Below are 72,089 nucleotides of genomic sequence, written 5' to 3'. Positions count from 1 at the left end.
GAATGAAATGGGGATTTTATTGACGGTCGAATGTGTAATTCCCAGTGGCCGGCAGTGGCCAGATTGGCTTGAGGGCTGGAGGGATAGAGTGAAGGAGGGATGGATGGAGGAAGGTAGGGAGAGGATGGGAACACCAGCAGCAGCTGAGTCCATGTTTGCATCCCAAATGGCACCCTTTTCCCTATGTAGTGCACTACTTTTGACTAGAGCCCTAAGGGCCCTGGCCAAAAGTAATGCACTATATAAGAAATAGGGTGCCATTTGGGACATAACCATATTAAACCTGCCAGTCGGAACAGGCTCACTCTCTGGGGTCCGGCTATACGGAGAGGGGCAGATGGATCTGGCGGTCCATCAATATGGATTACTTTTTTGTTGCCGGAGGTTAGTGTGCAGTGTGTGTGTGGGTCAGTGGGCCAGTTTGTGTGCGTGTGTGTGTGTGTTTGTGTGAGAGAAGAAAGAGCTTGATGGCAGGTTGAGTAGGTCCTCTTTCTTCACCCTTGCACTGATGCCTTGTTTGAAAGCCCCTCTTACCACAGCCAGCTGTGCATAATCTAGTCACCTGGTCCTCCAGAATCCCAGAATTCCAAGGGTCACAGAGCGGTATCAGCGGGCCAGGACACGCTTCCATTATATATTGGGGACGACACTAGTGTCCCCTGATGGGTGGTGACATTTCCCAAGAAGACTCATCACACAGGAATGCAGAATGCTTCCTCCATTCCACCCCCACCCATCCTTGCCCTTTAAAAATAATGGGTAATACTTTACAATAAGGTACCCTTCATAAAGGGTACCTTGATGTTAAGTATGACCAAATAAGGTCATGCACACAAGGTATTGTAACACTGCTGCTAAGAGAGTTTCCTTTAGACCACGGGTATTCAACTCTTACCCTAAGAGGCCCGGAGCCTGCTGGTTCTACCTGATAATTAATTGCACACACCTGGTGTCACTGGTCTAAATCAGTCCCTGATTACAGAGGAACAAGGAAAAAATGCAGTGGAACTGGCTTCGAGGTCCAGAGTTGAGTTTGACGGCTTTAGACTATAATAATTAGACATTATGGATGTTATTAGCAGTTATAACTGGTCACACCTTAGAAAATAATGATCAAAGACTTACCAAGTCTATCATCACCCTATAGTGCATTACTCAAGTTGTGATAAGCATTCATAACAGCTCACAGATCAGGTCTGTGTGTGTGTGTGCATGTGTGTCTGTGTAATCGCACATCCATCCTTATGGATCATTGATAGTCGGTCAGGATCCGAACAGACAATGCCTTTATTCTCCCCTCTGGGGGAATCGCGTTCCAACATTATGATCCCGTTCCAACATTATGATCCCGTTCCAACATCATGATCCTGGGCTCAGTCCCAACACGCTGTCACCGCGGTTTGTTATTGTCCCTCTTAAGGGACTATATAAATTCAGAGCGCAAGAAAGAGGGGGGGGGGTTATTTTCGGTGCTGTCTGAGGGAGTCTTAGGGAGTCTGTGGGGGTTGAAGAATGGGAGAAAGACTGTTTGGTTTTATCGGGCATCCCGCCAGATCCCCTTCTCCCTCCTGGCTACTCTCCCAGCCTCATCTTTAGCTTGTAATACGTTTTTTTTTTTTTATGAGGGAGGAATGCTTGGTACAAAGCATCGAGCAATCTCCTTCGATTACCATTTGAAATAGGCTGGAAAATAGGATGTCAGAGGATGTCCGCCCAATATCCCCTCTTGTCTTCTCTGCGGTGCCGCAAACAGCAAATGTAATCAAGATGTGGAGTTGTAAAATCACCTATTAGCGAACGAATCAGTAAGCGGGCTAAAAATAAACTGTGTCATGGATGGTTGGATGAAGTAGAACTAGGTGAAAACTTTAATCTATAGACTAAACAGTCTATAGACAGTATGTAAAGACTTCATATCCATGACATAATGCATAGATCATTCCGTTGTATCCCATGTAGAATACTGTGCTGTGAATCATGTTTTAGGAGTTGTAATATAGCCATGCTTTTTTTGTTGGGGGGTTTTCAGGGATGTGGAACTCCCTTCAAAATGGACTAGCTTTCCAAGACCATATTTATTGGGGGGTTTTTGGTTGAAGTTTAAGACAGGATGGTACGGTATGTCATTGAGCGACCACTCAGTTTTCAAGCTCTGTCATTGTGTGACATTTTGTCATATGATGTAACAACATTTTCCTACACAGCATAAATGCATGAAGACTATCATCACTGTGATATACAGGTAACTGCCAAAATAAAGGAAACACTTCAGTAAATGAGGGATACAAAGTATATTGAAAGCAGGTGCTTCCATACAGGTGTAGTCCTCGAGTTAATAAAGCAATTAACATGTGAAAAATGCCCAGTTACCCATTATTTTGGCTACCATGGCTAGAAGAAGAGATCTCAGTGACTTTGAAAGAGGGGTCTCAAATGAACATAGGGTGTTTAAAGGGTGGGTGTATGTGTGTGTGTGTGTGTGTGTGTGTGTGTGTGTGTGTGTGTGTGTGTGTGTGTGTGTGTGTGTGTGTTTATGTTAAACTATCCTTGTGTGTACCAGAAGTCCTCACAAGGATAGTGGGGACATTTTTACAATTAGGGTTAGAATTAGGGGTTAGGGTTAGGGCTTAAGTTTAGGTTTAGGGTTATGGTTAGAGTTAGGGGTTTGGGGTTAAGGTTAGGGTTAAGTTTAGGTTAAGGGTTAGATTTAGGGTTAGGGGTTAGGGAAAATAGGATGTTGGGTGGGAATCAATTATTTGGTCCCAACAAGGATAGCAATACAACACTTTGTGTGTGTGTGCGCGTGCGTGTGTGTTTTCTGGCGGCTCGAGGTGGCCCAACGCACTACTAAGACACTTTATGTTGGTGTTTCCTTTATTTTGGCATTTAACTGTAGATACCAATATAAAATGTGTATTATAGAATATCACAATTAGCCAAAACATAATGAAACTCCATCATAAGCTTACGCGCCTAATTCCTTCATTTCTGTGTTAAAACAAAACAGGAAATAAGACACCCACTAAAACTGTGTCTTTGAAATGTTTGGATGGCTTCAGCCTTGAAAACAGACAACGACGGAAAGGAAAAACAGAGTTCTTATTAATCCCTGTTCTATCCCAGCCTATGACATCAGTACTTAGACACACACACAGCTTCGATGGAGAGCCACATACACACACTGCCACACACACTGCCACACACACACTGCCACACACTCTACCACACACATACTGCCATGCATGCAAACACACACACATACATAAACACAGACACATGGCTTCGATGGGGAGCCACATACACACACTGCCACACACACACACACACACACACAGGGCTTGGATGTTGGACAGGGAGCCATGTTGCATACCGTTGAGATAGAAGGGCTCAGAGCGTCCTCCAAGAAAAAGAGAAAAGGCGTGGATTCCCACTGCAGCCGCGGAGGGCCCTTTGATAGCTAATGAAAGCAAATGCGCCGTACTGGCCTGTTTAAAAAACAATGGAAATGTCTCTGCCTCGGGTCCCTGCCAGCGTATACAGAACACACACACATACCGTACATGCACAAAAGCACCGACACACGCACACAGACATGCATGTGCACACAGAAACAAACACACACACAAACATAAAGAACACACACACTTCCTGGGTGGATTACTAAAGATGGGAGTTTTAGTACAGGGCGACGAGAATTGATGATGTCAATGAAAAGTAGTTATGACTGCTGCTGTCTCAAAAGGGGGAAAGAGAGAAACAAAGAGAGGAAGAGCATACAGGAGCCAAGAAAAAGTTATGTCCATGTTTTTCAACTTTTTCCTTTTAGTAGCCTACACAGAATATTGCTGCACTTTTAGAAAAGGGAGATTAGGCATGACACAAACCCCACAGTGTGTGTGTGTGTGTGTGTGTGTGTGTGTGTGTGTGTGTGTGTGTGTGTGTGTGTGGTGGCGGCGGCTGCTAACCTTCCTGATAGCTATTCTAGCAAAGGTGAGATTGCAAGTGTTCATAAATGTGTGCACAACAAACCGCTTTCCAAACAGATTATTGGTTGGGTCTTTTGCACATTTATTAGCAGCAAAGATAAAACATTCCATATAGGCTGATGTCATTACAGTAGGCGCATATCTTAAGTTCCATAGTTCATTATGAACATGCAAAGAATACTGGCCTATTAATATCAAACAAAAACAGAATGAGAATCTGTACTTTTCACACAACCAATAAACTGTTTGTGTGCATGTGATGAGTGTGGTGAAAGGAGTCAGGCGCAGGAGGGTAATCACCGAATACAGAGTTTATTCCTTAGTTGACACACAAATGCACTCCAATAACGATCAACGAAACAGGGACAGGGGAAACAAACATCCCTGGTAAATACACTGTAACGGAATCCAATAATACATAAGCACAGGGGAAAATCTACCCTGGCAACACAATGATATGAGTAGCTCCACCGAGCTACATACTCTCACAATAACAATCACAAGGACGAGGGGTCAGAGGGAACACTCATACACAGACTAATTAGGGGATAGGAACCAGGTGTGTGTGATTGACAAGACGAGACAATTGTGATGATGATTGGGGCGGCAGTGGTTAGTAAGCCAGTGATGACGAACGCCGAAGCCTGCCTGAACAAGGAGGGGAGGCAGCCTCGGCCGAAGTCGTGACAGTGCACTTACATCATATACAGACTAATTGGTCAGAAGTGGGGTAGAAGAGGCCATCCAGACAAGCATGATATCTGTTAAACATTGGGAGAATATAACAAAACATGAGCATCTGTAATGTCACACAACAACCAATAAAGTGAGAGATAGAGAGAGGGAGAGAGAGATGACATTTGATGGTTCAAATGTAGACTCTGTTGAGAGTTTATGCTCTGAGCATAATGATCATGGGCTAACACATGAACTGGACATCTGTCCCACCTTTTACCCCTCCCCACATAGACTTAGACTACTGTCAGTGTATGTTGTGTATACTAACATTGTATTTGGTCAGAGGGGTAGAAGAGGCCATTCAGACGAGGAAGATATCTGTTAAACATGGGAAGAATACAAGCCTATTAATATCAAACAAACAAAAACAGACTGGCAGTGCTTGCTGAGGGCATTTGTCAGCCAGTGGTCCTCTCCTTCCCTCCCATCTTTTCTCCCCCATCTTTCTATCTCTCCTCATCCCTCCCTGCCTACTACTCTCTCTCCCTCCCCGTACTCTCCCCCTTTCTTTCCTTTCTCTCTCTCCTGTGTGTGTGTGAGAGAGAGAGAGAGAGAGAGAGAGAGAGAGAGAGAGAGAGAGAGAGAGAGAGAGAGAGAGAGAGAGAGAGAGAGAGAGAGAGAGAGAGAGAGAGAGAGAGAGAGATGTGAGACAGGCACCAAGCAATGTTTCTCTCTCCCCCTCAATTACCTATCTAGCTAGCTAGCAGACTTGCTAAAACAGCTTGTCACCTCCATGGTTAATCTTCGGTCGCAACCGCAATTCAAAATGCAGTCTCAATTGCTGCATATCATATTTTCCCTGAGATCCTGAGGTTTAAATGCATTACATTTTATTTTATTTTCACCAAATCGAGAGAGCGAGAGAGAGAGAGAGACAGAGCGTATTGAGAGAGAACATCTCCTCCCCAAGCAGAACACCCCACTCTCTCCCGTTAGCGAACGGTGGCTAGTTAGCTAAACACCTACTTGGGTAAATCTATGATCGCTTCAACAATTCAGCATGAAATTATGACAGCAGCATAGCAAAATGTTCCCAAGAATCTAATCTGTGTAGTGATATACGCTTTTTTTGCGTTTCTTCAAATGTATATGGTCAAACAGTGTAGATGAAAGCTTGCCATGTTTGTGACGGACTCTCTCTATTTTTTAGCTTTCTCCACAGAACTCCTTCCACACGTCAGTCAACTTGTATACTTTGAGTTAGTACTCAACTCGTTTATGATTGGACAAGATAAAACCTCCCGAAATGGATGAATGTGAAAGCAGTATTTTCAGGAGAGCTCGAAAAGTGGTTGTCAGAAGCGTCAAACTGCTCTGGCCCCACTGATTGAGGGAGCTCCCCCATATCACTGACATGCTCACGAACGGTTTATCAGACAACATTAAGATTTACACACGATATTCACAACATATTAAGGAAGATATTTGTGCAAAAATGATTTCAATTTAATTCACAGTTGATAAAAATATAATGATTTATAAAGGGATTCTTCCGATGGCATTGAGGAGTACACCACATCAGTCACTGGCTTCATCAATAAGTGCATCGATGACGTCATCCCCACCGTGACTGTACGTACCCCAACCAGAAGCCATGGATTACAGGCAACATCCGCACTGAGCTAAAGGGTAGAGCTGCCACTTTCATGGAGCGGGACTCTAACCCGGAAGTTTATAAGAAATCCCGCTATGCCCTCTGACGAACCATCAAACAGGAAAAGCGTCAATACAGGACTAAGATCGAATCGTACTACACCGGATGTGGCAGGGCTTGCAAACTATTACAGACTACAAAGGGAAGCACAGCCGCGAGCTTCCCAGTGACACGAGCCTACCAGACGAGCAAAATTACTTCTATGCTCGCTTCGAGGCAAGTAACACTGAAACATGTATGAGAGCATCAGCTGTTCCGGACAACTGTGTGATCACACTCTCCATAGCCGATGTGAGTAAGAACTTTAAACAGGTCAACATTCACAAGGCCGCAGGGCCAGATGGATTACCAGGACGTGTACCCCGAGCATGCACTGACCAACTGGCAAGTGTCTTCACTGACATTTTCAACCTCTCCCTGTCTGAGTCTGTAATAGCAACATGTTTCAAGCAGACCACCATAGAACACTAAGATAACCTGCCTAAATGACTACCAACCAGAAGCACTCACGTCTGTAGCCATGAAGTGCTTTGAAAGGCTGGTCATGGCTCACATCAACACCATTATCCCAGAAACCCTAGACCCACTCCAATTTGCATACCGCCCCAACAGATCCACAGATGATGCAATCTCTATTGCACTCCACACTGCCCTTTCACACCAAGACAAAAGGAACACCTACAGTGAGGGAGGTGTTTAGTCCTATTGTGTTGAACTCTGAGCTGTAGTCAATGAATATCATTCTCACATACAGTGAGGGAAAAAAGTATTTGATCCCCTGCTGATTTTGTACGTTTGCCCACTGACAAAGAAATGATCAGTCTATAATTTTAATGGTAGGTTTATTTGAACAGTGAGAGACAGAATAACAACAAACAATCCAGAAAAAACGCATGTCAAAATTTTTATAAATTGATTTGCATTTTAATGAGGGAAATAAGTATTTGACCCCCTCTCAATCAGAAAGATTTCTGGCTCCCAGGTGTCTTTTATACAGGTAACGAGCTGAGATTAGGAGCATACTCTTAAAGGGAGTGCTCCTAATCTCAGCTTGTTACCTGTATAAAAGACACCTGTCCACAGAAGCAATCAATCAATCAGATTCCAAACTCTCCACCATGGCCAAGACCAAAGAGCTCTCCAAGGATGTCAGGGACAAGATTGTAGACCTACACAAGGCTGGAATGGGCTACAAGACCATCGCCAAGCAGCTTGGTGAGAAGGTGACAACAGTTGGTGCGATTATTCGCAAATGGAGGAAACAAAAAAGAACTGTCAATCTCCCTCGGCCTGGGGCTCCATGCAAGATCTCACTTCGTGGAGTTGCAATGATCATGAGAACGGTGAGGAATCAGCCCAGAACTACACGGGAGGATCTTGTCAATGATCTCAAGGCAGCTGGGACCATAGTCACCAAGACAACAATTGGTAACACACTATGCCGTGAAGGACTGAAATCCTGCAGCGCCCGCAAGGTCCCCCTGCTCAAGAAAGCACATATACAGTGGGGAGAACAAGTATTTGATACACTGCCAATTTTGCAGGTTTTCCTACTTACAAAGCATGTAGAGGTCTGTCATTTTTATCATAGGTACACTTCAACTGTGAGAGACAAAAATCCAGAAAATCACATTGTATGATTTTTAAGTAATTAATTTGCATTTTATTGCATGACATAAGTATTTGATACATCAGAAAAGCAGAACTTAATATTTGGTACAGAAACCTTTTTTTGCAATTACAGAGATCATATGTTTCCTGTAGGTCTTGACCAGGTTTGCACACACTGCAGCAGGGATTTTGGCCCACTCCTCCATACAGACCTTCTCCAGATCCTTCAGGTTTCGGGGCTGTACGGACTTTCAGCTCCCTGCAAAGATTTTATATTGGGTTCAGGTCTGGAGACTGGCTAGGCCACTCCAGGACCTTGAGATGCTTCTTACGGAGCCGCTCCTTAGTTTCCCTGGCTGTGTGTTTCGGGTCGTTGTCATGCTGGAAGACCCAGCCACGACCCATCTTCAATGCTCTTACAGAGGGAAGGAGGTTGTTGGCCAAGATCTCGCCATACATGGCCCCATCCATCCTCCCCTCAATACGGTGCAGTCGTCCTGTCCCCTTTGCAGAAAAGCATCCCCAAAGAATGATGTTTCCACCTCCATGCTTCACGGTTGGGATGGTGTTCTTGGGGTTGTACTCATCCTTCTTCTTCCTCCAAACACGGCGAGTGGAGTTTAGACCAAAAAGCTCTATTTTTGTCTCATCAGACCACATGACCTTCTCCCATTCCTCCTCTGGATCATCCAGATGGACATGCGCTGGCTTGAGCAGGGGGACCTTGCGTGCGCTGCAGGATTTTAATCCATGACGGCGTAGTGTTATACTAATGGTTTTCTTTGAGACTGTGGTCCCAGCTCTCTTCAGGTCATTGACCAGGTCCTGCCGTGTGGTTCTGGGCTGATCCCTCACCTTCCTCATGATCATTGATGCCCCACGAGGTGAGATCTTGCATGGAGCCCCAGACCGAGGGTGATTGACCGTCATCTTGAACTTCTTCCATTTTCTAATAATTGCGCCAACAGTTGTTGCCTTCTCACCAAGCTGCTTGCCTATTGTCCTGAAGCCCATCCCAGCCTTGTGCAGGTCTACAATTTTATCCCTGATGTCCTTACACAGCGCTCTGGTCTTGGCCATTGTGGAGAGGTTGGAGTCTGTTTGATTGAGTGTGTGGACAGGTGTCTTTTATACAGGTAATGAGTTCAAACAGGTGCAGTTAATACAGGTAATGAGTGGAGAACAGGAGGGTTTCTTAAAGAAAAACTAACAGGTCTGTGAGAGCCTGAATTCTTACTGGTTGGTAGGTGATCAAATACTTATGTCATGCAAAAGATTCCGTCTCTCACAGTTGAAGTGTACCTATGATAAAAATTACAGACCTCTACATGCTTTGTAAGTAGGAAAACCTGCAAAATTGTCAGTGTATCAAATACGTGTTCTCCCCACTGTACATGCCCGTCTGAAGTTTGCCAATGAACATCTGAATGATTCAGAGGAGAACTGGGTGAAAGTGTTGTGGTCAGATGAGACCAAAATGGAGCTCTTTGGCATCAACTCAACTCGCCGTGTTTGGAAGAGGAGAAATGCTTCCTATGACCCCAAGAACACCATCCCCACCATCAAACATGGAGGTGGAAACATTATGCTTTGGGGGTGTTTTTCTGCTAAGGGGACAGGACAACTTCACCGCATTAAAGGGACGATCTTGGGTGAGAACCTCCTTCCCTCAGCCAGGGCATTGAAAATGGGTCGTGGATGGGTATTCCAGCATGACAATGACCCAAAACACACAGCCAAGGCAACAAAGGAGTGGCTCAAGAAGAAGCACATTAAGCTCCTGGAGTGGCCTAGCCAGTCTCCAGACCTTAATCCCATAGAAAATCTGTGGAGGGAGCTGAAGGTTCGAGTTGCCAAACGTCAGCCTCGATACCTTAATGACTTGGAGAAGATCTGCAAAGAGGAGTGGGACAAAATCCCTCCTGAGATGTGTGTAAACCTGGCGGCCAACTACAAGAAACGTCTGACCTCTGTGATTGCCAACAAGGGTTTTGCCACCAAGTACTAAGTCATGTTTTGCAGAGGGGTCAAATACTTATTTCCCTCATTAAAATGCAAATCAATTTATAACATTTTTGACATGCGTTTTTTTGGGGGGGTTTTGTTGTTATTCTGTCTCTCACTGTTCAAATAAACCTACCATTAAAATTATAGACTGATCATTTCTTTGTCAGTGGGCAAACGTAAAAAATCAGCAGGGGATCAAATACTTTTTTCCCTCACTGTATGTGAGAATGATATTCATTGACTACAGCTCAGAGTTCAACACAATAGGACTAAACACCGCCCTCTGCAACTGGATCCTGGACTTCCTGACGGGCCGCCCCCAGGTGGTAAGGGTAGGTAACAACACATCCGCCACGCTGATCCTCAACACGGGGGCCCCTCAGGGGTGCGTGCTCAGCCCCCTCCTGTACTCCCTGTTCACTCATGACTGCATGGCCAGGCACGACTCCAACACCATCATTAAGTTTGCCGATGACACAACAGTGGTAGGCCTGATCACCAACAACAACGAGACAGCCTATAGGGAGAAGGTCAGAGACCTGGCCGTGTGGTGCCAGGACAACAACCTCTCCCTCAACTTGATCAAGACAAAGGAGATGATTGAGGTATACAAGAAAAAGAAGAGGACCGAGTATGCCCCCATTCTCATCGACGGGGCTGTAGTGGAGCAGGTTGAGAGCTTCAAGTTCCTTGGTGTCCATAATCACCAACAAACTAACATGGTCCAAGCACACCAAGGCAGTCGAGAAGAGGGCACGACAAAACCTATTCCCCCGAAGGAGACTGAAAAGATTTGGCATGGGTCCTCAGATCCTCAAAAGGTTCTACAGCTGCACCATCGAGAGCATCCTGACTGGTTGCATCACTGCCTGGTATGGCAACTGCTCGGCCTCCGACCACAAGGCACTACAGAGGGTAGTGCGTATGGCCCAGTACATCACTGGGGCCAAGCTTCCTGCCATCCAGGACCTCTATACCATGCGGTGTCAGAGGAAGGCCCTAAAAATTGTCAAAGACTCCAGCCACCCTAGTCATAGACTGTTCTCTCTGCTACTGCACGGCAAGCGGTACCAGAGTGCCAAGTCTAGGTTCAGAGGATTCTAAACAGCTTCTACCCCCAAGCCATAAGACTCCTGAATATCTAATCAAATGGCTACCCAGACTATTTGCATTGCCCCCCCCCCGCCCCCCTTAATGCTCCTCCTACTCTCTGTTTATTATCTACGCATAGTCACTTATTATCTACGCATAGTCACTTTAATAACTCCACCTACATGTGCATATTAACTCAATTACCTCAACTAACCGGTGCCCCCACACATTGACTCGGTACCGGTACCCCCTGTATATAGCCTCGCTATTTTTATTTACTGCTGCTCTTTAATTATTTGTTACTTTTATTTCTTATTTTTTAAAGATATTTTTTTCTTAAAACTGCATTGTTGGTTAAGGGCTTGTAAGTAAGCATTTCACTGTAAGGTCTACACCTGTTGTATTCGGCGCATGTGACAAATAACATTTGATTTGATTTGATTTGATCACCAGTCAAACAGTAGAATTCTCGCTCAGCGTCCAGATTTTGTCACGTGACCTTACACCCTACTGTTGTCTCTGTTTAACGGATCAATAAAGATGATATTTAATTTTTTGTGTATGCAGTGACTTCATTTACAAATTGTTGCCCATGCACACCTGTGTGGGGGTCCATGTTTTACCATTTCTCAGTACCCACAACCATTCTGCCGTTTTATTCCACCATGGAAAAATAGTTTCTGCCTAAATGCGGCAATACAGATTTGATTCGATTGAGTCCGTCACAAACATGGCAACAAAACCCATGAGGGTAATAGACTCATAACAATCACAGGGTTGCCAGATTTGTGGCTAGAAACCACACCGCTGATTCGATACAGGACCACAGCTCCCACTCTAGGCACGCAATGGCAACCCTTCTGATTCCATTAGCAGGGAGGGATCGAGGGAGGGCTTTCTTCTCACTCAACCTGCCAATCTAAATAGGAACCAGTTCTACCAGAGCATTAGATGCATGTTAACCCCAGAGTGGTGACTACTGTGGTGTGGTGTGGTCTGTGGGCGAGTGGGGGTAAAAACCTCTCTGCACCCTGCGGTCTCCTGAGGTTTCCTATATGTCTGGACTGAGCTGGGTGAGGTGTTGTAGGGTGTGTGCGTTGGGGAGGGTGTGGAGTGGGGGCTAGCTAGCCTTGCAAGCATGAAGGGGTGGAGAAAGAGCATAGCATGTGTCTAACTACTCCAACTGCTCTCGAGAAACGCACAAGCGACATCGCATTAGGGCTCATACTGGGAAAACAGAAGACAAACGTCCATTTTGTGGCATCTCGGAGTAACTATCTCTATTACTGCAACCAATGCTAATAGGTTTCTAAACACCACCTCAACAAAGTAACTAACACTAAATAGATATTGAACACTTTTTTAACATAGTGTCCAATCCTATATGAACTAGCTCCAACTCAACAATACCAATACAATCTTGGTGCTCTTTCCCCCTTTGGCCTCAGATCACATAGAATAAGCCAAAAATAACATATTTCCCATAAAGCATGTCACAATCTTGATTGGTTTTCAAGCCCTGGCAGGGGCCACTCGAAAGGAATCACAATCTTTGGTATTTGATCGTCAGATGCATCAACATTGAACATTTCTCAGACTCAGAGAATAGAAGTTAATGGACTTATGACATGGACTTGCTGTACAGTGCCCACAGAGAATCTCTGTGATTTTATAAGCCAGAAGCATATGTTGTGTAGATGCCTATCTATACAGTCTACATCTACGTTTTTCACTGTAGTTACGTAAACGTGTACAAAGTCTATGAGAATAGAAGGTGAATGTCCCTGACATACTGTAGATTTGCTGTAGACTCTAGAGTTTAGAGTGCACATCTAAAGTGAGTCTTGTGGTGATTTTATAAGCCGAGCATCTGTTGCTCATTTGGAGATTACACCGAGAGGGCACACAATTTGTTCCTTCAGTCCAGAGACTGTGTGAAGTTTGAACAGATAGAAAGGGGGAGAAGTGTTCTCAGAAGGAGGGTGTTTGTTATTAAGGACATGTTGATCCAAGGGATGTTTTCCTGTTCTGTGGAGTGATAATGACGAAATACGCTGGCGGATGAAACAGGCATGTTAGGCGATGTCCTCTCCACTGTATTTTACCTCTTTGTCTGTGTACATCTCTCTCTCTCTCTCACACACACTCTCACCCATTCACCAACTCACTCACTTTTTTTTCAGACACACTTACTCTCTCCTCTCTTTTTCTCACACACATTCCTTCGTCCGTGCCAGTGAGCAGGAGAGAAAGAGAGCGCGGTGGAGAAAGAGAAAGAGAGGGAGCTCAGTTTTCAGGGGAGGGATACTTTGAGTTCCAGAGGGGTGCACATGAAAGGAGCCTCCATCCCTCTGAGTCCCAAGGATCCACAGGACTGCACAATGTGAGGACAATTTGGGCCTGATGGAAAAACCTGGATCAAAGCATTTTGCTGCGTAATTACACATTCCCCAGCAAAGCACCGTGCCATCTGAACAGAGAGCCAGACCTCAGGCCTCACACACACACACACACACACACACACACACACACACACACACACCGGCTAAACTGGGCCCAAACATAGGATGCCTCCTCCATTGGAAATGTCCATATTCCTCTGGGTGTGTGTGAATTACAATGTTGAAATCACTTTCTTTGCTCGCAGTTTCCTTGGTAAACGTCCAACCATGCCATTGTATCATAATTTGTTATGAAAGTTGCAACATTATAATCTTTAGGCTTATGATTTCAACACCATACCATTTTTTTGTAGCAACATACATTTGACTCCAAAACGAACTACAATAAAATGAAAACCATCACGAATGATGTTACGTTTTCTGTTATTATTATTTTTTACTTCGGGCAAAAATCTTGCTTTTGGGGGGTTTTCATGCTACTGAATCTGTTAAATGCGGCCAGGAGATGACGATGTTTCAAAAAGGCCTAGCTTGTGCATCATTATTACTAGCTATCACTATCTAACAGAGAAAAAAAACGTCCAGGGAGCTAACTTGATTCTTCTTACATGTACTACTAAAGTTAAAAAGCATTGGATTGGTGTAAACATGGGTGAGAGAGGGTTTCCTTCCACCACATATTTTGCACTAGTCTCAATGCTATTCCTTTTAAATCCAAGTCACGGAGATTGGCTTTATAATTTAAATCTAACCTTACCATAGCTCTCGAGAACCCAAGGCCATTCAGCCATAGGGTTCTCATTTGAACAATTGACCACAGCGGGGCCAACGTGTAACTGTCTTGACTCTCTCTCTAAGGTTTCCAAACCCGTATCGCAATCAAGGATGAATTGTTTCTATTGAGCGTTTCACACTTGACTAAATCACCTGAGCTAATCAAAAGGGACATGGAATGACTCCAATGTAAAAAAAAAATTGCAACCCTAGTGGAGAGAGAGAGAGAGAGAGAGAGAGAGAGAGAGAGAGAGAGAGAGAGAGAGAGAGAATGGTAGTCTGTTGGGGCTGACCTCATGTGAAAGGCTCTGAGAGGTCAACCAAGCCAAGGGTCATTGGCTGGTAGAGTGGCCACTTGGACTCTCCCCATTAACCTGGCTCCTAAACGCCACTCAAAGTCAACATTTAGATAAGCTCCAACGACTCTCTTTCTCTATATCTTTCTCTCCCTTGCTCTCTGTCTCTTTCTTTTGCCCTCACTATCTCTCTCTCTCAATTCAATTCAATTAGCATTATTGGCATGAAAGTACCTTATCTTACATTGCCAAAATATAGGAACACATTAATGTCATATCTAACAACCCTCTCTCTTTCTCTCTCGCTTTCAACCTTGTCCTCTCTCTGAAGTTGGACATGATGTGTGGTATTCCATGTTTACTTTCTCTGCTTCAAGTGCAACTAAATTCAAGCCTGTCTGTCTGCCTCTGAGTCTGGCTGGGTGGTGTGTATAGGTGAACCTATCAAGCAAAGGAATGGCAGCCTTTCAAGTGCAAAATCATTAGTCTTCATTACGACATGTATCTCTGAGAAGCAGAGTGATACCGTGCTGCTCGAAATTCACGTACTCTTTCCTTCGGAATGTGTGGGTTGTGGGGAAATTGAAAGCCCCACGGTTGTCACTTAGCATGTCTGAAATGTCACCAGAGGCAAGCATTTGCCTGTGTGTGCGTGTGTACACATGTGGACTTGTATGTGTACAAAGAACACGTGAGAGCGAATATGTGTATCTTCTGAAGGGGGCTCCTCAACTCAGCCCTCCATTTTCCAAAGTCCACTTGGGCTAATCCGACAGGAAAGCGGACAGGGAAGGCAGCTGTTGGGGGTTAGCGGGCATTAGCTGCTTTTCTTCTCCTCTCTTCCTCTCTGTTTGTCAGCAGGGCTGCATAAATCAGATGGCTGCCGCAGGCTGCTTTTGTGCCGAGCTGAACTGTGACAAAATGTGCTAAACTGGGCAAAGCTGAACTGTCCTGAGCTGAACAGTGTTGGGTTGAGCCGAACTGTGTAAGGCTGAGCAGAACTGAGCAGAGCTGAGCCGAGCTGAACTGTGCTAAGCCGAGCTAACCTGTGCTGAGCCGAGCTGTGCCGAGCCAAACTATGCTGTGCTTAGTCGAGCTGAACTGTGCTGAGCTGAGCTGTACTAAACCTGCACACAATGTGGCCCTCCAGGACAGGAGTTACCCCCACCCCACCCTGGAGTAGGGACAGGTCCTTGTTTAAAATAAGTGTGAGGGTCACTCAAACTTTACTGTGAATTTCTCATTGACATCAATGCATTGTCTCTGTGGAAGTTTAAATTACATGTGAAGTCTAGGACTCCACCCTTGGACAAAACAAATGGAAAGTGGTGTTTCTTACTACTTACAGGGTTGAGCCTTTAAGGAGAAGTTGATGAGTTTTCCCCGTTGGCAAAAAAGTTGAATCATACATACTGTGCATGATCATACATAAGCACGTACAGTTAAAGTATTTGTAATAACATACAAACACACAAATGAATACTGAATATGTATGTCATCGGGTTGCATTTCGGGTGTGCCCTCCTCACATCAAAATGTAGGCCACCTGCACTTTCACCAGAGGCCTATGGGCCCTGGTGAAAAGTCGTGCACTAAATAGGGAATAGGGTGCCATTTGGGACTCAGTCATAGACAGACACATCTCTTAGAGTTGACATGCTTTGTGTAACATGGATTTATAGCAGTTGGCAGGTTCTGATGAAGCATGCATTACAAGATGAACAGTTCATTTTCCTCCTACCTGTGTTTCAAAGGTATAACTTACTATGTTGTTTTCTTACATATTTCCCCTCCTTTCTTTCCCACAGCCATCTGGACTGGAATGATCTGGTGTGAGGTGGGTCTGGGCCTGTTGAACTAGTTCTAATGAGGGTTAGCCCAGCCCCAAATGTGGTTCTCTGTGTGTGTGTGTCCAGTCCAGATGGCCAGACATGAATGCACATGGATTACTCCACTGCTCCACCCACTCCCCAGTTGCATTACTTAATTCTGTACCAAAAATATACAGAGCATTACATTTCCTCCTTCGAATATTATCGATGGACTGGAGGGCGGACTTTAGGACTAGACAAAATTTAGCCAGCAGACACAACAAACAACAATGTTGCAAAAATGCTTTGTTTACATCTAGAGGGTGAATAATAAAAGCCAAAGGGGAGTGATTTGTGTTCGCAAAGAGTATTTTTTCTCTTTGACCCCTGAGGAACTTTTGTTTCGAGAAAACTCACATGCGCCAGTCCCACGAGAAAAGTACAATTGCTCTAATTTTGCACCCAGATCTAACATTTTGCCACACCAGGCATTTTTCTTAGACCAACACCAAATGGATGTATAATTTGTGAGTCTTTAATTACAGAAGTAATTCAAAAGCGTTTGTGTATGTGTGTGTTTTTTAAGTAATTTTTACAACTAATGTAAAGACAGCTCTGAATTAAACAGTCTCTAACTTGTCTGTGGAATTTCTTTCTTTATAGAGAAGTTAAGTTTAATAACTGGCAGACTCTGTGTCTAAATGGGTCGGCCTACAGTGGGGGAAAAAAGTATTTAGTCAGCCACCAATTGTGCAAGTTCACCCACTTAAAAATATGAGAGAGGCCTGTAATTTTCCTCATAGGTACACGTCAACTATGACAGACAAAATGAGAAAAAAATAACAGAAAATCACATTGTAGGATTTTTAATGAATGTATTTGCAAATTATGGTGGAAAATAAGTATTTGGTCAATAACAAAAGTTTCTCAATACTTTGTTATATACCCTTTGCTGGCAATGACACAGGTCAAACGTTTTCTGTAGTCTTCACAAGGTTTTCACACACTGTTGCTGGTATTTTGGCCCATTCCTCCATGCAGATCTCCTCTAGAGCAGTGATGTTTTGGGGCTGTCGCTGGGCAACACGGACTTTCAACTCCCTCCAAAGATTTTCTATTGGGTTGAGATCTGGAGACTGGCTAGGCCACTCCAGGACCTTGAAATGCTTCTTACGAAGCCACTCCTTCGTTGCCCGGGCGGTGTGTTTGGGATCATTGTCATGCTGAAAGACCCAGCCACGTTTCATCTTCAATGCCCTTGCTGATGGAAGGAGGTTTTCACTCAAAATCTCACGATACATGGCCCCATTCATTCTTTCCTTTACACGGATCAGTCGTCCTGGTCCCTTTGCAGAAAAACAGCCCCAAAGCATGATGTTTCCACCCCCATGCTTCACAGTAGGTATGGTGTTCTTTGGATGCAACTCAGCATTCTTTGTCCTCCAAACACGACGAGTTGAGTTTTTACCTAAAAGTTCTATTTTGGTTTCATCTGACCATATGACATTCTCCCAATCCTCTTCTGGATCATCCAAATGCACTCTAGCAAACTTCAGACGGGCCTGGACATGTACTGGCTTAAGCAGGGGGACACGTCTGCCACTGCAGGATTTGAGTCCCTGGCGGCGTAGTGTGTTACTGATGGTAGGTTTTGTTACTTTGGTCCCAGCTCTCTGCAGGTCATTCACTAGGTCCCCCCGTGTGGTTCTGGGATTTTTGCTCACTGTTCTTGTGATCATTTTGACCCCACGGGGTGAGATCTTGCGTGGAGCTCCAGATCGAGGGAGATTATCAGTGGTCTTGTATGTCTTCCATTTCCTAATAATTGCTCCCACAGTTGATTTCTTCAAACCAAGCTGCTTACCTATTGCAGATTCAGTCTTCCCAGCCTGGTGCAGGTCTACAATTTTGTTTCTGGTGTCCTTTGACAGCTCTTTGGTCTTGGCCATAGTGGAGTTTGGAGTGTGACTGTTTGAGGTTGTGGACAGGTGTCTTTTATACTGATAACAAGTTCAAACAGGTGCCATTAATACAGGTAACGAGTGGAGGACAGAGGAGCCTCTTAAAGAAGAAGTTACAGGTCTGTGAGAGCCAGAAATCTTGCTTGTTTGTAGGTGACCAAATACTTATTTTCCACCATAATTAGCAAATAAATTCATTAAAATCCTACAATGTGATTTTCTGGATTTTTTTCTTCTCAATTTGTCTGTCATAGTTGACATGTACCTTTAATGAAAATGACAGGCCTCTCTCATCTTTTTAAGTGGGAGAACTTGCACAATTGGTGGCTGACTAAATACTTTTTTTCCCCACTGTATATGTTATACCAAAAACACCTCCTCTGTCATTTCTTATCTGAAGCTGAATAGTCAACAACAAAAAAATCCTGGGCCAAGACTCAACAGTGTGTGCCACTAGGCAGGATATATGCTTTGATTGAAACAAAAGAGGCCTACAAGAAAGGTTAATATTTTGTAAACACAATCTGCTCACAAAACAGTAATTCAAGAAGATCTAAATGCATATTCCCATGAAACTGATTGAAATCAAATGATTGGCAGGCATGCAGTTTGGGCATTTCACCGGTAAAACGTGAAGAATTATCATTCACGATTGACAGTGATGATGGCCTATTTTGAAATTAGGTATGCCTAACTTGGTGTTTGAGGGTATTAAAAATATAGCATTTTCTTGGAATGTTATACATAGGCCTATTCTACAATGATATTCAATAGGCTACATCTGTCTGTAAAAACGTTGATTGAGAAGTTATAACATCATAAAAAATTAAAACAATTGCACTCCCTCACCTAAAAACATAACACTACACCACTGGTGGTTTTCCCTCTATCCATGCAGCTCTCCAGTTTGTCCGAATGGAACAAGGTCGACTATCCCTATTCAAGTCTGAACTAGTAATGCTCCACCACTCATATTGGAATTTTATCAAGTATTTCTGGGGAGTCAAACTCCAAAGATTCCCTGATCTTGTTATTTTATTGACTCAAGACAATGGACAAATCCCGCAAATTGAAATCGGTTCCCCCGTCTTATTGCGTAAAAAAAATAAAAATAAATAAAAATAAAAACTTGCCGCTGAATGCTTTTCCGTATCAACCATGGAGGGGGAAAACCCCGGAATGGTGGCATGAGACGAGGAGAGAGGTTGGTAGGGGAAAGAGACCCGTCTGCAAAGTTCAGAGAACAACCCTTTTTGAGTGCCTCCTTTACTCTTGAAATGAGAAGCCACATGTTGGCTAAGAATATTGCTCTCTACCTTCATCTATCTCACATTGACACACCTTAAAGACCCTTAAGACATTTACAGTCGATTGCACCTCTATTAGGTAATTTCACAACATCCAGGGCGTATATTATGGGAAGACTCAGTCATCCACATGAGATTGTTGAGTGAAATACATTGACAAGGCCGATTGAGAGACACTTCCACAAAAGAAAGAGAATCTCAACAAACTGGATTAAGCTCCATTTCATTTAAGTATTACAGACGTTGGATGTTAACTTGATCACACTTTTGTCGTGGAGAATTTTCCTGCTGCATCAGGATATTGCAAATGAGCCTCGTGAGTCCCTGAAAAATAGCAGTTCTCTTTCTCTCCATGCGGGGCAGTCAAGTCATTGGGATCAGGACTTGCTATCAAAATAATATTCTCGCTCGCTCGCTCAAACGCTAGGCCTAGGTCCTATTACTGCAGTATTCAAATGTACAAAAATTTATCTGAAATGCAGCCATATAACTCATGAGGCTGCTAAGACCCCTGCGCTAAGGCAGTTCACAATGCTCTAGCAAGCACTAAGGATACTATGAATACTGATGATACATAGGCGCGTCGTTTTTTATTATTTTGTTTTAAGCCTTCGCCAAACCATAGCCCTAACCTTAACCACTCAGAATTAATGGCTAAACTGTTAACCTTTGAGTTGTTTCTGTTTTAACCCTGTAACCATGCGGAGTTAACCATGTAACCATGCGGAATTAATGTATAAAAAATAGACAATCATTCATGAGTTAAAGGGCAGTGGAATGGATTCAAACCCTGCAGACTCTGGAATATGTGTGCTGGGGTCAGTGACTGTAACCGCTGGACCACACAGACACTGAGGAAGCCAATAATTTATTCTGCCTATTGCTTGCCTTCAACATATAATAAAACAATTGATCTAAAAAAACGTACAAATATATACATTTATTATAATCCACATAAGAATTCACGCGAGACGAGCTGTAGCCTGTAAGTAGCCTACATAAGGTACAAATGTGCATTGTATACAAACACCGCTAGAATCGCCTAATAGCGGCGATTCTAAATATTTCTTCAGATATTCAAATCCTCCTGCTGCAGGATTATTTTCCTCCTGCGACGAAAGGGGTCAAAATAAGATCCGACATCTGTAGGAGGAAGATGATCTTACAAGTTCCAACCCAACATAGCTATTTATTGACTTTATTCGTGTTTATCTTTACTATTTTTGTACAGAAATGTCATACTATTATCACATATGACAGCCAAGCACTTCTGGACATCAGATCGACAGTTACTAACCTCGATTTCGACTTAAACTCTGGCTTCAACTGCGACTCAGCTGTTCCCTTGTTCATACCGGACCCCATTCGTTTGTTTCATGGGCTACCAAAACGCTGCAGGCGTACACGAGCCGGCATCCTGGTGAGATTGAGACAAAGAGAAAACAGACCGGCACTCCCCTCCGTTCTATTGGCAAACTTTCAGTCACTTGAGTATAAGGTTCATTCGAGAGTCTCCTATCAGAGAGACTTGAAAATCTGGAATATTATATGCCTTGCAGAGACGTGGCTGGATGACTCTATGTACGTAGAACTCAGTGGTTTCTCCATGCAGCGGCACGATCGGACGAAGGCAGCCTTGGGCAAGTCCAAGGGGGGATGGATGTACCTCTTCATAAACAACAACTTGTACGCTGCTTCCAGTGTGAAGGAAATCTCAAGCTTTTGCTCACCTGATATAGAATACCTCATGGTAAGATGCAGACCCTTTTATCTATCAATAGAGTTCTCATCCATAATTATCACGGCTGACTACATCACTCCACAAGCCAACACCACTTTGGCACTCAACAAATTGTTTGGGGCCATAAAAAAACAAGAAACTGCTCACTCAGAGGCAGCGTTTCTGGTGGGCAGAGACTTTAACGCAGAGACTTAAAACCGTTCTACTTCACTTTTACCAACACATCTCCTGAACTGGATGGAATATGGGGAACTATTTTTTAAATATTCAACATAGAAATGCTACCAAAAATAATTTACTGAAACTTTTTACAAATGACGGAGTCACCCATGATTCACCAAACAATATTTTGAAAGAGGACGCAAAATACTTTAAGAATATGTTTTCGTTTCAGAGGACCGTTATTAACATGTTTTAACCTGCTTTTGAAAATGGTAGATTGTCAGATACTCAACAAGGTCTGATTTAATTATTATTGAAATAGGACCCAAGTCGCAAATATAAAGATCCAGTTAATTTAAAAAATTGGAGGCCGCTTACACTTTAGTGTTGTGATGCAAAAATTCTAGCAAAATGCATAGAGCTTAGAATTAAAAAGGTATTGTTGGATATTACTCATCATAATCAGACATGTTTTTTACATGGACGATACATTGGAGATAATGAAATACCTTTACTGGAAACAATAAAACACTATGAAAAATCTGAGAAACCAGGCCTAGTATTCATAGCTGACTTTGAAAAGGCTTTTGATAAAGTACGACTGGAATTTATATATAAATGCCTGGAATATTTCAATTTTTGAGAATCTCTTATAGAATGGGTTAAAGTTATAACCCTAGGTGTAAAATAGTAAATAATGGCTACTTCTTAAAAAGTATTAAACTGTCAAGAGGAGTAAAACAAGGTTGTCCACTATCGGCATATCTATTTATTATGGCCATCGAAATGTAAGCTATTAAAATCAGATCCAATAATAATATCAAGGGGCTAGAAATCCAGGGCTAAAAACAAAGGTGTCAATGTACGCTGATGATTCATGTTTTCTTTTAAATCCACAATTTGAATCCCTCCACAGCCTCATAGAGGAGCTAGATAATTGTTCTAACCTCTCTGGATTACAACCCAATTATGATAAGTGTACTATATTACATATTGGATCACAAAAAAATACTACTTTTACATTACCGTGTGGTTTACCAATAAAATGGTCTGACGGTGATTTGGACATACTCGGTATTCATATCCTGAAAGAAAGACATGATCTCAATACAATACATTTTAATAGATTAGATCTTGATACCATGGAAAGGTAAATACCTGTCTATTTGTGGAAAATCACCCTGATTAACTCTTTAGTCATATCCCAGTTTACCTATTTGCTTATGGCCTTGCCTACACCTAGCAACTTGTTTTTGAAATTACATGAGCAAAAAATATTCAATTTTATTTGGAACGGCAAGCCAGACAAAATTAAAAGGGCCTATTTATACAATGCATATGATTTCGGAGGGCAGAAATGATTAAATATTAAAGCATTAGATGGGACCTATCACTAAAGGCTTCAGTCATACAAAATTTATACTTAAATCCAAACTGGTTCTTTAGCAGATTAGTAAGAATGTAACTACTCCCGAGTGGCGCAGTGGTCTAAGGCACTGCATCGCAGTGCTAGCTGTGCCACTAGAGATCCTGGTTCGAATCCAGGCTCTGTCGTAGCCGGCCGCGACCGGGAGACCCATGGGGCGGCGCACAATTGGCCCAGGGTATGGGAGGGAATGGCTGGCAGGGATGTAGCTCAGTTGGTAGAGCATGGCGTTTGCAACGCCAGGGTTGTGGGTTCGTTTCCCACAGGGGGCCAGTATGAAAAAATAAATAATATATGCACTCACTAACTGTAAGTCGCTCTGGATAAGAGTGTCTGCTAAATGACTAAAATGTAAAAAATGAATGTCTCACCCCATGTTCAAGAATGGCCTGTTTCCCTTTATTCAGATTACAACCTCTCACTTTCGGTTATTTGAAAATTAAATAATCTCCAAAATATTGCTATTTTTTTAAAAAAGCCACAGAAAGTTGGTTGCAATTTCAGTTTAATCCACCAGAAAAGACAGAACAAATAAAACAACATGTATTATGGTTAAACTCAAATATACGAATTGACCGAAACATATTACTTTTGGAGATTTTTTTAATGATATAAATAGGACTGGTGGAGTTATGTCACACATGCAGCTAACAAGAATATAAGTATGTGTCTGCTCTACCCAGAATTGCAACCAACTAATTGCAGCATTACCGCAAAAATGGAAGAGGCAAGTGGAAGGGGGAAAAAGTAAGGAACTTGTCTGTCGGCCCTGCATTAAAGACCAAAATTGGTTAAAGAAAATTGTGATAAAAAGGAAAAAGTATACCAGTTTCATTTAAGGACCAAAAAATTGACAGCTGTGCCATAAAGATTGCAAAATAGTTGGGAAGATATTTTCGATGTACCGATTCTATGGCACATGGTTTATGAACTGATACACAAAAAACACACCGGATTAAAAACTTAGAATTTTGCATTTTAAATTATTATACAAAATTCTTGCAACCAATAGAATGTTATATATATGGGGGATAAAACCTTCCCAACTCTGCAGATTTTGCTCCGAAGACATAGAATCATTAGATTATTTGTTTTGCTACTGTCCATATGTCGCTTGTTTTTGGTCGCTGGTTCAGGAATGGCTGAAGAATTGCAACATTTACCGGGAGCTAACTCTGCAAATAGCACTGCTGGGTGATTTGAAAAGTCATAGTCAATCGATCAATAAGATAATAATACTTTTAGCAAAAAAATATATATATTTTTACAATCTGTAGAAACTACGAGAATAGAAAGGAATCACAGCACAGTTGAAAATATATGGCAAATAGAAATCAAAACTGGATGGTGTTCAGAGATAGATGGGAGGGGTTGAGTGGAGCTGAAGGATGAGAAACCTGGCGCCAACAAAGATGGCGGCCTCGCGACTAACTCTTAGGAAACTTTGCGTATTTTGTTTTTTTATGTATTATTTTTTACATTATTAGCTCAGAAAGTGTTTTGTATCATTACATACAGCCGAGAAAAACTATTGGATATCAGAGCGGCGGTAACTCATCAGCATTACGACCAGGAATAGGACTTTTCCGAAGCAGATCCTTTGTTTGCTCTCCCCAGGGCAATTGAACTGATTCCAGCGGCTGACCCAAAACATCGCCGGCGGAGGAGAGGCTCTCGGAGCGGCCTGCTGGTTCGACTTAGGAGGCGCGCACACCACCCACCGCTTCCAAGTATATTACTCACTAATGTTCAGTCTTTGGATAACACAGTGACTATACGAACATATCCAAACCAAAAACCATGAATTACAGAAAATATCCGCGCTTGGCTAAAGACTAGAGGACGCTTGCAAGGAATGGGACATGGACATGGATGCACACAAGAAAGCCTTAGATGAGACATCAAAGATGCAAAAGGACAATATAGAAGGAATACAACACTGTCTTGCATGAAAGCCCCTGTTGTTCCAGATGACTGTGTGATCTTTCTCCGTTGTGAGTAAAACCTTTAAACAGGTTAACACTCGCAAGGCCCCCGGGCCAGACGGAATACCAGAGCACGTTCTCAAAGCATATGCAGACCAGCTGGCAAGTGTCTTCATGCAAATTTTCAATCTCTCCTTGTCCCGGTCTGTAATGCCAGCATGTTTCAAGCTGACTACCATTGTCCCTGTTCCCAAGAACTCTAAGGTAACCTGCCTATGACTATCGCCCTGTAGCACTCACATCTGTAATTATGAAATGCTTTGAAAGGTTGGTCATGACACACATCAACACCATCATCCCAGACACCCTGGACCCACTCCAATTCGCATACCGCCCCAAAAGATCCACAGATGACACGTTCAACACCACAGTCCCCTCCAAGCTCATCACCAAGCTGAGGACCTTGGACTGAGCACCTCCATCTGCAACTGGATCGAGTACTTCCTGACATGCCGGTCCCAGGTGGTGAGGGTAGGCAACAACACCTCCGCCACGCTGACCCTCAACACGGGGGCCCCTCAGGGGTGTGTGCTTAGTCCCCTACTGTACTCCCTGTTCACCCACGACTGCATGGCCACGCACGACTTCAACACCATCATCAAGTTTGCTGACGACACGACTGTGGTAGGCCTGATCGCAGACGGCAATGAGACAGTCTACAGGGAGGAGGGCAGAGGTTTAGCAGTGTGGTGCCAGGACAACAACCTCTCCCTTAACGTCAGTAAGACCAAGGAGCTGATCGTGAACTACAGGAGAAAGAGGGGAGAGCACGCCCCCATCCACAAATACATCAACAGGGCTGTAGTGGAGTGGGTCGAGAGCTTCACATCACTAAGGACCTAACATGGGCCACACACACCCGGGGCACGACAGCGCCTCTTCCCCCTCAGGAGGCTGAAAAGATTTGGCATGGGCCCTCGGATCCTCAAAAAGTTTTACAGCGGCACCATTGAGAGCATCTTGACTGGCTGCATCACCACTTGGTATAGCAAATGCACCGCCCTCGACCGCAAAGCACTACAGAGGGTGGTGCAGACAGCCCAGTACATCACTGTGCCTGAGCTCCCTGCCATCCAGGACATCTATAATCAGGCGTTGTCAGAGGCACACACACTTTTACACTCATCACTTTTATACTCTGTTCTTTATTTTGCTCGTATTATTATCTATCCTGATGCCTAGTCACTTTACTCTGCCTTCATGTACATATCTCTCTCAAATACCTCATACCCATGCACATTGATCTGGTACTGGTACTCCCTGTATATGGCTCCATTGTTGTGCATTTTATTTTATTGCTTGTGTTAATATTTTTATTTCTTATTTTTTAACTCTGCATCGTTGGGAAGGGCTCATCGGCAAGCATTTCACAGTAAAGTCTACATCTGTTGTATTCGGCACATGTGACAAATACAATTTGATTTCATTTGATTTACCCTAGATTAAGCTCCATACAGTATGTCATCCTAGGTTGGTCCCATGAATACAGTTACATCAAGAATAATCCAAATTAGATCCAACAGCATCCATTTGGTTAATAACGGTTCCAAAGGAAACATTTGGATTTTGTAATTCTTAGTTCTGGTTGCCTGCCAGTGACTCTCATTTCCTCTGGTCCAGATGCCTCTGTTTTTGAAGTCGCTGCTGCTCCGGCTCATCTTTCCCTCGTGTTTATTTTCTACAACAGGCTAGTTTAAATCCTTTAAAAGGCAGGTTAATGAGAAGAAACGTGTTAAGCCTGATCTGATTATTACAGATCTGGCAGTTTCTGTAGACTTACAAAGATAAGGCATCCACACAGTGGTTCACACAAAGAAAACAGAGTGAAAATGCCTCCTCTGGCTTGGAACCAAGGGGTCTACGTCATGTGCATAATGACATAGATGGTGTGTCATGACAAAGATAATTTAAAGAACAGGAGTGTTGTGCCTCTTAGGCTTTTCATTTCCTCGTTAGGTTTCAATTGGGGAAACCTGGATGCTAGCTAGCATTGCGGCCATCTGCACATCAGCGACGAGTGAAGTTGAACTGACTCAATATGTGAGTCAGTGGCCTCCGAAATAACTCCTTGTTTTGTCCCTCGAGTGAATCTTTGAAGTGGAACATCTTGACTTTTTCCAGCATGAGTCTCTTCGCAAACAGACTTTGCAAGACAAATAAAGTAACCTACCCAGCTAGAGGCCTTGCTGCTGTGTGTTTGTGGGTTTATCAGTATGTTTTTTCGATACATCTCATTGACCATGGTGGTAAAATCAAAGATACACAGTATAGTACTGAACACAACAAAGAGAGCAAGGCGCTTAAATGCAAAAAGCCCAGTTGAGAAAATCCATGCCTCAAGTGTCTCAAAGTATCTAAATTAATATCAGGTGATTCGATTCTAGACGGGCAGTGTCCCAGACACAAGGGGATAAAGGACCTCAGACTGTCTCAAAGACACATACTGTACAGTCGTGGTCAAAAGTTTTGAGAATGACACAAATACTAATTTTCACAAAGTCTGCTGCCTCAGTTTTGATGATGGCAATTTGCATATACTCCAGAATGTCATGAAGAGTGATCAGATGAATTGCAATTAATTGCAAAGTCCCTCTTTGCCATGAAAATGGCAGAACTTAATCCCAAAAAAAACATTTCCACTGCATTTCAGCCCTGCCACAAAAGGACCAGCTGCCATCATGTCAGTGATTCTCTCGTTAACACAGGTGAGAGTGTTGACGAGGACAAGGCTGGAGATCACTCTGTCATGCTGATTGAGTTAGAATAACAGACTGGAAGCTTTAAAAGGAGGTGGTGCTTGAAATCATTGTTCTTCCTCTATTAACCATGGTTACCTGCAAGGAAACACGTGCTGTCATCATTGCCTGTAATCGAACCCACAATTGCTGATGCTCCAGATACTCAACTAGTCTCAAGAAGGCCAGTTTTATTGCTTCTTTAATCAGCACAACAGTTTTTAGCTGTGCTAACATAATTGCAAAATGGTTTTCTAATGATCAATTAGCCTTTTAAAATGATAAACTTGGATTAGCAAACACAATGTGCCATTGGAACACAGGACTGATGGTTGCTGATAATGGGCCTCTGTACGCCTATGTAGATATTCCATTAAAAACCAGCCGTTTCCAACTACAATAGGCATTTACAACATTAACAATGTCTACACTGTATTTCTGATCAATTTGATGTTATTTTAATGGACAAAAAAATTGCTTTTCTTTCGAAAACAAGGACATTTCTAAGTGACCCCAAACTTTTGAATGGTAGTGTATATACAAAAGGGATGTAACCCAAACAAAGAGCGAGGTGTAACCTCTACACAATACACGGTACTCACGAGACCAACGGACATGGGACAATAATCGACAAGGACAATGGGGAACAGAGTATACACATACTAATCAGGGGGAATGGGAACCAGGTGTGCGTAATGAGACAAGACAGTCTGGGGTTGGTGGTAATGATCCATGTCAGTGACGCCTAGAAAGCCGGTGACGTAGAACTCCGGAACTGGTGAACGGAATGAGCAGCAGTACCGGGGGGATCCGTGACACAATGGGAGATTAATTCACCTTTCAGCAGGACAATAACCTAAAACACAAAGCCAAAACGAAACTGGAGTTTCTTACCAAGAGGACAGTGAATGTTCCTGAGTGGCTGAGTTACAGTTTTGACTTAAATCTACTTGAAAATCTATGGCAAGACCTGAAAATGGTTGTCTAGCAATGATCAACAACCAATTTGACAGAGCTTGAAGAATTTTTTTAAGAATAATGGGCAAATGTTGCACAATCCAGGTGTGGAAAGCTCTTAGAGACATACCCAGAAAAACTCACAGCTGTAATCGCTGCCAATGGTGCTTCTACAGAGTATTGACTCAGGGGTGTGAATACTTATGCAAAAGAGATATTTCTGTATTTCATTTTCAATAAATTTGCAAACATTTCTAAAAACATGTTTGCATTTTGTCATTATGGGTTATTGTGTGTAGATAGGTGAGAAAAAGCATCAATTTAATCCATTTTGAATTCAGGCTGTAACACAACAAAATGTGGAATAAGTCAAGGGGTATGAATAATTTCTGAAGGCATTGTAGCAAGCAAACTGTGGGCTCCCTCTGTTAATGAGCAAGCTACACCAAGAGGGACTGATGTCACACACTAAGAAACACCCATGCTTGACAGAATAACTTCTAGCGAATAAACACTTTTGATCACATAAACATTCACATAATTACTCATCGATATTCAGAGATGTATTATTCGGTGTGTCATGAATTCTGCTCCATGCACAAATAAGGCTTCACACGCCAGTGGCAAACAGTCATACAGCAGCTTAGTAGAGATCTCAAGTTCGGTGATAACTCCAATGTGTGGTGAAATTTGCGTGACTAATTAATATTCATTATCTCATTTGCATCTCCTTTTGCAAAGGATTTGTGTTAGATGAGAGAAAACGCCACAATGTAAGGTAAACTTCTTTGCACGATGAGAACAGAAAAGCTAAACAATACCTTTAATAAACTACTCTCCAAACCAATCGATTGAATCACCTGATCACTTTGCCACAATGCAAAATGGTTGATGCTTAGCTCAACATTATACAATGGCAGGTTTGTCCAAAATGTATGGGATTATAAACTGAGTTGAGCAGAGCAGTGGGAGATTGGACTCCAATGCCTGATACCTGAGATTTGAAGTCTCTGGTTATATGCATAATCTAATTTGGGGGGATTGTGGGGATTGGGGGTGGGGGGGGGATCTCCACCAAATGTCCTTTGGGGTGGATTCAGTTTTTATCTGACATTTTTTGGGGATGGATAGAGCAACTAACACTGAGTCCCCTTCCTTGTTGGTAAATGGTCTATCTGGACCAAAGCAGAGTAAGACAACAGTGCTCGGAGTGCCAGATGCCCCTCCCCCCCCATACACACCCTCAGGAGTTACGTATTGGAGCCCATTGAGGTAGAGATCCAAACAACGAGCATGTTAATGATTGTATCATCTCTCAGTGCTGTGGGAACAAAGCATCCGAACTGGAGGTCTTCCAAGGCTTGTAAAGACTTTGTAATTCATCAATCGTAATTCATTCATACGGGGCTGGGTTAATGAAGAGATATGGCTCACGTGCACTCCCACCAGTGGAGGCTGCTGAGGGTAGGACAGTTCATAGTAATGCCTGGAATGGAGTCAATGGAAGGGTATCAACAACATGGAAACCACATGTTTGACACCATTCCATTGACTCCATTCCAGCCATTATTATGAACCGTCATCACCTCAGCAGCCTCCACTGACACAAACACATACTCATAGAGATATTTGACATTATTGCCATGCCATCTAATGAGATATTCTGTTCACACAATTCATTTAGATGCATGTCAAAAAGTAAACAATACCAGAGATGTGTACAGTATCTGTGTGTGGTTTGTCTATAATGACCACGTTTTTATTCATGTTTATAATTCATTTATAATTCAAGAATGCATACCAAAAAAAAAAAAAATCCCTTGCCTCTATTTATACTGTACCAATACAACCAGGAAAAGAGAGATCCATCCCAAATGGCACCCTATTCCCTATATAGTGCACTACTTTTCACTAAAGCCCTATGGGCCCTGGTCAAAAGTAGTGCACTATATAGGGAATAGAGTGCCATTTGAGACGCATACAGAGTGTTATTTTATATGCAGTGTTGTCATTAAACATACTTGCCTCTATTTATACTGTACAAATACAACCGGGAAACCAGAGTACTATGTTATACAAAGTGTTGTCATTAAACAGATTATTTTATATAAATCCTCCGTGTTACATTGAGCCAGGCAGTTGATTCCTCATTATTATTGAAGTCCTGGGATGCCCTGGCACCATTCTTTAGCTACCCACTATGACTCCTCAAATTAATACAATAAATCTAGAGTGAACCAAAAAGGGAAACCCTTTGTCATAAGAATGCTATTTACCGATGGGTGCTCCTGCCAAGCAATTTAATTTGACAAAACAAAGAAGGAGCTTAGTTTAATTGCATTCCTTTCAAACAGACTCGAGGACTCTCTCAGCATTTGTCAGTAAACAGTGGCAAATTGGTTAGCCCTGCCAAAATAGACAGAGCTTTAATGTTTTTTTCTAGAGGAGGGCATGCCAGATTAATTTAGAACACACTATCTGAACTGAAACATTTTGGGGTCTCATTTTAGCATGGCAAATACACAGTAATACTGGTTTTATAAGGGAAATTAAGCCTGGGTTGCCTAAATTCCTGTTATATTGATAGTAGGCCTTTCTGAGAAACGGCTGAACTAGTATCAGGATTATGTGACCTTTATCAACACATTGAGAGTGGACTGATGTTCAGGGAACATCTGAAAAAGGCCAATGACCCAAAGTCCTATACACAAACAGACACCTTTCATCCCGCAACAGACAGAGGTTAACCTGTGCAGGTCCAACAAAGTACCTAATGGTCAATCCAGACGAGCAGCCAGTGTCCCTGTCAGTAAACACATGACTCACGACATGTAATTGAACGCAGAAGGGGGATACTCTGAATGCCAATGCTAGCTAAACTAACATAACCCCCTGCAAGCATTGATAACATTTCAATCATCTAAAGATACGCTACTATGGTCAATAAAGTGTATCAAAAGTTGTTTGACTACTACACACCCTCTGGTCAATACATGACTACTTGAATGACTACTTGAGGAATGCATTTGTTTGACTTGCATGTGATACATAACCTACATACTACATTACCGACGACAGACCACATCAAGACTACACAATGATTTCCCAATGAGGTCAGCCATTCAGCCCTTACCCCTGGCTTTCTATGGGACAATCTGTCTGGCTATCCTGAGAAAGTGTGTTGGCTTCGTGAACTAGTAACCGAATGAATCATTGATGCGGTGCAGGCTGGAACATTACATTGGTAGCTGATTAACCCACCTGTAGATCCGCCGTTTCGCAACCAGCAGCCACCTCCCTACGGGAGGGAATGACACTGAGGTTGTAGGCAGAGAGGCGAAGTGGGAAAGCGTGGGAACTTTTCACACAGCCAAAGGGTTTGACCTTAGAACGTAGCACTGTCTCATCTGGGGGTGGGGGCGGAGGGAGGAGAGAGAGGGAGAGATAGAGCGAGAGATAGAGAGAGAGAGAAAGAGAGAGGGTGGAAGACTGGGACAAAATACAGAAAGCACTGGGCAGCGGAGATAGAGAATTAGAAACTAATAGACCTGATGTCCAAACTTCAAAAACTTGTGGTGGCCCACCTCACTGCACATTTTACAGAAATTGTTCTCTCTGTTGCTACTGTAATAATTACGAACTAAATCACGAAATTGGCAGGCCTAATGCTTAGTGGAAGAGACAAAAAGGACAGCATTCTTATTGGCTGTTAATAAGAACGAGGCCAGACACATGGACATACTGAGAGTCAGCAATTGCGAATTCGTGACCTTTAAATCCAGTAAACCAACACTCGTTAATAAAGATTCTAAGGAAGGGTGGGAGAGAGGGATGACTAAACAAAGAAGAAGAGAGTGAGTCATCTTTAGGATACTTGCGTTATGGGAGTGAGACTCTTAAGCCGTGTTCACATTGGCAGTTTGAAGTGACTCAAATCCTATTTGCATATACGATTCAAATCTGTTATTTTTCCTGCAGTCTGAACAGCCAAAAAGCACATGGAATCTGATATTTCAAACCACATTTCAAACCGCCTTCATAGGTGGTTTGAAGTCAGATACAAATCTGATTCCTGGCAATGTGACTTGTGTCTGAACGGTCAAATCTGATTTATTTTCCCTCAAGTGGTTTTTAGACAGTTATTCGGCATATCTTGTTGCTTGCTAGCTACTCTGTTGACAGTTTGACAAGAACATGTGGTAGCTAACTAGCTTGTTAATTGTTTACAAACAAATTAGTGAATGTGCTAGAAAGCTAAACAGCTAACTAGCTAGCTAGTTAACTGCTGTGGCTAGATAAAAATGACTTGTTTTGAAAGTTGGATCATCTTATCCTTTGAGGCTGTGTTCTTACCCTATGATTTTGAACATTCAAAGCAACTGGGAAATGGTCCATGGCAGGCATTGTTGTCACCTTAGCTTGCTACATATCTTCTGAGTGATAGGAAGCACCACCACCAATCAGCCTACACCACTGCACACACACCCATCGTTACTATGACAACTAGCGTAACCTTGTCAGCAAATGACTGCTGTTTGAACACACACATCCGATTTATCACTTGTAACTTGCTGTTTGGACAGTCAGTAGTCCCAAACGGATTTGAAGAGAAAACTGATTTGAGCATTAAGGCCTGCAGTGTGAACAAGGCTTTAGTTGTTTGCAAAAGAAGAAAGCCCATCAATGTATGTACAATAAGGTATCTTTACACACCACCACCAGGGGGTGTTGTAAGTAAGGAGAATAGTTCAAAATAGACTCTTGGGGGTGCGCTCCCTCTTTTGAGAGTACGTCTCTTGGGGGACGACGATATCTTTGACAATTGTGGAGGTGGCCAACAATGATATTTCAATTGTTATGGGGTGGGGGGGGGGGTGACTTGAACGCAGGTTCAAGTCACAGACACATCTAAACATCAACTGTTCACTGTGTGAATCAGGCCTTCATGGTCGAATTGCTGAAAAGAAACCACTACTAAAGGACACCAATAAGAAGAAGAGACCTGCTTGGGCCAAGAAACACGAGCAATGGACATTAGACCGGTGGAAATTTGTCCTTTGGTCTGGAGTCCAAATTTGAGATTTTTGGTTCCAACCGCCGTGTCTTTGTGAGACGCGGTGTGGGTGAACGGATGATCTCTGCATGTGTATTTCCCACCGTAAAGCATGGAGGAGGAGGTGATATGGTGTGGGGGGTGCTTTGCTGGTGACACTGTCTGTTATTTATTTACAATTCAAGGCACACTTAACCAGCATGGCTACCACAGCATTCTGCAGCGATACGCCATCCCATCTGGTTTGGGCTATTATTTGTTTTTCAACAGGACAATGACCCAATACACCTCCAGGCTGTGTAAGGGCTATTTGACCAAGAAGGAGAGTGATGGAGTGCTGCATCAGATGACCTGGCCTCCACAATCCCCCAACCTCAACCCAATTGAGATAGTTTGGAATGAGTAGGACGGCCGAGTGAAGGAAAAGCAGCCAACAAGTGCTCAGCATTTGTGGGAACTCCTTCAAGACTGTTGGAAAAGCATTCCACGTGAAGCTGGTTGAGAGAATGCCAAGAGTGTGCAAAGCAGTCATAAATGCAAAGGGTGGCTATTTCAAGAATCTCAAACAAAACATATATTTTGATTTGTTTAACACTTTTTTGGTTACTACATGATTCCATATGTGTTATTTCATAGTTTTGATGTCTTCACTATTATTCTAAAATGTAGAAAATAGTACAAATAAAGAAAAACCCTTGAATGAGTAGATGTGTCCAAACTTTTGACTGGTACTGTATATATATGTGTGTGTGTGTGTATTTATTTATTTTTTCTCTATAATACTACTAGCCACCGGCCATATTATGAAGTTGGCTTTAGATAGCCCAGATAGGTTCCCAATCTCCCAACCTCAAACTAGCTACCAATTTCATTTTTATTTATTTATTTAACCTTTATTTAACCAGGTAAGCCAGTTGAGAACAGGTTCTCATTTACAACTGCGACCTGGCCAAGATAAAGCAAAGCAGTGCAATAAAAACAACACAGAGTTACATATGGGGTAAAAAACATAAAGTCAAAAATACAACAGAAAATATATATACAGTGTGTGCAAATGTAGCAAGTTATGGAGGTAAGGCAATAAATAGGCTATAGTGCAAAATAATTACAATAGTATTAACACTGGAATGCTAGATGTGCAAGAGATTATGTGCAAATAGAGATACTGGGGTGCAAAAGAGCAAAATAAATAACAATATAGGGATGAGGTAGTTGGGTGGGCTAATTTCAGATGGGCTGTGTACAGGTGCAGTGATCGGTAAGGTGCTCTGACAACTGATGCTTAAAGTTATTGAGGGAGATAAGAGTCTCCAGCTTCAGAGATTTTTGCAATTCGTTCCAGTCATTGGCAGCAGAGAACTGGAAGGAATGGCGGCCAAAGGAGGTGTTGGCTTTGGGAATGACCAGTGAGATATACCTGCTGGAGCGCAGACTACGGGTGGGTGCTGCTATGGTGACCAATGAGCTAAGATAAGGCGGGGATTTGCCTAGCAGTGATTTATAGATGGCCTGGAGCCAGTGGGTTTGACGACGAACATGTAGTGAGGACCAGCCAACAAGAGCGTACAGGTCACAGTGGTGGGTAGTGTATGGGGCTTTGGAGACAAAACGGATGGCACTGTGATAGACTACATCCAATTTGCTGAGTAGAGTGTTGGAGGCTATTTTGTAAATGACATCGCCGAAGTCAAGGATCGGTAGGATAGTCAGTTTTACGAGGGCATGTTTGGCAGCATGAGTGAAGGAGGCTTTGTTGCGAAATAGGAAGCCGATTCTAGATTTAACTTTGGATTGGAGATTCTTTATGTGAGTCTGGAAGTTGAGTTTACAGTCTAACCAGACACCTAGGTATTTGTAGTTGTCCACATACTCTAGGTCAGACCCGTCGAGAGTGGTGATTCTAGTCGGGTGGGCGGGTGCCAGCAGCGTTCGATTGAAAAGCATGCATTTAGTTTTACTAGTGTTTAAGAGCAGTTGGAGGCTACTGAAGGAGTGTTGTATGGCATTGAAGCTCGTTTGGAGGTTTGTTAACACAGTGTCCAATGAAGGGCCAGATGTATACATCTGTTAGAGTAGGTAGCTTGTCAAACAATCTTAGCTGGCATGCCTGCTGGTAATGTTGGTAGACTTTAGAAAAGCAAGCAATTACGAAATCTATAAGACTCACATTCCTTTCAATCTTTTACCTAGATTTGATCAGAGATGCCGATAAGCATATTTAGGTTCCAGTCAGGAGGATACAGACAGCTCAAGAGGTATGCTTAGATATGCAGAAAAATAAACATGTTTTTTTACATAGAATTAAGCATAATGACTATGGCTCTAGATTGCAGGAAAAATATGTTTCAAGTGTTTGAAAAATGCTAAATTCCCCAACCATCCTCACATACTTTGTGGCCCCTCAGCTTTTAGGGGTGCATGACACCCGGGGACCTCAAATCCTCAACCTTATAGCACCAGGGACTCTACATCAACATGAAACAATGGATCAAAATGCTCTGGTTTGTAAAAGAAGCCTGGAAACAAAATAATCAATAGACATGTCATACAGTATATTCAGACTTCTGGTTGTAGCACGTGCTTGCGTTGGATACAATTTTCGCATCATGCTTTTATTCGCACATTGACTAGACTGAAGGGGTACTGCAAGGCCGAAAACACCAGATGCAAGTGGGCGCCATATCAGCTTAACCCCTAACCACTGGCTTCTGCTCCAATGGCTTCTCTTTCTTCTTTGCCAGGAGCGAAGCAAAGCTTTCATCAGGATCATAGAGCGCACGCTGTCTCCTTTCCCTAAGTAGATTGAGAACAGAGTGACTGAACTGACGAACGACAACCGTCGCAGAGATTTGATCCCTGCGGGCAGCAGGCAGGCAGCAGCAGAGCACTTGCCTTTTCAGATTTAGCCGAATCACCGAGGCACGAGCAGAGAGGTTCGTCGTTCGGCCACAACCATCGACTTAATCCATTGAAAAGCTTCGGGGGCCTGTCTTTGCCTCATTAAACCCTCCTTCTCTGTTGTTGTCGTCGGGTGAATGTCACGCAGTTATCCAGGCGATACTTTCCCCAATGCAAAGAGTGGGGGTCTTTCTATTGAGGAAAGGGGGTTGTCTCTATTGAGGAACGGGGCCATAATCTATTCATGGGGGCTCTTTAAGGGGGAAGAGCCCAGCTGCTCTAATTTGAGAATAAAGACTGGCCCACCTTTGTCTCTATTTCATACGGGAATCAATGACCCCCCCCCCCCCCCTACTACACCCCTTCACCCTCCCATCGCTCTCCAGTGCACTCCCCATTATGTGATTCTTTTCATGCTGAAATTTGCAACAGGGAGTGACTTCGTTGGAAAAAGGGCTCTCACTGCAATAGGTGGGCCCGACCGTAAGTCTCCCCTTACCCTCACGGGCGCCCTCCTGGTTTTTCAATCATAATTTGTGTCACCACCACAGAAAAACAGCAAATGTCCTTATACCACACAGCTGTCAGTTTGGGATTTTGAGATATAGCTTGGCTTTCTCTGTCGCTGGGCTCCACAATGGCCATGTCAGTGGGGTCAACTATAGGGGTATCCGCGACATAATACGATATTAATGTGGATCATATGGATTTTTTACTATCGTCTCAGCTCACTGAACATAGGCAATAGATGTATGAGGATGCAGGCATGTTCCTTGTCAAACCAGACAATAAGACACAGTATGAAAAATGCATGCACTCACTAACTGTAAGTCGCTCTGGATAAGAGCGTCTGCTTAATGACTTAAAATGTCAAATGTAATGATGATGGTTACATCATCAGGTGGCTTTTCTGTGAATATGCATGAATTTTGTTGGACATATGCCATGTACTTGTCACAGACATCAAGTGGTTTTCATATCATTGCATCATCTTGGTTAGGTTTAGTAGCCCACATTAGAATATGTCAATTTTGACCAATAAAAGCAGAATAATTCACTCTCTTGCTCATTACCACCAGATTGGTTTACACTACACAAGATCAATAGGCCCACTACACGAGGCTTCATCTCAATGTATAATTATGAACCAAATACTAAGTACTTTTCTGTGTGCTCTATGGACTTATTTGAAAGTAGCATCGTATGATGGCACTTGCAGTTGATTGTGGAGTAAACACACGATGCACAACAGACATGCATATTCAACATTGGGTGTGGCTTCGATCTCAGGGCCTCTCCCACTTATGAATTTTAAACAGAGATATTGCCCCCGCCCCCTCCTCCCCTGAACTTGCTGTAAAGTCTGGGACAGTCATTCGCTACAGACGGCGCTTTCTTAGCTCGTGGGTATTGTTGTATCAGAGTCGATCAGAAATATATAAAGAAAAATAACAATAGTCGAAAGGACAAAAGAGTGAGACAAGGGGGCAGGCCATTTTGCATTGGAAGTCTATGCTCTTTTGAAAAGGTGTTGTTCTCCACTCGTGCATGTTCAAATCGGAGGAGTATATAGAGCCGTAGGTCGGCCGGACTTTTAGTTTCGCAGCAAACGGCACTATCAAACAGAAGGCATGATTTTGAGACTGAGTTCAATCTGTGCTGCTTTTTCTATACATGTTTTATTGCAATGCTTGTGGATTAAGGTAAGTGCATATTCAAACCGATTTCTCACATTTTGTCCATACAGTAATGCTCTAATTTTACAGTTTTCGACTTGCACATTTTCAAGAACTGGTTGTGGATTTAGGAGGATGCGCTGGAAAACTTGAGCATGTTTTCATGTCACCATCAATTTGATATTGCAAAATTCCAAAATAACTTGCAATTCACGCCTAGAAAAACCAGTAACGCGTGCCTCTGTAAAATAACAGTATGGGGATTTCTTTGCAATAGTTTGTTGCAAGTTAGTGACTACAAAGCACACATTTATCTAATGTCGATATTAGCTTGCTGACTTTAACATTTAGCTACCTACTTTAGCTTGATAAGATTTGTTGCAGTTAGCTACTTCTATTTAGCAGTTAGCTACTTCTACAGTTGGAAACGTTCAAGCTTGCATACATGTTGATTGACAGTTTGAAATGAAGGTATCAAAAGGCAAGACTCATTCAAATAACAAAGTAATATCGCAATTTTTTCCAAAACAGGTGGCTGTGGCATCAGGACACTTCGAATTGCAAATTGTATCGATGCAGAACGTGAACGGCGAACTGCAGACTGGCGTGTGCTGCGATGGATCTCGGAATGCCGCAGATCGCAAATGCACGAGGGACGAGTGTGATACCTATTTTAAAGTGTGTCTAAAGGAGTACCAGTTGAAGGTCTCTTCAGCGGGCCCATGCAGTTTCGGGACGGCTTCTACACCCGTGGTCGGAGGGAATACTTTTTCTTTGCGGAGCATGAGGAGTGACAAGTCGAGGATTGTATTACCTTTCAGCTTTGCTTGGCCGGTGAGTTGATTGCGTAGTTATGTTTATGTAACATGTTCTCCCTCTCGGGCGCGCGAGTTTGCTGAGAAGTTGAAGCACAAATATTTTGCCTCAGCAAAGTCCAATTTAGATTAATGGACATGAATAGACTACAAAAACGACGGACAAATAAGTCACTTTTGGATATGTCAATGTCAGCATGTCATGTGAGGCTGGCAGGCTACACAATGCAAGTGCATGTGCCACAAGACACAGTAAAACATTTTTGGGGGGGTTACCTTATGTTTACAAATACAGTATATTATGGTTCAATCAGATTTACATATAATATTTCAAGGTGTGGTGGTCCATAAACTTGCGCTGTCTGAATACTCATTACTAGTGTTCATGCGCCAGTTCTTGGCAATAAGTCGAAATTCTAAACCAAAATGGACAATTCCAAATAGGTTTAATCATTTATGAAGAACTGTGGCGTCGCATCATTCTACCAGTGACGCGCTGCCTAAACGGGATTCATTCTCCACTGTCTTTTCCTAAAGAGTGCGGCCAGTAGCCGAGCGTCAAACAATGGCTTCTGCAAGAATAGGCAATAAAACAGCTGGGTTATCTAGCCACGGCGTTTACACACAATGCGCTCTCAGGAAGCACAGAATTCATTCAATGAACTCTACGCATTCCTCTGGTTGACCGTTCTCGTGTGTGTGTTCGCGCACGTTTTTTTGTTACCATGCCACAATTTTCATGACTTGAGCCATCCATTTTGACCATGTTTTGAGCTCATTTTTTTCTGTGGCTGTGTGAGATTATACTGTAGTTTTGAGAATTGAGAGGAAAAAGCTTGAATGAGGTAGGCTAGTTGTACACAGCAATTGTTTTCAAGGATTAGGCTATAGTTGACCTAAGAACATGACAACCAAAGTGGACTGACGATATTTCAATGCAGATAAGTTGCCCTGGCAGCATCAAAATATGTTTTGGACACAATGATGTGGCCCCCAATTAGATTTCTAGACACGCTCCAATATCACTATGAAAAGACCTAGCTAAGAAACCATTGACATATCGCATACTTTCTTTTCCATCCAATTTCTACCTAGCAATTTGGAAACATGGTTAATTACTCAAGATTGTTCGCCCAGAAATACAACAAAGACAAGCTCAGGGGGAAAACTTAATGAAAGATTGAATGGTGGAATTATTATTTTTTTTTTCACACTTTAATTTGTTGTCATACAATACCCCCTGTTTGGTATGAATTGTACATTTTTTGCCTCATCAGCATTCAGTGAAGAGGTGCCAGTTCATCAATGGGATGAAGTGACTGGATGTTTGAGGGAGTTGCTAGGTAACGAGGCCTCCCACTGGGAGAAATGGAACTGGGAGCAAGAGAGAGGGAGGAGTGCACCTGCAAGGGGAGCATGGTCAATGGAGCCAGCTTCCCCCCCCCCCCCCCCCCCTCCAGACCCTTTGGTTACAGTGTTCTCCATGGCTAGACCTAATGGGTGAATAATGATGTGTGTTGTGGAAGGGAAATGTTGGATTTGTATTGCTTTTCCCATAGAATTAGGATCTGTGGATTATAATTTTTTAAATTCTAGGTGGATTGCAAAGAGGATATTCCTAGAAATAGGAGTCTTTTGGAACTATGCCAACATTTTGTTCTGTTTAGTTGGTGGCACAGGGCACACGTGTGGACACTTTTGAGATTCCTGAGTATGGAATATTCGGAATATTCCCAAATATTCCATAAACTGGACAGTCAGCCAGCATTTAGGACACGATGCCACTACTGTTTAGGGGCAGTCGACATTGCCTAAGTCACAAAGGTCTGGGCGTGTACCCTCGCCCCTGACCTTAACACAGGCAGTATAAAGGTCTCTTGTTCCCCCTCCGCTCTTTGTCAACCTGGGCCTGGGCGGTTGCGCTTGACTGGACCCAAGACATTCCATCTTTTTAACCCTGCCACCCTATAGTAACTGGCGTGTTAAATGAAGCAGTCACCGTCCCTTTACTTTTTGAAGAAGCAGGTATTCATTAGTGCACACCGTAGCAAAGCATTTTACAACGGAAAACGTTTTGCAACAAACATTTCTTATTGGATGACTTCAGGTAAGTCCCTCCCCATTTTGGCCCGTTTGCTTCCGTTGGTTCCTAGTGAAGAATACACCCCAGGCTTGGCTAGACATTTTGGGCTAGGCTAGAGGGGCCCTGGGTCTGTTTTATATATCCACAACCCCAACCCCAAATTGGCACGGGTGAACCAAAACAACCTCACTCTGTGCGTCACTCTGTTTATTGGGCCCTCGAATGGCAGCCTCTTGTCGTGGCCAAAAGTATCGCCAACAACATCTCACTCGCGGTTGTTGAACTTTTCATTACCCCTATTTTATGTGACACAGGCCACTGTTCTCCTCTCTCTTTCTTTTTCAGAGTTTGGAGAGAGGAGCTCTCTACTCTCTCTCTCGGCCCCTGGCTCAACAGCCCTAGCCAGACAGAAGCAGTGGCAGCTTATATTAACAGGGTGGGGGGGGGGGCTGAACAATAGCCTCGACCCGGCCGGGCTGGCGGCGAGGATTATGGGAGATAATGGGAGGCCAGGATGGGAATAATGTGGCTGGGGGGGAAGCAACAGGATGCAGCAGTAGACTCAGCAGTGCAGCGGTTCGTTCGGGGCTCCCAGACTAAACCGTTGTGCTGAAGTTGCCATTATTTTGAAGTTCGGCCCCTATGGCCCGTCGGTCGCCTTACTCACATAATGCCGGTAGGCCTATTATTCTGCCAGCCAGCAGCCCCCAGAGCCAAAGCCTAGAGAAGGATGGAGGCCAGTAGGGATAGTTGACTCAGATGGGACATAGACCCCCCCCACCCCCCATGGTCAAACAGCGGGCTAGAGTTCAGCTAGAGTGACAACGTTGATGCTTGGATTTTCCTCTGTTCATTTAGTTTTTTCGCTCTCACTTCTCAGCTAGGATTATTCTCTTAGTCTCGCTCATCTCTCGTTCTGTCTTTTCTCTCTCCAATCCATCTGTCTCCATCCCTCTCTCCTCTCCCTATCCCCCTTACTGTCGTAAAATCCTCATCTACCTTGCATCAGGCCTAGTATGTGTGTTCAGGAGAGGCAGGGGGAATGTCTAATAAAGAGGGAGAGATGGCGAGGGGGATGAACAGAGAGAGGTCCGACAGTACAGAACTGATAAGCACACAGTGACTTATGAGGTGAGGGTAATCAGAACAGCCTGCTTGTATCGTCTCGGGATTTCATCTGTGCGCATTCTGCACAACACGTCCAGATAGAAGTTTCTTTTTAGTGTTTATGTCTAACTGGACATTTTGACCCAACACGTATACTGGACATTTTAGGTTCCAGAAGCATTGAAAGCTTGTAAATGTCAAAACACTATGGGCCGGTTTCCCAGACAGCGATTAAGACTAGTCCTGGACAAAAAAAATAATAATGTCGATATAGAATTTCCATTGAATGTTTTTTAGTCCAGGACTAGGCTTAATCTGTGTCTGTGAAACCGGCCCCATATCAGTTGACCTTTGATAAAGGGCTTCCGGTTGCGAATAAACCATGATGAAAAAACCCCATTGTGGTTTCATTCAATGTGGGCAACGATGACTTCATCCTTTCTTCCCCCAAAAAGAATAGCATTATATGGCCTCCCGAGTGGCACAGTGGTCTAAGGCACTGCATCGCAGCCGGCCGCGACCGGGAGACCCATGGGGCGGCGCACAATTGGCCCAGCGTCGTCCAGGTTAGGGGAGGGTTGCCGGCAGGGATGTTCTTGTCCCATCGCGCACTAGCGACTCCTGTGTCGCCAGGTGTACAGTGTTTCCTCCGACACATTGGTGCGGCTGTCTTCCGGGTTAAGCAGGCATTGTGTTAAGAAGCAGTGCGGCTCGGTTGGGTTGTGTTTCGGAGGACGCACGGCTCTCGACCTTCACCTCTCCCGTGTCCGTACGGGAGTTGCAGCAATGGGACAAGACTAACTACCAATTGGATACCACGAAATTGGGGAGAAAAAGGGGTAAAAAAGAAATTGCATTATATCAGTTCCCCTTTTATAGGTAGAGACCAATCAGGCCACCATAGCGTGAGCCCTGCTCCTACCGCTCTGCAAAACACAGGCACTTACTCACCCTGCCAACTCCCTTCCTGGACGTGCCCAGGCTTGTCTGCTCGTTTCACTTGCTTTTGAACTATTTTCCCACACTTATCTCAGCCTAGCGAAAGCGCCCGGCCGTGCCTCTGTCCTCAACCAAAACTGGGTACGGAACATGTCGTTAGGCCCCATTCCAAAACTACTCAATGATATTGCAGCAAGGATGGAGTGACGTAGGGGAGAAAGTGGGACAATGTTTGGAGTGGCACCCCGTGGCATTTTTTTGTCATTTTATATATATATATATAATATGGCACCACTAGTCTGGGGAAAGAAGGGATGGTGTGCTTTGCTTTCTTACCTGGCTGCTGTTTACCATTTTGGTAACATTACTTTGGCACAGGTGGCATGTACTAACCGGCTGGGTTTGGGAGTGGGAAATGTTTTAAAAGTATTTTTCTTTGATATTTGTGAGGAAAGGACAGTTTTGAGTGGAGTTGTTTTTTTATTTAAATTGTGAAGCTAGCCAAGTGAAATTCCCAAGCTTTGGATAGTAAAGGAAACTTGTTGACTTGGCTACCACTGTTTAGCTCGTCTCTCCATTTCAATGGCTATGATCACAAATCATGATACGCAAAATGGCTGCACACACAGTTGGAGCTGCTGTGTGGTTTTCCCCATATCCTGGGAGTAACAACCAGTAATTAGACCGACATCCATATAAGATAACGATCAGTGATTCAACGGAACAATGTAGCTAGCTTCAGCTGCTGCTAGGCTGTGCAGGGCTATGTGTGCCAGCGAACCAGCGGTGTGTTTGTTTAAATGGGACAAAGTGGCAAGGCCGTAAGTCCCGCACAAGAGGCCAGGCATGCCTCCAAGGAAGAGGGAGGGAAAGAACGAGCGAGTGCTGTCTGCCCCGACCACCCCAACCCCCTCCATCACCCCCTGTTTCTACTACCACTCACCTTCCTCCCCGTCATATTTCTGGCGCTTCATTGACAAGTGCTACAAGGAGTGCTCATGTGAATGTTGGCAAGTGAGTGTGGAGAGAGGCCCATGCCCTCTGACTGGAGCCAAGTATGGACACACACACTTGCATTCAGTCACGCACATACACTTATTTGCGCACACACACTCAATTGCACGCACACACAAACCGATATATGACGCACCCAGATGAAAACTCATGATACTGTTCACAACAGTCTCAAATTAATGAAGGCACGCATACACACACTCTGGCACACACCCTCCTCCCTCAGCCCAGCCCTCCACGGCTCTCCGCTGTCCGTTATCCGATACCGGTGAGAGCGATGGGGGCCTTAAGAGAGACAAAGAGTTTCAAAGAGGTGCCGAAATAATGGACCCCCCCCCGTTCCCCGTCCCCACGACGCACACACAAGCATACACACACACACACACACACAGCAGAGATCTCCAAAGATGCAAACCCACTACCTCAAACCCATTCTATTCTACCTATTCCAGTGCGCTCAAGTCGCTCCACACATAACTACTCACAGTGCAGTGGAAGGGAAAAAGTAAAGGAGCCCAGGATGTTTTTAAACAATGCCAGCGGTTTGCTTTCTTTATCGCCACCCTTGATCTCACTCTATCCGGGGAGGGGGGGGGGGGGAGCAGTGGGTTAGTTTTGGGGTGGGTTGCTGTAAGGGAGAGTGGCTTAGCCCGCCCGGATCAGAGGGCTGCTGGTGCCTCGGGGGGGGGGGGGATAGCCGCGCTCTCTCTAATCTGCAACATATGGAGAACAGGCCAATGGACAGACACCATACCATACCCACTTGCTCGCGGCTCTCTGGTGTGTGTCCTCACGAATGGGAAGGAGTTTGGCTGTATTTACACTATTCCCTGTGAATGTGTGCCTAATAAAGAAATGTTTTGTTTTATTGATAAAGGTACACGCTGCATTAATGTTATACCAGATCTAAGGAAAATTATTACCTCAAATGGGACTTTCTCTCCCCCAATTCTTTGGATTTCTGCTAAAATGTTATGTCCATTCAAACAGTCGGCTAAATAAGAAGTAGCCTATAGCCAACTCTGTTAGCAGGAACTATGCAGAAAGGAATCTAAAAGTGAACTTGTGTCAGCCAGGGGTGAAAGGGTTAACGCAGCTGTGACTTGTTTTACCTGACCCTTCTCTCTCTTATCAATCTTATCTCTCTCTCTAGAGGTCCTATACATTGATCGTGGAGGCCTTGGACTTCAACAACGACTCTTTTACGGGCAGTGAGTATTATCCCCCAGCATTATGTTACATTGCTCTCTCTCTCTGCTCCATTCGGTTTCACATTACAAAAGCAACACGACCCCGTGACCTGGAAGGACAAAAATAAGGAACCTGTAAGGCAGTCACTTACTTGTGTGTAAAGGGGCAGAGGTGTGTGTGTGTTGGGGGGTGGGGGACAGATTTCTTGGTAAGGGACAATTAGGGGGGAGGGGGATTGGGGGCAGGGAAATTAGACTTGTGCTTATAAAAATGTTTTTAAAGGCTTCATGACTGATGGCAGGTGCAGGCCAGGGTCACGCCACCATTCTGTGTGTGTGGTACACACTCACACATTGGCCTTTATGATACTCACATTCACCCCCCCATTTGAAAAGCCATTGGTTGGCATTACTGACCAAAATTGGGCAGAAAACTATGAAGCATAAAGAACCTTGAGTCATTCCCTCTGGCTCTTGTAATCCCCAACTATCGATATGGCTCTCAACTGTAATGTTACGCAATAGTCTCATTCAGAAAACAGTGACAGTAGTATAGACGGGTAAGGGAGAGAGTGAGAAGGAGATGGAGCGAGATCACACTACAGATTTGAGCGTTGTTTGTTTTCAGCCCGACCGTTAGGCGGTCAGTGGGAGTTATGGCTGTGTGTTGCATTTGGCGTCCCTTAGGGAACCATTATAGTTCCCGTGTTAAATCGGCCCCAGGGTACGCTGACCCCTGTCCAGGTGTGCTTTGGCCCAGAAGGAGAGGAGGGCATTAGTTCCACCACAGCAAAGTCTACATCGAGCATGAAACTAAGCATCGCATTCGGGCCTATAAAGGCCAAATGCGAAAAGGTTAGTGTGAGGTTGAAGACTTTCTTTTTCGAAAGCCCTCCTGCCGACAAGCACACACAACAAGCCAGCTAGATCAATGAAAACGTCTGCCAAGGAAGAGGGCCAAACGAGGACAGGCCAAATATTGACCGTCTCACTTAGCGTCAACAAGCTAAGTGCCCTGGGCACGTGGCCAGTTACCCTCCAATAAGCAGACTCATTAAAAGCCTATCACAGTTGTGATGCTAATGCTAGCCAAATACACTGCTACGGCTAACCTTAGCCTAGAGTTAGCGTCTCTAAAATGTGCTTACATAAGCTTAAATTACAAGTTACCGAGGTCACTCATGTCAGTGCCGACTCGACTCGTTGCCCCGAGCTGTATTCACCACGGAACTGAGAGGTTTAAATGTTTGGTCAAGTCTCCAGGATGGTCCAGTACAGTTTCTTGAGGTTGGCTATATTTTAAAAATATGCTACGTTAGCGCTATTTCTCGCACCGTCAACCGTCCAGGGCATTCCTGTTTGATATGGCGGGTCACAGTTTGCTTCAAGGTCGTTTTTTTTTTTTTTTTTCAGTTCGAGGACCCTGGGTTAATTTTGTCCATTATTTAGCCAAACCACAACCCCCTCGCCGTCAAACTATTCTGGGCCTCAGGTAGTGAGAGGGCGTCACCTCACCCCGACCACACTTTGCACTCCACTGGCGAAATACCACATTCAGCTCAGGATTCTAGAACGGCCTGGAATATTACTACTACGGCCCGCCACTACAACTAGCACTGCCGTAACAAAGCAGCTTTCCCTCCAAGAAAAGAGGAGTAAACAAACTCTAAACTGACGTTTTTGTTCGTTTTCACGCCCCCTCGTCAAAGCTCGCAGAGGCTGAACGGAATTTAAGTGGGAAGAATGTTTTGGACAGTTTTTTTTTAACATTTGCGTTGGGGTTGTGTTTGCATTACTGCCTTTCTGTATTTCTTGAGGACCAGAGGACTTCTTCATGGAAAATGGGATTAGGAGGCAGCGACTGCCCTAACACAGTGTGACATGGCAGCGCTGGCATGGTAGGGATGCCATCCTCTGTCCCTCGAGCGCTGACCCCGGGCGAGGTCGAGTTTGTTTGGGTGCAAAGGTAGCAGAGGGTGGCGAGGTGGGCAGGGACAGAAGGGGGCATCACCTCTTATGTCTGTTGGCAGCAGTAGACTTGGATGGCAATTCATATTTGGGCATTTACCCACTGATATTTGGAGATCCTGTACTAGTAAAGACCGAGAAGCGGCATTGAAATGTCCCAAAGCAAGACGCTTGGTCTTGCTGAATGGGCATTCTCATCCTCATTTGTTGACTTCTGTGTATTTATTGTGTCTGTCTGTATGACTGCATTTATGGCTTTGCCTTCCCCCACCCCCTTATGCCCATGTGTTTCCTACCAGTCCCTCTGACTCCTCTCTCTCCGCAATCCATTTCCCTCCATCAGGCGTGGGAGGCGAGGTGATTGAGAAGGCCGTTCAGTCGGGCATGATCAACCCCAGCCGCCAGTGGCAGAGCCTGAAGCACAACGGGCCGGTGGGCCAGTTCGAGTACCAGATCCGGGTCAGCTGCGACGAGCACTACTACGGTTTTGGCTGCAACAAGTTCTGCCGTCCGCGCGACGACTTTTTTGGCCACTACAACTGCGACCACAACGGCAACAAGACCTGCCTCGAAGGGTGGTCCGGACCAGAATGCAGCACTGGTAAGAGGGAGCGGTTTAACAAAAGTAGTTATTTGTAATTTTACAGCAACGTGAAGACAAAAGCTTAAGACGTTATTTTTACCATGAGGTTAGACAGTTGAACAAAGATCAAAAGGCAATAAGTGACATTCATCAAGAATCAATTGCAATATATAATTTCGATGATCAAAATGTTCTGTAAATAACAGTGTGCCTTTTTTAAGGGCAACTTGTGCTTTAGTGCCATTTGTTAGCATGCCGTCATTAAGGCAGGGCAGGGAAGTCCAAAACTAGCGAAAGTGACAATGGCCAGCAATTGACAGCAACTGTGTTGAGGTGAATCCAACCAGAGAGAGAATGAACTCTAGGCTAAATATAATTTAGGGGTGGGGTCAAGCTGGCTTCTTCACCCATTGACACCAGGGCAGATTGTCTTAACGCAGCAGATTTTGGCCACGGCCGGCCTGGCAGGCTTGTACAAATAGTTAGCGTTGCTGTTTGGAATTTGGGCTGTTTGCAACGCACCAGCGCACCCCTTAGGCCCTAGTATCCTAGCGGGGAGCGATGGCAGGGCTCCGGGATAAGTCTTGGATTTTGTAGGATTACTGCCCCGGTTGGAGCTTAGGACCTTCCCACGAATTTGTAGATGAGATAGTGGCGGTGGGAGGGGGAGCTGTCTGACATCACCATGCTGACTCTTCGTGTTTTCTCTCTCTCTCGTCACTCTCTCTTACTTTCTTTTCCTGTGAATTTCTTGCTGACTCTCACTGTCACCCCTGTTGACTTTATTTCTCTCTCTCTCGCTTTCTCCTTTAATTTCTCTTTCTATCTCGCTCAGCTATTTGCAGGCAAGGCTGCAGCACTGAACATGGTTCCTGTAAATTGCCCGGAGATTGCAAGTAAGCACCCCTTTTTCCCAACACAAACATTTTCAGTTAACCTAAGTTAGTAAAAAGCTCACTGAAAAGAGCCAGACTCAGAATCTCGCTGCAACTTGTCACTCAGCAACACCCTTGTTCCACATGGAGATAACACCATTGACAGGGGGAAATCCCAACACCAACACAGAAGAAAACAGGCTGAAGCAGGAAGTGACTGTTTTAAAAAGTTTTCCATTGCAAATAAACACAAACCAATGAATCCCCCTCCCATCATCCAGAGCTGTGAAGGGCCCAGACCTTTGCGTGTTTTGGGAAGAGAGTGTATGTGGGGTGGTTGGAGATTATCGCGACCCCTCTCAACCCTCTTTGCACACGTCTGCCAGGGGCCCCCAGAGTGGTGAGAGCTTAATGGCGGCGGCGGAATCTGGTCTCGAAGACCGCTGTCAAGTTCAAAGGATATTTTTTTTCTTTCACCTGTCTGTTTCCCCGCCCCCACCCTCTTTCACCTCCCTTCAGCGGCACGCTTTGATGTCGCGTTAGCCTTTTAGCCTCGCAGCCAAGAAACAATGGAAAGCGGCGCTAGGAGACGTTAGCATGTTGTGGAGATTCTGGAGAAGCTTCTATGGCTTTATCTGAACTCAAACACACATCTGATTCCTAAGGGAGGCTGGAGTGAAATGGGGACTTTTGATGGTTTCACATTTTGATGGATTTTGCAGCTCTTATTCAAGCCTTTCAGAAGCAAATGATGTGTTAGGTAGGAGGTATATATATTGGGTAGCTGGAATAATTATCCATTGCCTCAAGCAAGGGTGGGCTGGGCATGGATACCAGGGATGAATTATAAGGTGTGTGTGTGGGGGGTGTATTCGACTCGCTCTGTTATCCTAATGACTCAGTGGAAAGTTTACCCTCGCTAGTTCCCTGTCCAGACAAGCACCTTTACTTACTCAAGGAGCAGCCTTAGCCCTACCCAACTCGTTCGTGTGTGTGTGTGTTAAAAGAGAGATTGCGATACATTGTGTGTGTTTTTAAGCGGGATAGTGTTGAGCACTGAGTATGTGTTTTTGTTAAGATCGGTCGTCCCGTGCATTGAGTACTTATCGAGTGTGTGCATGTGTCCTGCAGGTGTCTGTATGGCTGGCAGGGCGAGTACTGTGATAAGTGCATTCCTCACCCGGGATGTGTGCACGGAACCTGCGTGGAACCGTGGCAGTGCCTCTGTGACACAAACTTTGGTGGCCAGCTCTGCGACAAAGGTAAGCATACGCATGCAAACACACACCAGAGAGGTATACTACAAAGCATGATCATTGAGTTGGCCAGCTCTTTGATAAACAACCAGAAATAGGCCTACTGATTTTCTGGTTCATTAAGAAAGTTCAACTTAGATATGTTTTTGGTTGTTGAGTCAATTACACCATGCCCATATCAAGCTTATCTTAAAGAAATATATATTTCAGAATATTTGGGCAAGTTAGCTGGCTAACTCATTGATCCTGCTTTGTAGTATACCACTATGCTCTGTAGATATACAGCTGATAACTGGTGCCATCCACAAACACACTCACCCATTTGCTGTGAAACACCAACACACACACACTCATACTTTTCCCTCCCTGTCTTCCAGATCTGAACATATGTGGTACGCTCCAGCCCTGTCTGAACATGGGGACCTGCAGCAACACTGGACCTGACAAGTACCACTGTGCCTGTCCTGACGGCTACTCTGGTGTCACCTGCGAGAAAGGTGAGTCGCCTGACACACACACAGACACACATACGTGTACTTGCGCGCGCAGACACACACACACACACACACACACGTATATAGGTAAGTCGCTTGTAGTGTCTAGAGTCTGGTTCCACTCAATGTTTTTCCTTATGAGAGTGACATTGGAGTAGAAAACAAGATAGGATAAGATTAACTTTATTGTCCCAGAGGGAAATTAGTCTTGAACACCACTCTCAATTTTTTTCATTTTCTGGTATAGACTGAGAGAAAAAGGTATTTGTTTTCCCAAGACCGGTCGGTGAGATCTAAGTCATGTGGTGCGACAGGTCGAGGGGTCATAGTTCAGGGGTTAGGGGGGGTCAGCCCCGTGCTTAACCCCATCCAGGGAGGTTCCGTTCGTCGGGCGGTCTCCTGCGTCACTCCGGCCAGGAGGTGACGACCTCGTTAAGGTATCGTCAAGGGAAACGGGAACGGGAGGAGACCCAGTAACGGAGCTAACCTTTCTATGAGGGTGGATTGTATTCCACCTTCATCAACAAATCTAACAGTTACTTCACATCTTCTAGTTTTTTAAATGTGTCATTTGTTTGAATTAAGGTTGGTTTCTATAAAGTTAGAGTTTTGATCATAGGGATGAGTTGTATATGTAATTTGTTTTGAGTTGAGTACGTTTCAATGAAGTTGGGTCGAAGTCGATCATTAGGATGAGTAGATGGCCCTTGTTTTGTATGGGGGTCAATGGAGACATGACTCAGCTAATTGAGGGGGAAGCTCCCTGTAGGCGTTGGCAGTCAAACACGCCCGCTCTGTGTTAGTCTGGGACAGTTGCCACCTCTGTTTGTAGCGAGGGTTTGAAAACTATCGCCGGTCATCTTGAGAGCGAGGGAGGGAGTGGAGGATGGAGGGAGAGAAGAGGGGGATTCCAGCTTCCAGCCAAGCCTGAATTCTCCTTTTCTTTTTCTCTCCCAGCCAGACCCAACAACATTAAACCCCCCTCCTATGCTCCTTCTCTCCCTCCCTCTATCCCTCTCTTCCTCCCCTGCCCCTAGCCCGCTGACACCAATCAACAGTCATCTCCCTCTCGCCTCCCCCTTGGGGCGAGTCCCAAATGGCATCCTATTTAGTGCACTACATTTGACCAGGGTCAATAGGGCTCTGGTCATTTGGGACGCAGCCTCGGTCTGCCGGCCAAAGAATGCAGAGCATTAATTGATTTGAGCGGAGGAATCCGTCGTGACTTGTGAGTTTGCTATTCTCTTCCCTCCTGTCTTCTCTCGTCCTCCCGCGGAGGGATGGACAATGATTTGCGCTCGGGTGGAAGTCACGGCGCGTCGCTCTGCGGGTCAACATGCCATGACAGACGATTTCCTGCTAGCTGGCTAGAGTTAACGCTTAAAGGCTAGGGCCCTGGGGGGCTAGTGAGAGTGAAATGGGAGAGGGGATGTTTTTTTTGTGTTTGTTTTTTCTAACGACGTAGGCCTAGTGGGGGAACGGACCCTCAGTCTTTCTCTCCCTCTTTCTCTGTGTCTCTCACTTTCTTTCTGTGTATTTTATTCTTTGTCTGGTTGTCTTTTTCCTCAGTGAGAAATGTCATTCTTTCTCTTGTTCTGTTTATTTCTCTTGCACTCAGCACTCTCCTTTATCTCTCCCTCCTTCTCTCGCACCTCGTCTTGCGGTGTGGTCCAGAGCTGGTTAGTGAGAGGTCAAAGGGGCTTTCCACTCCACTGGCTGTAGCCTAGCTGGGCCAGAGAGAGCCGCTGGGAACCGACAGCAGCGAGGGGAAAACCCACCCCACCCTCCTGCAGTGTGAGAACTAACGGAGTTTAGGAGTTTAACTCTCTCTCTCTCTCTCTTCTACCCGCTCTATCTACCTCTCTATCTGTTCTCCACCTCCCCTTCTTTCTTTCTCTCCCATCCCTTTCCCTTTTACTCTCTCTCTCTCTCGCTCGCTGTCTGTCTCTCTCTCTCTCTCGGTCCATAGCAGAACATGCCTGTCTGTCGGAGCCCTGTTTTAACGGAGGGAGCTGTGTGGAGACCAGTCAGGGCTTTGAGTGCCAGTGTGCCCCCGGCTGGAGTGGCCCCTCCTGCAGCATCAGTAAGTAATTCATTATAGTATGTAATACCTGAGGTTTAGGTAATTTTAAATGCAATATTATACTCAGTGGGTTTACCCTTGTACATTCACCGGCCTCTAGCACTAGAAAAGCCTGGCCTCGTTTCTCCTTGGCTCGCGCAACGGCTCGCGTGGAATCTTTGCTGCTGCCTTGGCCCTCGTATGTCTCTCGCGTCGCCCGGGCGCCAGACTCATGATGAAGTCTCGCCTGCTCATGGTGTTCATGCACTGCTTGAACAACACGCGTGCGTTGATAGCAGCCAAGTCGAGCATGTTGTAGAACACAGTGGCAGGTTCCTCCTTTCGCTGTGTACAGCCGTGCCATCTGATCCAAACAATCCACAACAACCTATGGAATAACAGGAAGGAGAGAACATTAGGATCATTTTCTCATAGGAAAAACAACACGTGTGATACAGAAGAGCATAATGCATTGTATAAGTGGATCTATATATGGCGACGCGTACAGTGGTAGAAAAAATACCCAATTGTCCTACTTGAGTAAAAGTAAAGATACCTTAATTGAAAATGACTCAAGTGAATTTCACCCAGGAAAATACTACTCGAGTGAAAGTCTAAAAGTATCTGGTTTTAAATATACTTAAGAATCAAAAGTAAAAGTAAATGCTATAGATCATTTCAAATTCCTTATATTAAGCAATCCAGATGGTATGATATTCTTTTTTGGGGGTGGGGATAGCCAGGGGCACAATCCAACACTGACATCATTCACAAACTAAGGATTTGTGTTTAGTGAGACCGCCAGATCAGAGGCAGTTCTCTTGATAAGTGCGTGAATTAGACCATTTTCCTGTCCTGCTAAGCATTCAAAATGTATGGAAGTAAAAAGTACATATTTTCTTTAGGAATGTAGTGGTGTAAAAAATATCAAAAGTACAGATACCCCCAAAATACTTAAGTAGTACTTCAAAGTATTTTTACTTACTTACTTTACACCACTGAATGCGTATTATGTAGCCTAATTTTGAAATACCTTTGTTCGGTCTTTGTGTCCCTGTTGATGGCAACTGTTGGATGCATGGCGCTCATGACACAAACGTTCTTTCTTGCCTTGCATTGGTAAAGTGTGAGTGTTGACTTGACACTCTTCAGCACTGTTGGAGAGTACTGCTGCTGTGCAGGTGCCTTGTTTTGCGCAGAGGGAGGGAGCTCCCGTCTCGCTTTGTTCATGGTGCCGACCAGGCTTGTTTTCTTTGCAACCAACTTGTTCGCCAATGACCGTGACATGAAGAAGTTGTCCGTGTTGACATTTCTCCGCTACCTTTTTGAGATTATAATTTGAAAAGATGAATACAATAGAATGGCCCGCCCTGTTCTTCATTCACAACTGGTCATTACATAAATATGCATTGTTCGCTTCCCCTCGCTCATCAACCCATTTACCCCCATCATAATTTACTTTTTTTCGTCTCTTATGTGTGAAATTAATTTAGTTATAGTTTAGGTTCAGTTTCGAGGCAATTATCAGGGGGATTATCAACTGTGCACAACACGTTCAACTGTCGAGAGATGGAGGGGAGCAGGCCCTACTATCGGGAGATGGAGGGGAGCAGGCCCTACTATCGGGAGATGGAGGGGAGCAGGCCCTACTATCGGGAGATGGAGGGGAGCAGGCCCTACTATCGGGAGATGGAGGGGAGCAGGCCCTACTATCGGGAGATGGAGGGGCAACGGGCGGAAACCATACAAAAAAATGACATGCCCTCCTAAAACTGGTTAACTCCAGTTATTTTTCTGATATTAATAGGGGTTAAGATTCTAACAACCACAGTGTGTTGTATAGACTTATTTAGGAAAAGTCTAACTGCGGGGACATGACTTTAAAAATGTAAATGTATTTTGTGTCATTATGTTGCGATCAGCCTTTCAAGCGCTAGAGACCTAGCCATAGTCATGGACTTGATTTGACATTCCACATGTAGTCGTAACACACTTATTCCCTCTCCTCCCTCCCTCCAGATGTGGACGAGTGTTTCCCCAACCCCTGTGGCCACGGAGGCACCTGCCAGGACCAGGTCAACGGCTTCAAGTGCACCTGTCCCTCCCAGTGGAGCGGCAAGACCTGCCTCATCGGTCAGTCAGTCCTCTATCCCATAACACCCCGCACCTCCTCTATCATACGGTCGTCACTATCTGGCCTAGTTGCGAAGTCTGACTTTGCAGCTTGGCCATCTAGTTGGAACCACTGATCTCTCATTCATCCTCTATCCTAAAAACTGTATACCTCCGATATCCCACAAACCCCATGCAACTCCTCTACTGTATCCCCTCTATCACAGAAACGACTGAGTACTCGTATATCCTACAAACCTCTACCGTCTATCTCACAACAACATCAACCTAGTCCTTCTCTATCCCACTACCAGCTATATATTCTATATCCTACTACCATAGAGAGAGTACTATATTGATCTCTATGCCCACTACGGAGTTGGTAGATTATATACTGTATTTGACCCATTGATACAGTGTCAAATATCTCTTCTTCTCTCTAATGGTTAAAGTTAGTTTCCTATATCTGTGGTTGAGGGCAACTTCTAACAACCTTGCTACAATTAGAGGATGTCCTTAGGGCACAGATCTAGGACCAGTTTACACTCTCCAAATCTGAACCTTAACCATTAGGGGGTGAAATCTCAAAACGAACCTTAAAAAAGCTTTTAAGTGCAAATTCATCTTCCTCTTCGTCATACCACCCTTGTCTTTTGGTGGCGCTCTAGTGTGAAGATTTAGAAACGGGCATGCCAGGATGGGGCAAAGTTCCTTCGGCATTCCATTCCATGGCTACTTTTGGGAATCCTCGGGGCAGGGATAAAGTGGGGTTTCCTAAGCCGGGGGATCATCCTTTGAGGAATGGCAGTGTGTTTAAAGGGCTTAGAATGAGGAGCGAGAGGATGGGTGCCACTAACTCTAATCACTCCTGCTTTAATCCACTAACAACTACCCCTCCCCCCACTCCTTCTTACTCCTCCTTCTCCTCTCTCACTTCCTCACCCCTTCTTAGTGTGAGGAGCGAGAGGATGGGTGCCACTAACTCTTCACTGCTGCCTTGATCCACCACTCCCCCCCCCCCCCCCCCCGGCACATTTGTGTTTGTTTGTCCCCAATTGCCTTTCGCCATGGGGACTGGCTCCGACGCAGTTTGAATGCAAACCACAGCAGACCACCAGAAAATACCATAGAAATTGAATTCTTAGAATAGGCATCCCCAAGTCAATGGGAGGGTGACTGGGGAAACCATTCTAAATTCTAATCCTATGGCTGCCGACACCTCACAGTCGCAGGCCAATGCCCTGTAAGAGGAATGAAGGAATTAAATGTTCCTTTTTCTCTATCTGTGTCTTTCTCACCTGTTTGATTTTATGGGTTTCAGACGCCAATGAGTGCGAAGGCGACCCCTGCCTGAATGCCAACTCCTGCCGCAACCTGATTGGAGGGTACTTCTGCGAGTGCCTCCCCGGTTGGATGGGCCAGAACTGTGACACCAGTGAGTGTTTTCAATGAAAAAGCCTGTTGCTTGTTTTAATGCAGGGGTGGGCAAGTCTGGTTCCAGGGAGCAGCGGGGGATGCAGGCTTTTGTTCCAGCCCAGCGCTAACATGGGTAATTCAGCTAATCAACTAATCATGGTTGGCAATTGAAAGCATGATTAGTTGAAGTGTGTTCGTGCCGGGGTAGAACAAAAGCCTGCTCACCCTGCCATTCAATCTCTAGAGTCCAAAGTTGCACACCCCTGTTCTACAATGAAGCAATGGCACTGTCAAGTGCCAGTAGCAACTTTAAACAACTGTTCTAGGGCCAGTTTTGGAAGTGAGTTCATGACAATGAAGGCTAGGACTGAGGCTGGCTCAGTGTTTTTTGGACCTGGACTACTAGTTCTGGAGTGGTCAGTCTGAAAATGGACGACATCAACAACAAAAAAATGATATATATATTTTATCTGGAGTTATTGTCTGCTTGCACAGCCGGGCAGACGATCACGTCCAGATAACGTGGGGGCTCGAACAATCGTGTGAAGCCCCAGCGCACCGAGGCACGACTGAATCGCACCTTTTTCCCCCCACCCATTCTCAAACAAGGCTTATCTTGAGGAAAGCTTGCAGGAAATTTTGACAAGAAAGTCTTATCAAGGCCTCGCCTCAGCGGAGCTCAAATTGTATACATAATTTATATATTTTTTATTTTCTTATTTTGTATTGTTACAAATTGTTTCCGCAGATATCAATGACTGCCAGGACCAGTGTCAAAATGGGGGAACCTGCAAGGTATGTTTATTGGATTCCTCCCAAATGGCATCCTATTCCCTATATATTGCACTACTTTTGACCAGAACCCTATCATGGGTGCCATTTGGGACACAGATGTTTTCTTATTTTACCGGAATGTACCGGTCCTGGGCAATTTACATATTTCGGACACTTCCTGGCATATTAGAGTTGTTTTTGGCTTCTTTCTCTCCCCCCTTCCCCTCTTTCTGCCCCTTTTTCCCTTTTATGGCAGTTTTTAAAATGGCAAACTGCTTTCAGAACACAGACATGACAGAGTTGCTCGGGCAATGCTAACAAAGAGGGGGGCAGAAAGACATGAATGCTTGTGGAGGACGGGAGAATGGGAGGGAGGGAGGGAGGGAGGGAATAGGCGGAAGGTCTTCATGACTACAATAGATCAGATTACCATAAACATTCTCGTCCCCTGCCAGGAAAAAGAAATCTGTCTTAATTCTTTTCCAACCCTTTCACAATGGCTTGTTTTCCTCACCGCCCTGTTCCGTACCTCCCACACTCACCCCCAACACCCTGTTCTCTCTTTTTCCTTTCTCTGTTTTCCTCCCCTCCCTAGGACATGGTGAACGGGTACCGCTGTGTGTGTCTGTCGGGTTTCGGGGGCGAGCACTGCGAGAAGGACATAGACGAGTGCGCCAGTGGCCCGTGCCTGAACGGTGGCCGTTGCAAGGATGAGGTCAACGGCTTCCAGTGCCTGTGTCTGCCCGGTTTCTCTGGCAACTTCTGTCAGGTGAGCAGAGATTGGCACCACACCCCCTCACTGTGCCCAGAGCCCACCCAGAGATGGTCCAAGTCACCTCAAACCACAACACTGATCCAGGAGCAGATATTGCTCCATCCTGGTAATGGTTTATGGTTAGGATTGGAGGTAGTATAATCTGATCCTAAATCTGTGGTTAGGGCCAATTTATCTTGAGTAAATCCAGAGTAAGTTGCAGTCACCTCAAACCACTGATCCACGGTCAGATACAGTATTTCCCCATACTTTTAATGGTTAAGGTTAGGATTGGAGATGGGGTAATCTGATCCTAGATCGGTGGTTAGGGCCAACTTTCCTTGACTGCGTGAATCTCCTCACCATGATCTGTTTTCATTGATATCCTCCTCTTCAATTGTTTCCCCCCTTTTTTCCCCCGTTCTGTTTGTTTTTTTGGTGCTACCTTTCGCCCCACTGTAATCGCACCTGCGTTTCGCTCTGCGATCGTTTCTCTTTGCAACTCTAAACCAGAGCTTTGTTGCGCTTGTTAACACTTGTGAACCTTCTGTCTGGGCTAAGTCTGTCTTCTCTTTTCCCGCCTCCCCCACCGCTAAGCGTTTGTTTATGGTTCTTTAGCAGGTTTCCGTGGTGAAGTCTACAATAGGTTATTATGGAAAAGGTAAAATAGCAGGTATTACTTTACATGGCTTATGTCTAAACCATTCTGTTTCTGTTCTCACCTTCTCAGCTGGATATCGACTACTGCATGCCGAGCCCGTGTCAAAGCGGGGCCCAGTGTTTCAACCTGGCTACCGATTACTTCTGCAAATGTCCCGAAGACTACGAGGGCAAGAACTGTTCCCATTTGAAGGACCACTGTCGTACCACACCCTGCCAAGGTTCATATTAGCTTTTTGCTTTAGCCTTGTGCAGTCTTTACAGTGCTGTAAAAGTCTGTTGGTTTTCAGTGTTAGCCTAGCCAGTTTCGGCTAGCTTGGCTAATGCTAATGAAAGGTAACACCAAATATTTGAGGTCACTCGTCTCACTTTGCTTTTTTTATAGCCAACTGTAAATCTGAGAGGGGGGCTTTTTAGCCGAGCAGAGCCTGTAATCTAATCCGCTAACTCAAGGCCATTATGCTGGGTGTGTGTGTCACACCATTGTGTGTGAAGACCTAGGGTTAGCAAGCCCGCGTGGCGCTAACCCGTTCTCCGCCGGTCCCCCAGGGCCTCGTTACCATGGGTTAAGATTTGGTTTCTTGTCTTCGAGCCGCTACTGCTGCCAGAATACTTTTTTGACAAGACACTCCCTTCAAGAACCCCCACCGCCCCCCTCCTCCTTCTGACAAATTGCCTCTGCTTCTTAAATTTTTCCTCCCTTCCCTACTGGACTTTGTTCGTCTCTCCAAAACGCCCCAGAATAATCTGACAAACTGTGAAGTGCTCTGTGTGTGTTCTTTACATTTTTACATTTTAGTCATTTAGCAGACTCTCTTATCCAGAGTGACTTATCCATGCTCTACGAACTGAGCTACATGGGGCTAAATACTCGATAGACCCCCTTCATTTTCTCACTGGCGTGTGTGCGTGCGCATTTTTGAGAGAGTAATTACGACACAGTGTGATAAGGGTTTTTACCCTTGTATTTAGTTAACTACTTGTATCTAAACACACACCAGACTGAATAAATTAGGAGGGCCTTGGCATGTGTTGTATCTGTTGAATATTTATTTTTTGGAAGGTGTAGCAGCCAAAGCACTTGTGAAGGTTTATATGATGTGTGGCAACGTCAGTTCTGTGCAATAGATATCAACATTTGTGATTGCCATATATGCACACTGTCCTAACCTCGCCCGGTCTCTCTCCCTCAGTGATTGACAGCTGCACGGTTGCCGTGGCATCCAACAGCACCCCTGGGGGCGTGCGTCTGATTTCGTCCAACGTGTGCGGGCCCCACGGGCGCTGCCGGAGCCAGGCTGGGGGCCAGTTCAGCTGCGAGTGCCAGGAGGGCTTCACCGGGACCTACTGCCATGAGAGTAAGTGACCCCTACACTCCACCAGTTCCACCAAGAGGTGAAGAACGGTGGATGAATGGCTGAATGGAGGATGGCTAGGGAGGTGGATGGATGGATGGAGCCTTGGATAGATGGTGGATGGTTCAAGTGTGAATTAAGGGGTCAATGTGGGGGTGTGATGGAGGCATGGATAGAGGAGAAAATGTGGCAGAATTGAGGTTGAAGTGGAGAGGGCAGAGAATGGAGGAAGAATGTTATTGCAGAGGTAGAGGACGGGCCTTTCTTGAGAAGTGGATCTTCTTTACAAACCCTCCTTCACTCCGACCACAAGTACACCACAAGAATATCCCTCCCCGTTATAGCAATCGTTCCTGGCGCTTGACAAGCGATCTCCCTCTGTCACGACACACGCATCCTTGGGTTCAAAGCGTGCTCTTGCTCCCTCCAAACTTGGAGACTTTGTTATCCCCAACACTTCTTTCAGGGGAGAGTGGTGACCCCCTTGATGATAATTATTAGCTCCCTGTTTAATGGATGGCCGTTTTAGCCGCCGGCTCCCTAGCCCAGAGAGGTCAGGCGGCCTAGCCCTGGCCCTGCCAGTCACTGGGTTATCAGCTCTAATGAAGGACTGGAGGCCCCAGGCGAGAGGCCTATGCTGTCTCTCAGACACAGGCCTTGATTAATGACCCTGCCCAGCCTTCGCTAGCCTGTCAGTGGGTGGGGAAGTTGTTAAATGAGGGGGGCTCCATGCCTCTCCACCCCTAACTCTCATTCTCTTTAGCCAGGAAGTCTGCCTGGCCTTGTCTCTCCCACGCACACACACCCAACACCAAGCTCTCTGTTGTGGTTTTGGGTGACAGAAGAGGGAGTTTTTGGAATGGCTATTGGTGGGAGGTTACTTGACCGGAGACGACAGCCAAAATAAATGGGGCACTAGAGAACCTGCAAGGCCTCCGTTGAATGTGTAATGTGGAAACAATGCGAGTTGTTCACTTGTTCTAAGAAACTCTAGAAAATTGGAAATGGTAAGTAAGTCCTTGAAGGGATTTCATGGTGCACGCCTTGATTGCATGGCTTGATATTGTGCATATTCTCAGACTTTTGCTTATTTTTCCTCTTTCTTTCACTCACTCTCTCAGATATAAATGACTGTGAGAGCGGCCCGTGTCAGAACGGGGGAACGTGTATTGACAAAGTCAGCCTGTACCAGTGCATCTGTGCCGAGGGCTGGGAGGGACCCAACTGCAAGAACAGTAAGTTAATTGTCCACTATCGGCATATCTATTTATTGTGGCCATCGAGATGTTAGCTATTAAAATCAGATCCAATAATAATATCAGAGGATTAGAAATACAGGGCTTAAAAACAAAGGTGTCATTGTACGCTGATGATTCATGTTTTCTTTTAAATCCACAACTAGAATCCCTCCACAGCCTCATAGAGGATTTAGATACATTTTCTAACCTCTCTGGATTACAACCAAATTATGACAAATGTACTATATTACGTATTGGATCACAAAAAAATAAAAATTTTACATTACCATGTAGTTTACCAATAAAATGGTCTGATGGTGATGTGGATATACTCGGAATACATATCCCAAAGGAAATAAATGATCTCACTTCAATACATTTTAATAGAAAGTTACCAAAAATAGATAAGATCTTACTACCATGGAAAGGAAAATACCTGTCAATTTGTGGAAAAATCACCCTGATTAACTCTTTAGTATTATCCCAGTTTACCTATTTGCTTATGGTCTTGCCTATGCCTAGCGAACAGTTTTTTAAATTATATGAGAAAAAAATATTCAATTTTATTTGGAACGGCAAGCCAGACAAAATTAAAAGGGCATATTTATATAATAAATATGAATTCGGAGGACAGAAATTGTTAAATATTAAAGCATTAGACCTATCACTAAAAGCTTCAGTCATACAAAAGTTATACTTAAATCCGAACTGGTTCTCAAGCAAATTAGTAAGATTGTCTCACCCAATGTTCAAGAAAGGCCTTTTTCCCTTTATTCAGATTACAACCTCTCACTTTCAGTTATTTGAAAAGGAAATAATCTCCCAAATATCACTATTTCTAAAACAAGCCATAGAAAGTTGGTTGCAATTTCAATGTAATCCTCCAGAAACGACAGAACAAATAATGCAACAAATATTGTGGTTAAATTCAAATATACTAATTGACAAAAAAACTTTATTTTTTGACAAAGTTTAAAAAAGGTATAATCTTCGTAAATGATATCATCGGTAGGACTGGTGGAGTTATGTCACACATGCAGCTAACAAAAACATATGGAAATGTCTGCTCTACCCAAAATTACAACCAAATAATTGCAGCCTTACCGCAAAAGTGGAAGAGGAAAGTGGAAGGGGGAGAAAGTAAGGAACTTGTCTGTCGGCCTTGCATTAAAGAACATAATTGGTTAAGGAAAACTCTGATAAATAAAAAAGTATATCAGTTTCACTTAAGGACCAAAGGATTGACAGCCGTCCCATATAGATTGCAAAATAGTTTGGAAGAGATCTTTGACATACCGATCCCATGGCATAGTGTTTATGAACTGACACGCAAAACGACACCGGATTCAAAAATTTGAATCTTTCAATTTAAATTATTATATAAAATTCTTGCTACCAATAGAATGTTATTTATATGGGGGATACAATCTTCCCAGCTCTGCAGATTTTTCTGTGAAGAGACAGAATCATTAGATCATTTGTTTTGGTTCTGTCCATTTGTAGCTTGTTTTTGGACACAGGTCCAGGAATGGCTAAAGGATTGCAATATTTACCTGGAGCTAACCTTGCAGATAGCATTACTGGGTGATCTGAAAAGTCATAGTCAATCAATCAATAATATAATACTTTTAGCAAAAATGTTTATTTTTAATTCACAATCTGTAGAAGCAATGAGAATAGAAAGGTTCAGAACTTTTGTAAAACATCACAGTACGGTTGAAATATATATGGCAAATAGAAATCCTATATGGATGGTGTTAAGAGATAGATGGGAGGTATTGAATAGAGTTGAAGGATGGGACTAATAACAAATAACAACAAATAATAACAAAGATGGCTAATAATGTAAGCATACTGTGTCCATAATAAGTATATAGGTTGTATGTTGGGAGCTTTTGGGAAAGAGCACAGTTAGAAAGATATGGCATATAGAAGCAAACCGGATGGACATCATGAAAATGATCGGAGAGGTTGAGAGTAGAAGAAGATCAGGAGCAAAAAAACAAACAATTATATATATATATATATATATATATATATAGATATATATAATAGAATTATTGTAAAATTAACTCTGTCCATAAGGTGTAGATAGTAAGTATAGACCGGAAGTAGAGGCATGGGCATTGTTGTTCACTAATTTACTCCAAGTAGGGAAAGGATGGTGGGGTTGAAAAGTAATAAAGGTGAGTGTGTATATATATATATTGATGCAGACAATTACATTGATAGTAGATACAATCTATCTGCAATATTAAGCTGATCCATTCCCCCCCCCCCCAAAAAAAAAGGGAAAAAAAAGAAGAAAAGTTGTCTTCTCACCACACACTACTGTTATTTAGTCATATTTGTTTATATGAATAATGGCTTTCACTTTCTTTGAACCACCGGTGGATAATACATTATGTTATTGAAGTTATATACAAGTTATTTAGTTGCCGGCTACATTTTAGAGAAAATTGTGGAGGAATTTTTAAGCCAATTTCCTGCAATTCTACAAATTTCTCAGTGCAATTCTATGCATTTTGCCATGGATAATGCTGTGTTCTTTTGCTCAAACATAAAATGAATACTGCTAAATTCATTATTTTGGGAATTTTCTATTCTCGCTGACTGTCTAGCTTTTATTTAGGGGATTTGAGAACGAACAAAGATCATATTATAAAAAAATAGATCCATTATCTTTTCTACATACTTTATATCTGGTTTCAGTCATTGAATTTGACACTTAAAGCGTTTTTCCATCCTGAAAATTTGACTTATGCGACCCGGGAAAAAACTTTTAGGCAGCCCGCCCAAGTATTATAATGGCAGAAAAACCCCTGCTTGTTTTTCTTTCTCCTTGAAGATGCTGAACAGTCAGTTTTTTTGTTTTGTAAATTTCATGTTTGTCTCCGTCTTGTCTCCTCAGACATTGACGACTGCAACATCAACCCCTGTCGCAACCGCGGCACGTGCCGGGACCTGGTAAACGACTTCTACTGTGAGTGTAAGAACGGATGGAAGGGCAAGACATGTCACTCAAGTAAGACCCCCTTACCCCTTACTACAGTAGCGCACGCTTTTTGTTTTCTCCCTGGGGCGGCCATGTGTGTTGTGAAGTGTGGGTGGGATGTAAGCATGTGTGCATGCTTGTACGTGTTCGAAAGGGTGTGTTTATGTACATAAATGAAACCTATATATGCAGGTATGTGTGTTAGGGACTAATGGTTTCCTGACATTGACTATGAACAGTTGCTAACGTAGTCTTTTTCACTTCCAGGGGAGAGCCAGTGTGACGAGGCTACGTGCAACAATGGCGGAACGTGCTACGATGAAGGGGACACCTTCAAATGCATGTGTGCCGCCGGATGGGAGGGTGCCACCTGTAATATAGGTAGCGTAGCCGGCAGTGCTATATTATTGCAGCTAATGCTATTCCACTTGAGCATTCACCACAACCACTATATGATTTTGTTTTCCCTCAACATTTGACAGTAATGCAATGTCCTGCACATTTTAAATTCCTAAAAATAGACATTTTGAGTCTGACAAAACACTTAGTTTAGATATTGAATTGCTAAACTGTGGTGGCTGAGGTAGCTGCCTCTGTTAACTAGTGGTATAGCAAAAGGCTAGATCCAAAACTAGGCTAAAGGTTGCATTTGCCCATTCAGCATTTTCTAGTTAGCAGGTAGGCTAAAGGTTGTGTTTGCCTATGTAGCATTGGGTGGCTAACAGGATGGCTAAAGGTAATGTTTGAATGTGTAGCATTTTCCAGCTAGCTAGCATGTTGGCTAAAGGTTGTGTTTGCTTCTCTAGCTAAGAACAGCAGCTGTCTGCCTAGCCCTTGTGAGAACGGAGGCACCTGTGTGGGCAGTGGAGACTCTTTCACCTGCGTCTGCAAAGAGGGCTGGGAGGGCCTGACCTGCAACCAAAGTGAGTGACCCCAGAGTGTGTATGTGTGTCCTCACTTGTCCCAGTAACTGGGGTAGGTAATACATATTTGGTAGAGAATTGTAGTCTTGTGCACTATTAGCTGTTCATAACAACTTGATAACCGTGTAATATTCAGTAGCACTACATTTTAACTTGCCGTAGTAGATTTGCACAGTTTGGCCTTCGTCCTTTATGTAAAGAATTAATCTAGCTAAATGTTAACGATAGGAAAAACTTTTTTTTGTTTAATTTTTTTGATTAATGGCACGTGGCCTCTCAGCTAGCCACAAATTCATCTTGAGTTAGTATTCTGACGTGCACTCTGTCTAACTGAACTTTCTTTTATTTCTCATTTTACAGATTCCAACGACTGCAATCCCCACCCTTGGTAAGTCAATCCCAAGCCAAATTAGGCCCAGTAAACATATCTTCCCTCAGGAATGTCCTGCTGCTGATAACACACACACACACAGACTTGCGTATATACTCAGCGTCAACAAAGAGCCACAAACAACTCACATAACCCTGTTTGCTCAAGACTTCACAATCAGACATTGTACCTTGTTCCACTTCCTCCTCTTCCAACACCATTTTAAGAATACTATAAATGTATCTTTTGAAGAAACAATATTTTTGTGGTGAAATCATTTAATACAGAGGGAATTCTGACTGATGCTTATTTAGATCCTTTCTAAGACATTTCCCACCCATTTAGTTAATTATTATTGGTTAAGAGCTGTGACCCCTGACCTCTGTCTCTCTCTATCATTTTCTCTGCAGCTATAACAGTGGAACCTGTGTGGACGGAGATAACTGGTACCGGTGTGAGTGTGCCGCGGGATTCGCCGGACCAGACTGCAGGATTAGTGAGTATTAACCCTTTGCGTTCCTCTCCCCCCCACCCCCCTCACTATTCTTAAGCTGTGACAAAAGTCAGATAAGTCGGGGCTAAATCGGGTTTAAGTCTCTTGGATTTGGTGGTGGTTGTAGGACAACACAATGGAGGATGAGGCTTATAAGTTGGCTAGATAAGTTCACGCTGCTGTTAGCCCTTTGATCCAGTTAAAGAGAGCTCAGATGGAGAGGTTGATCACCTGCACTCATTCCCAATGATAACTTGACCACCCAGAGTTAGTCCAACTATTAACTAGCACCAAGGACTAGGAATGAAACTAGGGTAGAGTTTTGAAAGAATTTGTTGATCTTCAAATGTTTTTTCGGGGGGGGGGGGGTTAAGTTATACTGCTATGTAATTAGCATAGTTTGATATGTTTGTAATTAGCAAAGTTTGGTCTGTGGCTCTGTGAAATATCAGTCTCAGCAAAATGGTTCCAAGACGTGTCATTTGGAAGTCTGACTTGTAGTCACTCAGTCTGTTAGTCGGTAGGATAGATGGACCGATGCATATAGATTGATGAACAGATGAAGTGACAGAAATAGAGTAGTACCCTAACAGTTGCCAATCTTGTTCCCTCAGACATCAACGAGTGCCAGTCGTCGCCCTGCGCATTCGGCTCCACCTGCGTAGACGAGATCAACGGCTACCGCTGCCTGTGTCCACCAGGGAGGGCCGGCCCCAGATGCCAAGAAGGTAAGACCTCCATGTGTTCCTTTGGAGCCTAGGCTCATACTGGCTTCAATAAATACATTTCCCATCATGATCAGCAGTGTAATCATCCCTGTTGGATTCTGGCATGACAATGGACTGTATTTTAGTCAGAAACTTGGTCTGAATTTTTGTTCCTTGTGCTATAGCTCTTTAGGTGGTGTTTACCTAACTATAAACAGGACATCAGATAAACAAAGTATAAGTGCACGGTACAATAGCTTTATTACCATAACATCACAAGAACCTAAGTCTTAACAAGAGTCGATGTAGGTGTAAACAGTCAACCTGAATAAAACGCACTACATCTACGATTTTGGGCATCTATAGCAAATGTTTCAGGTTCAATCTTGATGAGAGACTAAAATGGCCGCCTCTTGCTTTGCAGTTACTGGGAGACCCTGTGTTGTCAACGGTCTGGTGGCCGTGGATGGGACCAAATGGGAAGACGATTGCAACACCTGCCAGTGCCACAATGGGAAGGTCACCTGTACAAAGGTACGAAACCACAGGTTCTACGACAAGCTGGCTTTTTTTGTTTTGTTTGTACCATATTTCATCCCCATAGTGATGTGAGCTAGCTATGCAATGAATGACCTCATCATTCTCACCACCTCTGACCACAGTTGACCACATTCCTGTCCCCCTCCAGATCTGGTGCGGTCCCAAATCCTGCCGGGTCCACAGTAAAAGCCACAGCGGTGGCGAGTGCCCGGTCGGTCAGACGTGTGTGCCCGTCCGGGATGAGCGCTGTTTCGTCAAGCCATGCCCCAGCCAGGGCGAGTGCTGGTCGGCTTCCCACAGTCCCCCGACCCACGCCAAGTGCCACCCCGAGAGCAACTGTGCCAACGTCACCTTCACCTTCAACAAGGACACCATGCCACAGGTGAGTTGGCGCAAGCCACATCATCATAGAAATGTATTCTAACTTAAACTGGGAAGTCAATTTAACCAATGGCAAAATATTGTCACATCCAGTTTGGCAGCATTTCATATACCTTGGTAAGACTAGGAGCAGTATGCAGTTTTGGATGAACTGTGATGCCAATACTTTGAACTTATATGTTGAACCTTTTGACCTCTCTGTGTGTGTGTGGCAGGGCTTGACTGTTGAGCACATCTGTAGCGAGCTTAGGAGTCTGTATGTGGTGAGGAACCTCTCATCGGAGTACTCCGTGTCCATGACCTGCGAGCCATCGGCAACTGCCAGCGAGATCCATGTAGCCATCGTGAGTACCGCTTGGCTCAAATTTTGCCCTCAATTCCATGATTATCAAGAACAAGCAAATGGCCATTTTGAAACATACATTAGTCATTTAGCAGACACTCTTATCCTAAGAATAACTACATTCACTAAAGAATTTGTCCTGTTTCTCACAGTATACTCAATATTCTTTCAAATGTGATATATGGAAGTTAGTCTACATAGTAGTTACTTTGCTTGTACGAAGACTTAGAACTCAATTACTTTTTTATTTTTTAGTCGACGGAGGACCCCAGAAGAGGCAAGGCTCCCATCAAGGAGATCACGGACAATTTCATAGACCTGGTTAGCAAGCGAAACGGCAACAGCACTATCATCACAGCCATCGTCGAGGTCCGTGTCCAGAGGAGGCAGAGCCACAACCCCAATGGTGAGAGCACAGAGCACAGGCAGCCAGTTTTTATTTCTGCAAGGACATTGACCTTCACTAGTGTTGGGATGGTTTTATGTACCTAGTTTTTAAATATTCCTGAGCATTTCCCAGGTTTTCCAGAAATCCTGGTTGAAGTATTTGGGGAATTTTGCAATTCAAAATTGTTAATGGGAAGAGGGAGAAGATGACATTGCTGCTGCTGTCAACTTCTGCTTCGACTATAGTTTTTGATATCTGAGTCTCCCTCATTCGTTCTAGTCTTTGATAACTGACGCCTTCCCTCCGTCCCTTTCTCCTTCCAGCAGACTACCTGGTTCCCCTGCTGGTGTCTGTAGTCATCGTCATCTGGCTCCTGGCTGTGGCCTCTGCGTTTATCTGGTGCCTCAAGCGGCGCCGGAAGCCCAGCACCCACACGGGTGTCAACACCCAGTTGTCATCCCCAGCGACGACAGCCGAAGACACCAACAACGCGGTCAACAACGTGCGCGAGCAGCTCAACCAGATCAAGAACCCCATCGATAAACACGGTCTGACCAACGGCCTACCCCCAGTTAAAGAACACCCCAACCACCACCACTATCACTACGAGGACAAGAACTCTCTTATCAACGCCAAAATTAGAACAAACAACTCCGACGTGGGTAGCCACCATTCGGATGACGAGGAGTCTGAGAAGAGGCTTCAGAAGGCTAGGTTCCCCAGGCAGATGCCGTATACGCTAGTGGACCGGGAGGAGCGGAGCCCACAGCCCCTCAGCACGGCCGGCAAACACCCCAACTGGACTAACAAACAGGACAACAGAGACTTGGAGTCGGCGCAGAGCTTAAACCGAATGGAATTCATTGTATAGCGCACAGCTTGGCGACCTTGGCCCGGCCACTTCAACCGGTTTATCATCGTTGGAAGGTCAACTGAGGGGCGCTCCAAAGTTGTTGATACCGTTTTTGAATCAAAAGTTGTGATTTACCCTTCACAAAGAAGACAAATTTCCCTGTGTTTAATTTATGTTTCGACAAGCTGGCTCACACTGGCAATAACGGTTGGCTGTGGTTTGGCTGGATTTCCGGGTGCTGCGTTTGTTTGCGGTCTTTTGCAAAACTAGCTAGCTTCGAGGCGCCACTTCTTTAAATGGAGATATCGATGTACGTGTAAGAACATCTCTATGTTGTTTGGTAAGCTGCTGTCGAAGGCTTTTTACAGGCTTTTTCCCAGTAGTCTTACGAAGTGTACGATGAATATTTATGTGGGTTTAGCCTCTAACTGGTTTTGTATTTGTACGCGCTTCTGCATCACCATACCACAGCAACTATCAAAAAATATTATTTATTTTTGTTTGGGGGCAGGTTGAGTCTGTCAGCAGTTGCTGCCGATATGAAGAATTTGTGTCAATGTAGAATGTTGTATAGATCTGTAAATATTTTTTTATTAATCATTGTGTATATTTGATTTATTAACTTAATAATCAAGAGCCTTAAAATATCATTCCTTTTATTTATATGCATTGTTTAGATTTGAAGGTTTGACAGCTTTGTAAGCTTACAACTTCCTTATTTTTGATGAAAATATTGTTTCAATATATAAAGTGAGGTCAAAGTATTTGGACATTGACATTTTTTTGTTTGTTGCTCTGTACTACAGTACTTTGGGTTTTGAAATTATACAATGACTGAGGTTAAAGTACAGACGGTCAGCTTTAATTTTAGGGTATTTTCATCCATATTGGGTGAACCTTTTTTTAAATTACCACACTTTTTGTACATGGTCCACGCATTTCAAGGAACCAAAATTTGGACAAATTCACTTGTGTATTAAAGTAGTTAAAAGTTTAGGATTTCGTCCCATATTCCTAGCACGCAATGACTACATCAAGCTTGTGACTACAAACTTGTTGGATGCAGTTGCAGTTTCAGATTATTTTGTGCCCAATAGAATTGAATGGTAAATAATGTCCCATGTGGCTCAGTTGGTAGAGTATTGCGCTTGCAACGCCAGGGTTGTGGTTTGATTCCCACGGGGGGAACAGTACAAAATAGTACGAAAATGTATGCACTCACTACTGTAAGTCGCTCTGGTTAAGAGCGTCTGCTAAATGAATTAAATGTTAATGTAATGTCATTTTGGAGTCACTTTTATGGTAAATAAGAATGTTTCTGAACACTTCTACATTAATGTGGATGCTACCATGATTACAGATAATCCTGAATGAATTGTGAATAATAATGAGTGAGAAAGTTGGAGGCACAAAGATCAGACCCTAAGACATGCTAACCTCTCACCATTACAATAACGGGAGAATAACAATTTTCGGGAGGGTATGATATTTATTCCTCAAACTTTCTCACTCATCATTATTCATGATTCATTCAGGATTTTCCGTAATCATGGTAGCATCCACATTAATGGATGAAAATACCCTCAAATTACAGCTGACAGTCTGCACTTTAACACTGTCATTGTATCATTAAAGTGCTGGAGTACAGAGCCAATACTTTTGGACCTCACTTTGTTTCATAAATGCCAAAAGTGTTCTTGAAAGAATAGTTTATTTTTTAACAATTGGATGGGCATTTTTGGCCCCCCAAAAAACATGTTTTTGAACGACGTCTGTTTGAAACCATTTCTATGGTATATTTGCCAGGACTCTTTTGTAAGTACTTAAATGTAAATGGGATGGGAGGGTAAAGGACAAAATAACATGGAGGATGATATTGCTGCTGCAGGGTCATTTAAAACAACTAAATGTGGCAGACACATTGCTTGCCAATTAAATACTTAAGGGAACGAAACTTTTTTTTTTTTTGGTAGCTTGATGTTTGCATGTACAGCATAACAAAAGAAAGTTTCAAGAACAGGGCCAGAAAAAAATGTCCTTACTTTGCATCATTTTTTTGCATATATGGTAATGAACTCTAATAAATGGTGGAATTCGTTTTGCATGGCCCGGTGCCCTGGGTGGGTGGAGATTTCACTTAAGGACCAATGGAATGGTCTACAATGAGCAAACTCTGTTCACCGGGCCATGCAAAACAAACTCGACCAATGAGATACTTGAAGAGAGGAGGTCCAATAAGAACACTGTAGAACTGTCATGTGACACACAGCCTTTTTAGATCGGAGACCACAAGGCTGTAAACGTTTTAATTTTTTATTTCAATCGTTTGCCCTTAAGATCATGATAGAAGAGAAAGTGTTTGTACATTTCACTTTAGTGTGTTAAGAACTTGAGAATTAAAGTATTTTTTGGGGGGGAGGTTGTTCCTGGCAATAAGTATTTTGTTTTGTTTTGGAAAGTAATATTTATTAAAATATTTTGTACAAAAAGAGAACTTCGTCTTTGGTGTGTTTTCCATTGCTTTCTGGGGCAAAGGTTCTGTCTGGTGGCGTAAGTCGGCGGGTGTAGACTAGACGATATGGCGGATGAGCCGCATTTGCTGTTGAGTATTGAACAATGACGACTTTGTCTGAGCCTCGACCATCCCTGTCCTCTCACACACACATGCACGCACAGTCTCAGCAGACATGTCAGAGAGTTTAAAAGGCCTGTACACAGCCCTAACCTGCGTGGGAACAAGCCTGTCTTTCACCTAAATAAACAGAATGAGGCACTTGCAAATGCATTTATAGAGGAATCACTCCAAATGGAAAAAAACAAGCAAGCTTTTTCCTCCCACTTGACTTTGAGATTTGTCCCTACCTATTACGCTGCGGTTGAAAAATGGGAAAGTAGCATTTTATGTGCGTTTTATTTGCAGTTATACAAATTACACAAACTTTGTCATTGGGGGGAGAGGGATGGCCTACTTCTCATACAAGATGGAGTCTGATAAGTAGTGAAAGTCTTCTTCGGATCTGGAGATTATTTGGGGTAGAAGCAGAGGACGTTGGCGTTTAGTCGTCTTTTCGTGATTGCGGCCTCCCCCTTTTATTCTTTTGGGATGCAAAAATTCAGAGTTCGTCGTTC

General features: G+C 43.9%; 1 protein-coding gene across 2 annotated transcripts; it reads left to right on the top strand.

Moving 5' to 3' along the window:
* Nucleotides 1-37,977: 37,977 nt before the first annotated feature.
* On the top strand, nucleotides 37,978-70,606 carry LOC311113799 (protein jagged-1b-like). Of its 2 annotated transcripts, none has more exons than XM_084157113.1 (26): nucleotides 37,978-38,299; nucleotides 38,804-39,106; nucleotides 45,384-45,441; nucleotides 47,732-47,989; nucleotides 48,807-48,867; nucleotides 49,978-50,108; nucleotides 50,480-50,599; nucleotides 52,566-52,679; nucleotides 54,678-54,791; nucleotides 56,092-56,205; nucleotides 56,935-56,981; nucleotides 57,556-57,729; nucleotides 58,445-58,595; nucleotides 59,568-59,732; nucleotides 60,851-60,964; nucleotides 63,879-63,992; nucleotides 64,230-64,343; nucleotides 64,769-64,885; nucleotides 65,246-65,273; nucleotides 65,666-65,751; nucleotides 66,363-66,476; nucleotides 66,880-66,989; nucleotides 67,144-67,377; nucleotides 67,592-67,720; nucleotides 67,975-68,125; nucleotides 68,431-70,606. In XM_084157113.1, exons 1-26 carry the CDS (start codon nucleotides 38,228-38,230, stop codon nucleotides 68,976-68,978), a joined length of 3,741 nt encoding a protein of 1,246 aa, XP_084013239.1. In that variant the 5' UTR covers nucleotides 37,978-38,227; the 3' UTR covers nucleotides 68,979-70,606. The 2 variants fall into 2 exon arrangements, with proteins under 2 accessions (XP_084013239.1, XP_084013238.1); XM_084157112.1 differs by having other exon boundaries at nucleotides 38,136-38,299; nucleotides 68,434-70,606.
* The last annotated feature ends 1,483 nt before the right edge of the window (nucleotides 70,607-72,089 follow it).

This window comes from Coregonus lavaretus, assembly GCF_964263955.1.
Source record: "Coregonus lavaretus genome assembly, chromosome: 40".
NCBI classification, from domain to species: domain Eukaryota; kingdom Metazoa; phylum Chordata; class Actinopteri; order Salmoniformes; family Salmonidae; genus Coregonus; species Coregonus lavaretus.
This window is presented reverse-complemented; position numbering and strand designations above follow the sequence as displayed.

What these genes read in the sequence shown, in the direction of transcription:
- LOC311113799 (XM_084157113.1), top strand. Translation starts at nt 38,228, where the DNA reads ATGATTTTGAGACTGAGTTCAATCTGTGCTGCTTTTTCTATACATGTT. An exon ending in TCGTACCACACCCTGCCAAG is followed by an intron (nt 58,596 to 59,567) that starts GTTCATATTAGC and finishes TCTCTCCCTCAG; the next exon opens with TGATTGACAGCTGCACGGTT. An exon ending in GGGTGCCACCTGTAATATAG is followed by an intron (nt 64,344 to 64,768) that starts GTAGCGTAGCCG and finishes TTGCTTCTCTAG; the next exon opens with CTAAGAACAGCAGCTGTCTG.